Genomic DNA, 72,089 nt, shown 5'->3' with positions numbered 1-72,089 from the left:
ATACCAAACTACCGTACCAGTCTCTTGGGAAACCTGTATGTAGGTCAAGAAGCAACAGGCAGAACCTCACATGGAACAATGGACTGGTTCAAAATTGGGAAAGGAGTATGTCAGGGATGTATATTGTCACTCTCCTTTTTTAAACTTATATGCAGAGTACATCATGCAAAATGCTGGGCTGTATGAAGCACAAGCTGGCATCAAGATTGCTTGGAGAAATATCAATAACCTCAGATATGCAAAAGACATCACCCTTATGGCAGAAAGTGAAGGAACTAAAGAGCCTCTTGATGAAAGTGAAAGAGGAGAGTGAAAAAGCTGGCTTAAAACTCAAACATTCAAAAAACAAAGATCATGGCATTCAGTCCCATCAATTCATGACGTATAGGTGGGAAAACAACGGAAACAGTGACAGACTTTTTCTTGGGCTCCAAAATCACTACAAATGGTGACTGTAGCTATGAAATTAAAAGAAGCTTGCTCCTTGGAAGAAAAGCAATGACAAACCTTGACAGCATATTAAAAAGCAGAGATTACTTTGCTGACAAAGGTCTGTATAGTCAAAGCTATGGTTTTTCCAGTAGTCATGTATGGATGTGAGAGTTGGACCATAAAGAAGGCTGAGTGTTGAAGAATTGATGTTTTTGAACTATGGTGTTGGAGAAGACTCTTGAGAGCCCCTTGGACAGCAAGGAGATCAAACCAGTCAATCCTAAAGGAAATCAATCCTGAATATTCATTGGAAGGACTGATCCTGAAGCTGAAGCTCCTAACTGGCCACCTAATGTGAAGAGCCAACTCACCGGAAAAGACCTTGATGCTGGGAGAGATTGAAGGCAGGAGGAGAAGGGGACAACAGAGGATGAGATGGTTGGAAGGCATCACTGACTCAGTGGACATGAGTTTGGGCGAATTCAGGGAAATGGTGAAGGAATGGGAAGCCTGGCATGCTTCAGTCCATGAGGTTGCAAAGAGTTAGACATGACTGAGTGACTGAACAACAACAACCATACGCATGTATAAGTGGAACTAAGCAAAGTCTCCAACTCTGACATAGGAAAAAAAGGGATTGAGGGTGAAAGAAGAAGGTAAAGAAAGGGGAAGCTCATTAAATATTCTTTGAAAGTCTGTTTCTGCTGATCCATCATTTCTTATTCTTCCACTCTTGCCCTTGTCTCTTCCTTTCATACACACTATGTAATTCTTTGGTTCTAGTCCATTCCCTGAGAATTAAATATGAGTGGTTCTATAACTAGCGAAGTGAGAGAAATGTGCAGTAGTATTGACTGTATAAAGACTTTTGTTCATTCATTCATTCATTCTTGGTGTCCAATCCAAAGTTGAAGAAGACACAGTCCTTATTGTCAAGAAAGGTAGCAGAGGTAGTAGAAGCATGAGAACAAGGTACTCTGGATGCAATAAGGAGTGGTCAATTAGTCCTGTGGGTGTGTGTGTGTCAGTGTGTTGTATGCAGGCAGACTATGACACAAGGCAGTTTTTACGAAGGACATGCTTATTAGAGAACTTTTGAAAGATGAGTCAGATTTCATTGTTCAGAGAAGGGGTAAAGGCAGAGGAGAGGAAGGACAGGAAATAACATGTGAAAAGGTGTTATAGTCTATTAAATCAAGGAATTCTGTCCTTAGGATATTCTTGGCTGAAGAAATCAGGATGTTTCATCATACCATCAATCAACGATTGAAATGGCAGTAATGACTTATATTTGAATCATAGAGTCACCCATTAGTGTCATTAGTGATGTAAGCTGGAAATGTGAACGTACCCGGTCATAAAGTTATTTGTAACATAAGGCAAGGCTTACACTTTGTTTTATCTGTTTTCAACCTATACTTTGACATGCACCATTTACTAGGTATAATGTAGTCGATTTGCTACAAATGAAAAGCTGGAAAAATTGATGATAAGTAATCTACACAAAACTCAGATAAAACCATTTGAATCTCCCACTAGATGGCATAGGAAGAACCTAGAATAGCATAATACCTAGTTCTCATATTAGGCTCAAAATAAAGAAATTTCTACTTCTGTGATTGCATAATTCTGAGTATTTACTCCTAAAAGCAAACACTGTATAAATAATATCTCTGTAATTATATTTCTTTATTAATAATAATATAAAGTAGGTAATAAGTGTATGTGGTTTAAAAATCATAGCAAATAGAATATGGTGAAAGACTTCATCAAAGTCTTTTTTAAAATAGATTAAAACCATCTTTTTTTCACCAGACTGCTTTCTTTATTCATTCTTAATTTTTGTAGGTTAGTATTTTTCCAAATGGGTTCTTGGGAAGCCCAAGTCGGAGTTTATCAGAGTGGCTTCACTCTTACAGATTCTTGACTTGGGAAAGAAAAATAAAAGTTAATAATTCTGTATTACTGTGACTCTGGAAGACAAGGCACTGTCATCCATGACCTACAGATTTTACAGAGCCATGAAGAGTGAAGCAATACATATTTACTGATAAGGCATAATGGATAATTATCATGCAACTTGTGTTAAGTCAGTCCACATTACTTTAGGAGCACTAATAAGTATTGCCCAAGAAAAAAGAGCTCTTGCCTCATGGCTAAGTGGTAAAGAACCCACCTGCCAATGCAGGAGACATGGATTCAATCCCTGGATTGGGAAAATCCCTTGGGGAAGGAAATGGCAACCCACTCCAATATTCTTGCAGGGAAATCCCATGGACAGAGGAGCCTGGCGGGCTGCAGTCCATGGGGTTGCTAAAGCATCAGACATGACTTAGTGACTAAACAATAACAAGGTAAAAAGAAATTCTACCAAAGCTATTCTCTAACACTTGTCCATTAATCAAAATCTGTCTAATCTCCATACAATTACTCAAAACATTGAGTCCTAATTAATTTCCTCTTCACAGGAACCTCACCCAAAATCTAGTCTTAAGAATGTAGATAGAATGTGATTTTTTTGATAAGCTGCCATAAGTGAATGATACAGAGCCAAAGCTGTATTCTGAAAATACATAGCAGGGCACAGCTTTCCAAAATGCCCAGTCCTCTATTACCTGGAATTAGAGCTACATGGGATGAGAACCCAAGGCTTAGAATAACTTCTTGGTCATGAATGCAAAGCTAAATAAATGTATTTCCCAATTAAACTCCAATTATAGTAACCAACTGATATAACTGGTAGTATAGCACAACAAGGATTCCATTCAACATGTATTTATTGAATGCTTTCTTTGTGCAACATTCTGTGCTGGACCCCAAGCTGGCTTAAACAATCTTGCTCTGTAACGCTGAGGCAGTAGATAAGGAGAAAGAAAGAGTGTACCTTTCAATAGTCGTCTTTTACTGCAGCAAGAGCTCATAAATTGCTGGAGTTCGCAACACTAGAAAGGACACTTAACTTGAACCACAGTGCCCCCTGGCAATCATAACTGATATTCTGCTTAACCAATGAGTTCTCGCTGAATGTACAGTACTGCTCAATTCTATTAATAATTACAGCAAATGGGAGCAAAACAACTAATTCCTGTTGGATCTCAGGGCAGTGCTCCTAACGCAAGATTTTTTTTCACACTGCGTTAAAAATGGAAGCCTTTCATCAAAATCTCCTGAAGTACTTGCTTTAATGCAGATTCCCGGGCCCAGCAGGAGATCACTGAATTGCAGCTCTGGGTCGCTTGACCAGGAAGAGGGGGCTGAAAACACCCATTTCCAAGCCCACTTGATACCACCAGGAGAACTCCATGAATCACAAGGAGATTTGAGAATCTCATGATGTGAATTCCTAAGCATGTCCAGAAACACCACAATTTGGCCTTGACATTAATGTCATCTCATTTTCCTTTGTTTATCTTAGGTAAAGACCAGTTTATAAATGTGTTTCCCAAAGTGAACAGTGGGAATTGATTGACCGAAGGCACTGAGTATGGTTTCTACTTAAACAAGTTTTTTACAGGGAAGTGTTTAGCTGAGATGCTTCACTTAATCCTTAAGTTTTAATACAGCAAAAGACGATGAGACTTTTCCACTGCCCAGTTGTCCCTAATTCATTAACGCATAGAACTATAGAAGTTACTGTTACTGCAACAAGAGCCTCATAAATCACTGTAGTTTGCAACACTAGATAGGACACTTAACTTGAGCCACAGTGCCCCCCTGGCAATCACAACTGATATTCTACAGAATATCAGGAGTTAAAATGCAGAGAAACACCAACATGGAGTCCTCACATAGGCCAGTAAATGTCGCTTCAGAGCAGAATTAAGTTTGGGGAACTTGTACAGAAAAAAGGTCAGAAAATGAGTTTTTTTTTTTTTTTTTTCCCTACATTTATTGGTGTGTTTGTATAAAGGACATAGATTCTTTATAAGTTCAATATTATGCTGGAAACTTAAGTGTTTTATTCCCAAATTCTCATAATAGTTGCTGGGTAGTATCCATTATACCAGTATAGTAATCTGAAGCTTGAGTAACTTGCCCAAGGTTGTATAGCAAGAAAAGTCACAAAGCAAAGAAAGATCTTGAACCTACAAAGTTTATCATGTGTCCATTATACCATGCTTATAAAGAAACATGGAGAAATTAACAAATAAAAGAAACATGCCGTACTATGCTTAGTCGCTCAGTCATGTCGAACCCTTTGCGACACCATGGATTATAGCCTGCCAGGCTCCTCTATCCGTGGGGATTCTCCAGGCAAGAATACTGGAGTGGATTGCCATGCCTTTCTCCAGGGGATCTTCCCAACCCAGGGACTGAACCCAGGTCTCCCGCATTGCAGGCAGATTCTTTACCATCTGAATCAACAGGGAAGCATATTAAGCATTAAAACTCCCATGACAATTTTTTTTCCTTTGCAATCTCAGAATCATCCAGTAGGCTGTACCCATGAATCAGTTTTCTGTCAAAACCCCAACCCATTAAATGATGATTTTCTTAAGTGTGTCAGGTTTTTTTTTTTTTTTTTAATAAATTATTTTAAATGAAGTCTGTAACAATAATTTGGGCTTCCCTGATGGCTCAGTGGTAAAAAATCCACCTGCCAATGCAGGAGACACAGGTTCAATTCCTGGGTTGGGAAGATACCCTGGAGAAGGAAATGGCAGCCCACTCCAGTATTCTTGTCTGGGAAATTGAGTGGACAGAGGATCCTGCTGGACTATAGTCCATGGGGTTGCAAAGAGATGGACACAACTTAGCGACTAAACAACAACAATAATTTACAAATTTTGATATGTATACCTGAAAGTCAAAAGAAAATGTTGTCTTTTATGCATTGATATTATGTCCTTAACTGATATTTTAGATTAAAATAGTATCCTATTTAAATTGTTTGTGAAAATTATTGATGCTTCCACAGCTAAGGACAAAGCTTCATTTTATTCCACCACTGTGAAAGCCAAGCTCTTTTATCACAGGCAGCCATACAAGCTTAGCTTGATTTGTAGAACTGTGATTAGTTTATCAATATGGCTCCAAATGTGGTCACGGTTATATTAGAATCACCTGACAGAGGTTCTCAAAACATAGTCCCCAACCAGCAGCATCAGCATCACCTGGGATCTTGTCAGATAAATTCTCAGGCCTCACTCCAGACCTATGAATCCTAAACTCTAGTACTGAGGTCCAGAAATCTGAGATTTAACAAGCCCTCAGAGTGAGTCTAATAATGTACACTAAAGTCTGAGGACAACCAGTAATCAAAAATGGAGATTTCTTCTCGTCACACAGATTTAATCAGAATCTCAGGGGTTCAGAATTTTATATTTTAAAACAAATATCCCAGTGATTCTTAGACACAAAAAAGTTTTAGAAACACACTGGTCCATGCGGTATGATTTGAAAGGACAACAAAGGATCCTTTTGTTAACATCCCTCTTTACTTATTGATCAAAAGTTAAATAATTTTATAGAATTAAACAAGCATGTCTTCATTAGTTTCTAAACTTACTAAGTCATAAATATTTTAAAGTAAATTTATTTTAAAAACTAGGTATTTCACTTTCATGGGAGAACTAGGCAAGTAGACAATTGAAAGGAAGGATGTTACAGAGAGAGGTCACAAAACCCTAACTTAAATACTTTGCCTTATAGTCACCTAAGATCTGAATTCCAGGTATAGTATCTCATATTATTCATTATGGGGATGTCACAGTTTCAGTATAACATCTTCAGCATAACATCCTTTTAAGCCAACTCCTGTTACTGAGTCCAAGTTAGCCTTTCCTGGTTACACTCCTATGCCCCCAAAAGAGAATATTATAAAAGTCTTGGCAGTAATGAAGCAATACTTACATTCTGAGTATAGGTAAAAATGTATGGTGGTGTTTATTTGGTATGAGGTTTTTTTTTTAATTGTGTGTGTGTGTGTGTGTGTATAGAATCTAAATATTCAAGCACATAAATATAAAACATGAGATACATAGAAAAATTAATCTAATTTACTTTGCGGTACACTTAAACCTTTTCCAACAGTATGTGCATGTGTGCATGTGTGTGGGCATGCTAAGTGGCTTCAGTTATGTCTGACTCTTTGTGACTCTATGGACTCTAGCCTGCTAGGCTCCTCTGTCCAAGAGATTCTCCAGGAAAAAATACTGGAGTGGGTTGCTGTACCCAGCCAAATTGACCAGACTAGGCTCCGTTTGACTTCCTATTGCTTCAGAACAAATATGGATACAACATGGATTATCCTCAAAAACACTACAAGTGAAAGAATGCAGACACAAAAGGACACATGTTGTATGGTTTCATTTGTGTAAGATATCCAAAAATAGAAAATCTATAGAGATGGCCCATTAGCTGTTATCCGGGGCTGGAGGGCGGGGGTAATGTGGAGTGACTGCTTTTTTTCTGTTTGTTTTTTTTTTTTTAAATAAACTAGAGCGCCTTCTTTATTTCGTTTCTTTTTATTTATTTTAATTGGAGGCTAATTACTTTACAATATTGTGGTGGTTTTTGCCATACATTCACATGAATCAGCCATGGGTGTACATGTGTTCCCCATCCTGAACCTCCCTTTTACCTCCCTCCCCATCCCATCCCTCAGGGTCATCCCAGTGCACCAGCCCTGAGCACCCTGTCTCATGCATCAAACCTGGACTGGCAATATATTTCACATATGGTAATATACATGTTTCAATGCTATTCTCTCAAATCATTCCACCCTCACCTTCTCCCATAGAGTCCAAAAGTCTGTTCTTTACATCTGTGTCTCTTTTGCTGTCTCGCATATAGGGTCATCATTACCATCTTTCTAAATTCTATATGTACACATTAATATACTGTATTGGTGTTTTCCTTTCTGACTTACTTCGCTCTGTATAATAGGCTCCAGTTTCATCCACCTCATTAGAACTGATTCAAATGCATTCTTTTTAATAGCTGAGTAATATTCCATTGTGTATGTGTACCACAGCTTTCTTATCCACTCGTCTGCCAACGGACATCTAGGTTGCTTCCATGTCCTGGCTATTGTAAACACTGCTGCGATGAACACTGAGGACACATGTCTTTTTCAATTCTAATTTCCTCAGTGTGTATGCCCAGCAGTGGGATTGCTGGGTCATATGGCAGTTCTATTTGCAGTTTCTTAAGGAATCTCCACACTGTTCTCCATAGTGGCTCTACTAGTTTGCATTCCCACCAACAGTGTAAGAGGGTTCCTCTTTCTCCGCACTGTCTCCAGCATTTATTGCTTGTAGACTTATGGATAGCAGCCATTCTGACTGGCGTGAAATGGTACCTCATTGTGGTTTTGATTTGCATTTCTCTGATAATGAGTGATGTTGAGCATCTTTTCATGTGTTTGTTAGCCATCTGTATATCTTCTTTGGAGAAATGTCTGTTTAGTTCTTTGGCTCATTTTTTGGTTGCTTATTTTTTTTGGAATTGAGCTGCAGGAATCACTTGTTAATTTATTTTTTTAAAATTTTATTTTACCTTTACAATATTGTATTGGTTTTGCCATATATAAAAATGAATCTGCCACAGGTATACATGTGTTCCCCATCCTGAACCCTCCTTCCTCCTCCCTCCCCATACCATCCCTCTGGGTCGTCCCAGTGCACCAGCCCCAAGCATCCAGTATTGTGCATCCAACCTGGACTGGCAACTCATTTCATATATGATATTATACATATTTCAATGCCATTCTCCCAAATCATCCCACCCTCTCCCTCTCCCACAGAGTCCAAAAGAGTCCATCAGTGTCTCTTTTGCTGTCTCGTATACAGGGTTATTGTTACCATCTTTCTAAATTCCATATATATGCGTTAGTATACTGTATTGGTGTTTTTCTTTCTGGCTTACTTCATTCTGTATAATAGGCTCCAGTTTCATCCACCTCATTAGAACTGATTCAAATGTATTCTTTTTAATGCCTGAGTAATACTCCATTGTGTATATGTACCACAGCTTGTTTATTTTTGAGATGAATTCTTTGTCAGTTGCTTCATTTGCTATTATTTTCTCCCATTCTGAAGGCTGTCTTTACACCTTGCTTATGGTTTCCTTTCAGAGAAGGCAATGGCACCCCACTCCAGTATTCTTGCCTGGAAAATTCCATGGACAGAGGAGCCTGGTGGGCTGCAGTCCATGGGGTTGCTAAGAGTCGGACAAGACTGAGCGACTTCGCTTTCACTTTTCACTTTCATGCATTGGAGAAGGAAATGGCAACCTACTCCAGTGTTCTTGCCTGGAGAATCCCAGGGACTGGGGAGCCTGGTGGGCTGCCATCTATGGGGTCACACAGAGTCGGACACGACTGAAGCGACTTAGCAGCAGCAGCATAGTTTCCTTTGTTGTGCAAAAGCTTTTAAGTTTAAATAGGTCCCATTTGTTTATTTTTGCTTTTATTTCCATTACTCTGGGAGGTGGGTCATAGAGGATTCTGCTGTGATTTATGTCAGAGAGTGTTTTGCCTATGTTTTCCTCTAGGAGTTTTATAGTTTCTGGTCTTACATTTAGATCTTTAATCCATTTTAAGTTTATTTTTGTGTATGGTGTTAGAAAGTGTTCTAGTTTCATTCTTTTACAAGTGGTTGACCAGGTTTCCCAGCACGACTTATTAAAGAGATTGTCTTTTCTTTGTATATTCTTGCCTCCTTTGTCAAACATAAGGTGTCCATCAGATCAGATCAGATCAGATCAGTCACTCAGTTGTGTCCAACTCTTTGCGACCCCATGAATCGCAGCATACCAGGCCTCCCTGTCCATCACCAACTCCCAGAGTTCACTCAGACCCACGTCCATCGAGTCAGTGATGCCATCCAGCTGTCTCATCCTCTGTCGTCCCCTTCTCCTGCTGCCCACAATCCCTCCCAGCAAAACGGTTTTTTCCAATGAGTCAACTCTTTGCATGAAGTGGCCAAAGTACTGGAGTTTCAGCTTTAGCATCATTCCTTCCACAGAAATCCTAGGGCTGATCTTCAGAATGGACTGGTTGGATCTCCTTGCAGTCCAAGGGACTCTCAAGAGTCTTCTCCAACACCACAGTTCAAAAGCATCAATTCTTCGGTGCTCAGCCTTCTTCACAGTCCAACTCTTACATCCATACATGACCACAGGAAAAACCATAGTCTGGACTAGACGAAGCTTTGTTGGCAAAGTAATGTCTCTGCTTTTGAATATGCTATCTAGGTTCGTCATAACTTTCCTTCCAAGGAGTAAGCATCTTTTAATTTCATGGCTGCAGTCACCATCTGTAGTGATTTTGGAGCCCAGAAAAATAAAGTCTGATACCGTTTCCACTGTTTCCCCATCCATTTCCCATGAAGTGATGGGACCGGATGCCATGATCTTCGTTTTCTGAATGTTAAGCTTTAAGCCAACTTTTTCACTCTCCACTTTCACTTTTATCAAGAGGCTTTTTAGTTCCTCTTCACTTTCTGCCATAAAGGCAGTGTCATCTGCATATCTGAGGTTATTGGTATTTCTCCCGGCAATCTTGATTCCAGCTTGTGTTTCTCCCAGTCCAGCATTTCTCATGATGTACTCTGCATATAAGTTAAATAAACAGGGTGACAATATACAGCCTTGACGAACTCCTTTTCCTATTTGGAACCAGTCTGTTGTTCCATGTCCAGTTCTAACTGTTGCTTCCTGACCTGCATACAAATTTCTCAAGAGGCAGATCAGGTGTTCTGGTATTCCCATCTCTTTCAGATTTTCCACAGTTTATTGTTATCCACACAGTCAAAGGCATTGGCATAGTCAGTAAAGCAGAAATAGATGTTTTTCTGGAACTCTCTTGCTTTTTCCATGATCCAGTTCATTTCCAAGGCAAACCATTCAATATCACAGTAATCCAAGTCTATGCCCCAACCGTAATGCTGAAGAAGCTGAAGTTGAACGGTTCTATGAAGACCTACAAGACCTTTGAGAACTAACACCCAAAAAAGATGTCCTTTTCATTGTAGAGGACTGGAATACAAAAGTAGGAAGTCAAGAAACACCTGGAGTAACAGGCAAATTTGGCCTTGGAATACAAAATGAAGCAGGGCAAAGACTAATAGAGTTTTACCAAGAAAATGCACTGGTTATAGCAAACACCCTCTTCCAACAACACAAGAGAAGACTCTACACATGGACATCACCAGATGGTCAACACTGAAATCAGATTGATTATATTCTTTGCAGCCAAAGATGGAGAAGCTCTATACAGTCAGCAAAAACAAGACCAGGAGCTGACTGTGGCTCAGACCATGAACTCCTTATTGCCAAATTCAGACTGAAATTGAAGAAAGTAGGGAAAACCACTAGACCATTCAGGTATGACCTAAATCAAATCCCTTATGATTATACAGTGGAAGTGAGAAATAGATTTAAGGGCCTAGATCTGATAGACAGAGTGCCTGATGAACTATGGAATGAGATTCATGACATTGTACACGAGACAGGGATCAAGACCATTCCCATGGAAAAGAAATGCAAAAAGGCAAAATGGCTGTCTGGGGAGGCCTTACAAATAGCTGTGAAAAGAAGAGAAGTGAAAAGCAAAGGAGAAAAGGAAAGATATAAACATCTGAATGCAGAGTTCCAAAGAATAGCAAGAAGAGATAAGAAAGCCTTCTTCAGTGATCAGTGCAAAGAAATAGAGGAAAACAACAGAATGGGAAAGACTAGGGATCTCTTCAAGAAAATCAGAGATACCAGAGGAACATTTCATGCAAGGATGGGCTCGATAAAGGACAGAAATGGTATGGACCTAACAGAAGCAGAAGATATTAAGAAGGGATGGCAAGAATACACAGAAGAACTGTACAAAAAAGATCTTCATGACCCAGATAATCACGATGGTGTGATCACTGACCTAGAGCCAGACATCCTGGAATGTGAAGTCAGGTGGGTCTTAGAAAGCATCACTACGAACAAAGCTAGTGGAGGTGATGGAATTCCAGTTGAGCTATTCCAAATCCTGAAAGATGATGCTGTGAAAGTGCTGCACTCAGTATGCCAGCAAATTTGGAAAACTCAGCAGTGGCCACAGGACTGAAAAAGGTCAATTTTCATTCCAATCCCAAAGAAAGGCAATGCCAAGAATGGTCAAACTACCTCACAATTGCACTCATCTCACATGCTAGTAAAGTAATGCTTAAAATTCTCCAAGCTAGGCTTCAGCAATATGTGAGCCGTGAACTTCCAGATGTTCAAGCTGGTTTTAGAAAAGGCAGAGGAACCAGAGATCAAATTGCCAACATCTTCTGGATCATGGAAAAAGGTGTCCATAGGTGTGTGGATTTATCTCTGGGCTTTCTATTTTGTTCCATTGATCTATATTTCTGTCTTTGTGCCATACTGTCTTGATAACTGTGGCTTTGTAGTAGAACCTGAAGTCAGGCAGGTTGATTCCTCCAGTTCCATTCTTCTTTCTCAAGATTACTTTTGCTATTCAAGGATTTTTGTATTTCCATACAAATTGTGAAATTATTTGTTCTAGTTCTCTGAAAAATACCGTTGGTACTTTGATAGGGATTGCATTGAATCTGTAGATTGCTTTGGGTAATAAACTCATTTTCACTATATTGATTCTTCTGATCCATGAACATGATATATTTCTCCATCTATTTGTGTCATCTTTGATTTCTTTCATCAGTGTTTTATAGTTTTTATATATAGGTCTTTTGTTTCTTTATTTTATTCTTTTCATTGCAATGGTGAATGTAATTGTTTCCTTAATTTCTCTTTCTGTTTTCTCATTGTTAGTGTATAGGAATGCAAGGGATTTCTGTGTGTTAATTTTATACCCTGCAACTTTACTATATTCATTGATTAGCTCTAGTAATTTTCTGGTGGAGTCTTTAGGGTTTTCTATGTAGAGGATCATGTCATCTGCAAACAGTGAGAGTTTTACTTCTTTTCCAATCTGGATTCCTTTTATTTTTTTTTTTCTCTGATTGCTGTGGCTAAAACTTCCAAAACTATGTTGAATAGTAGTGGTGAGAGTGGGCATCCTTGGCTTGCTTCTGACTTTTGGGGAACTGCTTTCAGTTTTTCACCATTGAAAATAGTGTTTGCTGTGGGTTTATCATATATGGCTTTTATTATGTTGAGGCATGTTCCTTCTATGCCTGCTTTCTGGAAGTTTTTTTTTTTTTATCATAAATGAATGTTGAATTTTGTCAAAGGCTTTCTCTGCATCTGTTGATATAATCATATGATTTTTACTTTCAATTTGTTAATGTGGTGTATCACATTGATTGATTTGCAAATTTTGAAGAATCCTTGCATCCCTGGGATAAAACCCATTTGGTCATGATGTATGATGTTTTAAAAATGTTGTTGGATTCTGTTTGCTAGAATTATGTTAAAGACTTTTTGTATCTATGTTCATCAGTGATATTGGCCTGTAGTTTTCTTTTTTTGTGTGACATCTTTGTCAGGTTTTGGTATTAGGGTGATGGTGGCCTCATAGAATGAGTTTGGAAGTTTACCTTCCTCTGCAATTTTCTGGAAGAGTTTGAGTAGGATACATGTTAGCTCTTCTCTAAAGTTTTGGTAGAATTCAGCTGTGAAGCCATCTGGTCCTGGGCTTTTGTTTGTTGGAAGATTTCTGATTACAATTTTGATTTCTGTGCTTGTGATGGGTCTGTGAAGATTTTCTATTTCTTCCTGGTTCAGTTTTGGAAAGTTATACTTTCCTAAGAATTTGTCCATTTATTCCAAGGTGTCCATTTTATTGGCATATAGTTGCTGATAGTAATCTCTTATGATCCTTTGTAGTTCTGTTGTCTGTTGTCTATAACTGAGGCAGAAGATAGGATAAGTGAGGTGGAAGATATAATGGTGGAAATAAATGAAGCAGAGAGGAAAAAAATAAAAAAGAATTAAAAGAAATGACAACCTCAGAGACCTCTGGGACAATATTAAACACCCCAACATTCGAATCATAAGAGTCAAAGAAGAAGAAGACAAAAAGAAAGGCCATGAGAAAATACTTGAGGAGATAATCATTGAAAACTTCCCTAAAATGGGGAAGGAAATAGCCACCCAAGTCCAAGAAACCCAGAGAGTCCCAAACAGGATAAACCCAAGGCAAAACGTCCCAAGACACATATTAATCAAATTAATGAAGATCAAACACAAAGAACAAATATTAAAAGAAGCAAGGGAAAAACAACAAATAACTCACAAGGGGATCCCCATAAGGATAACAGCTGATCTTTCAATAGAAACTCTTCAAGCCAGAAGGGAATGGCAGGACATACTTAAAGTGATGAAAGAGAAAAACCTACAACCCAGATTACTGTACCCAGCAAAGATTTCATTCAAATATGAAGGAGACATCAAAAGCTTCACAGACAAGTAAAAGCTCAGAGAATTCAGCACCACCAAACCATATCTTCAACAAATGCTAAAGGAGAATCTCTAGACAGGAAACACAGAAAAGGTTTATAAACCTGAACCCCAAAAAAAGACAAAGTAAAGGCAATGGGATCATACTTATCAATAATTACCTTAAATGTAAATGGGTTGAATGCCCCAACCAAAAGACTGGCTGAATGGATACAAAAACAAGACCCCTATAAATGCTGTCTACAAGAGACCCACCTCAAACCTAGGGACACATACAGACTGAAAGTGAAGGGCTGGAAAAAGATATTTCACACAAATGGAGACCAAAAGAAAGCAGGAGTAGCAATACTCATATCAGAGAAAATAGACTTTAAAATAAAGGCCATGAAAAGAGACAAAGAAGGACACTACATAATGATCAAAGGAGTGACTGCTTTTTGAGCAGGGGTGATGAACACGTCCTGGGACACACACACTCAGGGAGGGGGCTACAGAGAGAGGGGGCTACATCTAGAAACAGCATAGTCAGCTCTGACAGTCCTCTTGAAACTGATCATCAGTGATCTGACCAGTGTCATCTTGGTTATTTTAGGTACAGTTAATGTTCAGTTAGGGTTAGCCAAAGCCTTTGACTGTGTGGATCACAATAAGCTGTGGAAAATTCTGAAAGAGATGGGAATACCAGGCCACCTGACCTGCCTCTTGAGAAACCTGTATGTAGGTCAGGAAGCAACAAATAGAACTGGACATGGAACAACAGACTGGTTCCAAATAGGAAAAGGAGTACATCAAGGCTCTATATTGTCACCCTGCTTATTTAACTTATATGCAGAGTATGTCATGAAAACACTGGGCTGGAGGAAGCACAAGCTTGAGAGAAATATCAATAACCTCAGATATGCAGATGACACCACCTCAGGGCAGAAAGTGAAGAAGAAATAAAGAGCCTCTTGATGAAAGTGAAAGAGGAGAGTGAAAAAGTTGGCTTAAAGCTCAACATTCAGAAAACTAAGATCGTGGCATCCGGTCCCATCACTTCATGGCAAATAGATGGGGAAACAGTGGAAACAGTGGCTGACTTTATTTTTCTGGGCTCCAAAATTACTGCAGATGGTGATTTCAGCCATGAAATTAAAAGATGCTTACTCCTTGGAAGAAAAGTTGTGACCAACCTAGACAGCATATTGGGAGAAGGCAATGGCATCCCACTCCAGTACTCTTGCCTGGAGAATCCCATGGGTGGAGGAGCCTGGTAGGCTGCAGTCCATGGGGTTGCTAGGAGTCAGACGTGACTGAGTGACTTCACTTTCACTTTTCACTTTCATGCATTGGAGAAGGAAATGGGAACCCACTCCAGTATTCTTGCCTGGAGAATCCCAGGGATGGGCGAGCCTGGTGGGCTGCCATCTATGGGGTTACACAGAGTCGGACACGACTGAAGTGACTTAGCAGCAGCAGCAGCAGAAGACAGCATATTGAAAAGCAGTGACATTACTTTGTCAACAATGGTCTGTCTAGTCAAGGCTATGGTTTTTCCAGTAGTCATGTATGGATGTGAGAGTTGGACTATAAAGAAAGTTGAGCACAGAAGAATTGATGCTTTTGAGCTGTGGTGTTGGAGAAGACTCTTCAGAGTCCCTTAGACTGCAAGGAGATCCACCCGGTCCATCCTAAAGGAAATCAGTCTTGGGTGTTCATTAGAAGGACTGATGTTGAAGCTGAAACTCCAGTATTTGGGCCATCTGATGTGAAGAGCTGACTCATTTGAAAAGACACTGATGCTGGGAAAGATTGAAGGCAGGAGGAGAAAGGGATGACAGAGGATGAGATGGTTAGATGGCATCACCGACTCAATGGACATGAGTTTGGGTAGACTCCAGCAGTTGGTGATGGACAGGGAGGCCTGGCGTCCTGTGGTTCATGGGATCGCAAATAGTCGGACGTGACTAATCGACTGTACTGTACTGAACTGAATGTTCAGTTCCATGACTGGTTTGTTTCCCTTTCTTGAGGCCAATTCTCTGAACTGTGGCAGCTTATATCGTGGCTACTGTCTCATCAACATGTAGTTAATTAACTTCTTCCACATGGTGGTGATTTCAGTATATATAAGACAGCTCGCAGGATATGGCTCAGAATATTATCTAATAGCCTTTGAGAAGGAGCTAAAGGTCCTTGCCTATGCTTAATAATTACATTATTATTATTTGACCTTTTATGACTATTTTCCTTGTTTATGCATTTTATCACTTCTCTGATTAAACTTCTTCTTTGGCTAAAGGTTTTCCACAGACAAAAGGCAGGATGAGGACATGGGGTGGGGGGCAAGGACCATAGGGATCCTGCTCTGTTTCAGTGCTCTGTGATGACCTAGATGGGTGGGATGGGAAGGTGGGAGGCATGTCCAAAGAGAGGAGATACAGGTGTACATATAGCTGATTCACTTCCTTTTATAGCAGAAACTAACACAACATTGTAAAGCAACCGTATCCCCCAAAATCTTGAAATATACCTGAATTTCAGAAACTATCACCATGGCCTGTGAAAATAATTTTTAACTCCTAAAAATATGATTTTGATCTTTTATCTTTCTTTATAATTTATTCACCTTGGTAATAATGTTTAAATATACATCCTTGGTTATAAAAGATAGTTGTTGGGTTTTTTTTTAAATTAAAGCAGAAAAAGAGCATTTCTACTTTCTTCTTGCTTGCATAGAAGTTTAGGAAAATAAAAATCTATGTCTGTGGAATTCCTCATCTATAGAAAAAAATGTGAATGGAAGTCTTGCCTCCTTTAAATTATTAGATTTAGTCACTGAATTTGGGGTTCCCTCGTAGCTTAGTCAGTAAAGAATCTGCCTGCAATGCAGGAGACCTGGGTTGGAAAGATTCCCTGGAGAAGGAAATGGCAACCCACTCCAGTATTCTTGCCTGGAGAATCCCATGGACAGAAGAGCCTGGCAAGCTACAGTCCATGGGGTTGCAAGAGTTGGACACGATATAGCAACTAAACAACCACCAGCACTGAATTTGACAAACTAATCCTAAAATTCATATTGTAAAGTAAGGGAACAACATAGCCAGAACAAGTTTAAATAAGAGGAATAAGGGAGTGGCCTATATTTATAATACATGAAGACTTTGTAAACCACACAAATTAGGAAAACATGATATTTGCACAAAACAACAGACTATAAACAGATCAGGTTGTAGTTGCCCAGACATTCCCTTTCCTGACTATCCCTTTAAACAATTCCCTCCTACCATATAGCTCTAGCCCTTCAGTTCGGTTCAGTTGCTCAGTCATGTCTGACTCTTTGCGACCCCATGGACTGCAGCACGCCAGGCTTTCCTGTCCATCAACAACTCACGGAGCTTACTCAAACTCATGTGAATAAAGTCGGTGATGCCATCTAACAATCTCATCCTTTGTAGTCCCCTTCTCCTCTTGCCTTCTATTTTTCCCAACATCAAGGTCTTTTTCAATTAGTCAGTTCTTTGCATCAGGTGGCCAAAGTACTGGAGTTTCAGCTTCAGCATCAGTTCTTCCAATGAATATTCAGGACTGATTTCCTTTAGCATGGACGGGTTGGATCTCCTTGCAGTCCAAGGGACTCTCAAGAGTCTTCTCCAACACCACAGTTCAAAAGCATCAATTCTTCAGCACTCAGCCTTCTTTATACTCCAGCTCTCACATCCATACATGACTACTGGAAAAACCATAGCTTTGATTAGATGGAACTTTGTTGGCAAAGTAATGTCTCTGCTTTTTAATATGCTGTCTAGGTGGGTCATAACTTTTCTTTCAAGGAGCAAGCATCTTTTAATTTCATGGCTACAGTCACCATCTGCAGTGATTTTGGAGCCTCCCAAAATAAAGTTGGTCACTGTTTCCATTGTTTCCCCATCTGTTTGCCATGAACTGATGGGACTGTATGCTATGATCTTAGTTTTCTGAATGTTGAGTTTTAATCCCACTCTTTCACTCTCCTCTTTCACTTTCATCAAGAGGCTCTTTATTTCTTCTTCACTTTCTGCCATGAGGTGGTGTCATCTGCGTATCTGAGCTTATTGATATTTCTCCTGGCAATCTTGATTCAAGCTCGTGATTCATCCAGCCCAGCATTTCACATGATGTACTCTGCATGTAAGTTAAATAAGCAGGGTGACTATATACAGCTTTGATGTACTCCTTTCCCAATTTGGAACCAGTCTGTTGTTCCATATTCAGTTCTAACTGTTGCCTTGACCTGCATACAGGTTTCTCAGGGGGCAGGTCAGGTGGTCTGGTATTCCCATTTCTTTCAGAATTTTCTACAGTTTGTTGTGATCACACAGTCAAAGCCCTTGGCGTATTCAATAAAGCAGAAGTAGATGTTTTTCTGGAACTCTTTTGCTTTTTTGGTGGTCCAGTGGATGTTGGCAATTTGATCTCTGGCTCCTCTGCCTTTTCTCAATCCAACTTGAACATCTGGAAGTTCTCGGTTCACATACTGTTGAAGCCTGGCTTGGAGAATTTTGAGCATTACTTTGCTAGCATGTGAGATGAGTGCAGTTGTGCGGTAGTTTGAACATTCTCTGGCATTGCCTTTCTTTGGGTTTGGAATGAAAACTGACCTTTTTCAGTCCTGTGGCCGCTGCTGAGTTTTCCAGATTTGCTGACATTTGAGTGCAGCATTTTAATAGCATCATCTTGTAGGATTTGAAATAGCTCAGCTGGAATTCCATCCCCTCCACTAGCTTTGTTCATAGAGATGCTTCCTAAGGCCCACTTGACTTCGCACTCCAGGATGTCTGGCTCTAGGTGAACGATGACACCATCGTGGTTATCTGAGTCATGAACATCTTTTTTGTATAGTGCTTCTGTGTATTCTTGCCACCTCTTCTTAATATCTTCTGCTTCTAGTAGGTCCATACCATTTCTGTCCTTTATTGTGCCCCTCTTTGCATGAAATGTTCTCTTGGTATCTCTAATTTTCTTGAAGAGATCTCTAGTCTTTCCCATTCTATTATTTTCCTCTATTTCTTTGCATTGATCGCTGAAGAAGGCTTTCTTATCTCTCCTTGCTGTTCTTTGGAACTCTGCATTCAAATGGGTATATCTTTCCTTTTTGCCTTTGCCTTTAGCTTCTCTTCTTTTCTCAGCTATTTGTAAGGCCTCCTCAGACAACCATTTTGCCTGTTTCCAATTCTTTTTCTTGGGGATGGTCTTGATCACTGCCTCCTGTACAATGTCACAAACCTCCATCCATAGTTCTTCAGGCACTCTGTCTATCAGATCTAATCCCTTGAATCTATTTGTCACTTCCATTGTATAATCATACTCTGCTTTAATTTTTTCATAGCACAGTCATCAAATACTTACGTGTTCATACAGTTTTTTTTTTTGCATTATTCCTATTGAATGTAAAGGTATTACCTAATAAGTTTATTTCATAACAATAAAAGAGCCAATTCATTAAGAAAGCAGAACAATCTAAAATGTGTTTGCATCCAGTAACAAAACATCAAATACTTGGAGCAAAAGCTGATAGAAAAAATGGAGAAATAGACAAATCCACAATTACAGGTGTAGGTTTTAACAATTTTTTCTATAATTGATTGAAGGATTAGACAAAATATTGAAAAGCATATAGAGATTTAAACAACTCTTTAACTAGCTTATATTGGGCTTCCCTGGCTTAGACAGTAAAGTGTCTGCCTGCAATGAGGGAGACCTGGGTTCAATCCCTGGGTGGGAGACTTGGGTTCAAACCCTGGGTGGGGAAGATCCCCTGAAGAAGGAAATGGCAACCCACTCCAGTACTCTTGCCTGGAAAAATCCCATGGTCAGAGGAGCCTGGTAGGCTACAGCCCATGGAGTTGCAAAGAGTCAGACACGACTGAGCAACTTCACTTTCTTTCACTTTTAACCAGCTTAAACCAGGGTTTCTTGGCACTACTGACATTTTGAGCTAGGTAATTCACAAATGTGTCACAAATGGCAGGATTTTCTTCTTTCTCATGGCAGTAACATTGCTTTGTATATATGTGTCACGTTTCCTTCATCCATTCACCCATTGACAGACACTTAAGCTGCTTCATTATCTTTGCTGTTGTGAATACTGCAGCAGTGACATGAGGGTATAGATATCTCTTCCATATTCTGTTTTCATCTCCTTTGGGTCTATACCAGAAGTGAAATTGTTGGATGCCATTCAGGTTTTTAATTTTCTTCTTCATATTTAGCAAAACTAATACAATATTGTAAAGTTTAAAAATAAAATAAAATAAAAAAATTTTTTTCTTCTTCAGCCAAGTTTGGTAATTTTTATTTTTTCTAGAGAATTGCCCATTTATATCTAAATTTTAGATTTTTGACATAAATTTTTTATAATTCCTTATGAATTAAACATCATTTCTATCGTATTTGTGATTAGATTCCTTCCATCTTCCTCATCCAATGTTACTTATATTGGACCTGCTCTTTTTTCCCCTTATCCTTCTTGTCAAGAATTTGTCTATTTTATTGGTCTCTTCAGTGATCAGTTTTTTTTTAACTGAAGTACAGTTGATTTACAATGTTGTGTTAATTTTTGTTATACAGCAAAGTTATAAGTATATGTGTGTGTGTATATATATATATGAATCTTTTCATTTTCTTTTCCACTATGGCTTATCACAGAATACTGAATATAGTTCACTGTGCTACACAGTAGGACCTTGTTGTTTATCCATTCTTTATATAATATTGTGCATCTGCTAATCTCAGGCTTCCATTTCATCTCCCCACCCCCTCCTCCTTGGCCAGAAGTCTATTCTCTGTGTTTGTGAGTTTGTTTCTGTTTTTAGATAAATTCATGCCCTATTTTAGGTTCCACATATAAGTCATATCATATCATATTTGTCTTTTTCTGACTTACTTCACTTAGTATAATAATCTCTAGGTCCATCTATGTTGCTGCAAATGACAATATTTCATCCTTTTAATGCCTGAATAGTATTCCATTGTGTGAATGTATGAATATATATATATATATATATATATATACATATATAATATATATATCTCACATCTTCTTTACCCATTCATCTATTGATGAGCATTTAGGTTGTCTCCCTGTTTTGGTTATTGTGAATAGTACTGTTATGCACATAGGGATGCATATACCTTTCCGTGTTTTCTAATTTCTTTAAAACATTTATTTATGACTGTGCTTGGTCTTCCTTGCTACATGCAGGTTTTATCTAGTTATGCCAAGTAGGGACAACTCTCTAGTTATGGTTCATGGGCTTCTTTTGTTGCAGAGCAGGAGTTCTAGATATGCATTGCAGCTCACAGGCTGTAGAGCTTAGGCTCAATAGTTGTGATGCATTTGCTTTGTTGCCCCACAGCATGGGGCATCTTCCCAGATCAGGGATTGGACCTGTGTCTTCTGCATTAGCAGATAGATTCTTAACCACAAAGGAAGTCCTACCTTTTTTTTTTCCCCTAACTTTTTGAATTATAGTTTTATCCAGATATATGCATGCCCAGGAGTGGAATTGCTAGATTGTAGGGTAGCTCTATTTTTTGTTTTTTTGAGCAACCTCTGTACTGTTTTCCACAGTGGCTGCACCAATTTACATTCCCAATGATCAGGTTTTGAAAAGAATATGTATTTGCTAATTTTGGGTAAAAAGATTTATATTAAGTATATCCACTTAATCAAAATTATTATATTGTTCAATTATTCTACATTCTTAATTTTTCTCCCCATACTGGCTGGACTTTTTTCTTTTTCTCCAATAGAGGCCTGTTAACATCTCCCATTATGACTGTGACTCTATTCATTTTCCCTTATAATTCTACCAGCTTTTGCTTTGTATGGTTAAAGCTATATAAGCAACGTTGTTAAGTTGTTCTTTCTTATGGTGAATTATTATGAAATGATCTTCCAAATCTATTCTTAGAATTTGAAGGTGGGATGCTATAAGAAGCAGAACATAAAAGTGGGGGGAATTTGACTTTTGGCACTGAGCACACAGACGTCGCAGGCTAGAAAAGGAAGGGGATGGTCCCTGCTCTGCAGTAATGGGAACACTGGGACAGACTGTAGAGAGTTTTGGGATGCTTACCCCTGTGTCATGGTCATACCATGTAAAATGGTAGGAATGATTTATCATTTGATGTGTGATGCTTTTATGACTGCTTTTAGGAATGTCTAGAAAAAGGATAAATCAGACTTAAGATAGCCAATCTGCCAGCATATGTGAAGATGCTTGAGTAAGACCATGCTTCTCTGCACATAGCCTCAAATTTCAATTGGCCAAGTGTCCTGCAAGTGTTACAAGGTGGAAAAGTTTAAACAAAAGCATAAACAGCAGCCTTAGCAGAAACTAGACCAGAGTTTCTCACACATCTTAAATTCAGTTCTCTCTGGCAGGGAGAGCTCACAAGGCAGAGCAGATTAGATATAGCTCCTGAAGCCAAACAGGACTCTGTGGGACTCCTGGACGTGGAAGTCTTTCTGTGTTCTCTGTTTCTTGTTTGTAGGGAATAGACTTCTGCCTCCATGAGCTTTACTGAGTTCCAAAGGGCAGGTTCAAATAGTTGCTAACCAGAGAAGGGAGAGGATGCAAGACAAGGGAGGAGCAGCCAAGAAACAATAATGCAGACTTGGGGCAAGTTCATGGTTCTGCCTCAAGGGATACATGTGACATTTTCTTTGAGATTTTCTCTCAGTTCACTTCAGTTCAATTCATTTGCTCACTCATGTTCGACTCTGTGACCCCATGGACTGCAGCACACCATGATTCCCTGTCCATCACAAACTCCTGGAGCTTGCTTAAACTCATGTCCATCAAGTCAGTGATGCCATCTAACCATGTCAACCTCTGTTGTCCCCTTCTCCTCCTGTCTTCAATCTTTCCCAGAATTAGGGTCTTTTCCAATGAGTTGGCTTTTTGCATCAGGTGGACAAAGTATTGGAGCTTCAGCTTCAGCATCAGTCCTTCCAATGAATATTCAGGACTGATTTCCTGTAGGAATGACTGGTTTGATCTTCTTGCTATCCAAAGGACTCTAAAGAGTCTTTTCCAACACCACAGTTCAAAACCATCAATTCTTCGGTGCTCAGCTTTCTTTACGGTCCAGTTCTCACTTCCATACATGACTACTGGAAAAACCATAGCTTTGACTAGATGGACCTATGTTGGCAAAGTACTGTCTCTGCTTTTTAATATGCTGTCTAGGTTGGTCATAGCTTTTCTTCCAAGGAACAAGCGTCTTTTAATTTCCTGGCTGCAGTCACCATCTGCAGTGATTTTGGAGCCCAAGAAAATAAAGTCTGTCACCATTTCCATTGTTTCCCTATCTATTTGCCATGAAGTGATGGGACCAGATGCCATGATCTACATTTTCTGAATGTTGAGTTTTAAGTCAGTTTTTTCACTCTTCTCTTTCATCTTCATCAAGAGGCTCTTCAGTTCCTCTTTGCTTTCTGCTATAAGGGTGGTGTCATCTGCATATCTGAGGTTATTGACATTTCTCACAGCAATCTTGATTCAAGCTTGTGCTTCATTCAGCCCAACATTTCACATAATGTACTCTGCATTTAAATAAACAAGGTGACAAGATACAGCCTTGATGTACTCCTTTTCTGATTTGGAACCAGTCTGTTGTTCCATGTCCAGTTCTAACTGTTGCTTCTTGACCTGCATACAGGTTTCTCAGGAGATAGGTCAGGTGGTCTGGTATTCCCATTTCTTTCAGAATTTTCCACAGTTTGTTGTGATCCACACAGTCAAAGGCCTTGGCATATCAATAAAGCAGAAATAGATGTTTTTCTGGAACTCTCTTGATTTTTTGATGAACCAACAGATGTTGGCAATTTGATTTCTGGTTCCTCTGCCTTTTCTAAATCCAGCTTGAACATCTGGAAGTTCTCAGTTCACATACTGCTGAAGCCTGGCTTGGAGAATTTTGAGCATTACTTTGCTAAAGTGTGAGATGAGTGCAGTTGTATGGTAGTCTGAGCATTCTTTGGCATTGCCTTTCTTTGGGATTGGAATGAAAACTGACCTTTTTCAGTCCTGTGGCCATTGCTGAATTTTCCAAATTTGCTGGCATACTGAGTTCAGCACTTTCACAGCATCATCTTTTAGGATTTGAAATAGCTCAACTGGAATTCTGTCACCTCCCCTAGCTTTGTTTTTAGAGATGCTTCCTAAGGCCCACTTAACTTCATACTCCAGATCTCTTCTCTAGAACACCTAAAGTATTTGGTGGCTCAAATGGTAAAGAATCTCCTTCAATGCTGGAGACCTGGGTTTGATCTCTGGGTTGGGAAGATCCCCTGGAGAAGGGGATGGCTACCCAATCCAGTGTTCTTGCCTGGAGAATTCCATGGGCATAAGAGCCTGACAGGCTGCAGTCCATGGGATCACAAAGAGTTGGACATGACTGAGTGACTAACACTACACTACCCCCAACAAATGGAAAATGTTAACTACTTGATGAAGAATTCTTCATTCCAGAGAGAAGGTCACAGTTTGATAACCTTGAGAACCACAGAAGCTCATTGGGAGACTACCTGAGGCCAGATTGAAGGAAAGTAGGCCCTAGACATACCATGATCCTTATCAGCAACCTTGTCCTCGAAACCCTGTTACAAAACTCCTCACCAAATCTCCCCAGATGGGGACACCCAACTTTGAGGACATTTGTCAACTGTGTTCCCCTTTGTCTGGCAAAACAATAAAGCTATTCTTTTCTACTTCACCCCAAACCCTGTCTCCAAGATTCAATTTGGCACCCATGCATAGAGTTTTTGGCATCACCCTGTTGACTTAAAAAATATTCATAAACTAGAAGTTAATTCCCTTCAGGGATCACAGTCTTATCCTGGTGAAGGGGCTTGTGGAACTCAATGAAGCTATGAGCCATGCTATGTATGGCCCTCCAAGACAGATGGATCATAGTGGAGTATTCTGGCAATACATGGTCCACTGGAAGAGGGAATGGCAAGCCACTCCAGTATTTTTGCTTCAAGAACCCCATGAACCATATGAAAAGGCAAAAAGATATGACACTGAAAGATGAGATTCCCAGGTTAGGTGTCCAAAATGCTAGTGAGAAAGAGCAGAAAAATAGCTCCAGAAAGAATGAAGAGGCTGGGCCAAAAGTGGAAATGATGCTCAGTGCTGGATGTGACTGGTGGTGAAAGTGAAGTCCACACTGTAAAGAACAGTATTGCATAGGAACCTGGAATGTTGGGTACATGAATCAAGATAAACTGGACATGATCAAGTGAAGTAAAATGGAATCAGTGAAGTAAAATGGATGGGAATGGATGAATTTAATTCAGATGATCATTTAATCTACTGCTGTGGGCAAGAATCCCATAGAAGAAATGGAGTATCCCTCATAGTCAACAAAGAATCTGAAATGCAGTACTTGGGTGCAATCTCAAAAATGACAGAATGATCTCAGTTTGTTTCCAAAGCAAACTATTCAATATCAAAATAATTCAAGTCTATGACCCAACCAGTAATGCCAAAGAGGCTGAAGTTGACTGGTTCTAAGAAGACCTACAAGACCTTCTAAAACTAACACCAAAAAAGATGTCTTTTTCATCACAGGGGATTGTAATGCAAAAGTGGAAAGTCAAGAGATAGCTGGAGTAACAGACAAGTTTGTTCTTGGAGTACAAAATGAATCATGGCAAAGCTAACAACGTTTCGTCAAAAGAACATGCTGGTCATAGCAAACACTCTGGTCTAACAGCACAAGAAATGACACTACATGTGGACATCACCAGACAGTCAATACCGAAATCAGATTGATTATATTCATTGCAGAAGAAGATGGTGAATCTCTCTACAGTCAGCAAAAATAAGCCCTGGAGCTGACTGTGGCTCAGATCATGAACTCCTTGTTGCAAAATTCAGGCTTAGGTTGAAGAAAGTAGAGAAAACCACTAGACCATTCAGGTATGACCTACATCAAATTCCTTATGATGATACAGTGCAGGTGATGAGTATATTCAAGGGATTCGATCTGGTAGACAGAGTGACTGAAGCACTATCGATGGAGGTTTGTAACATTTTAAAGGAGGCAGTGCCCAAAACCCTCCCAAAGAAAAAGAGATTCAAGAAGGCAAAGTGGTTGTCTGAGGAAGCTTTACAAATTGCTAAGAAGATAAGTGAAAGGCAAGGGAGAAAGGGAAAGATAAACCCATCTGAATGCAGAGTTCACAGAATAGCAAAGAGAGATAAGAAAGTCTTAAGTGAATAATGCAAAGATATAGAGTAAAACAATAGAATGGAAGAGATGAGATCTCTTCAAGAAATTGCAGTTATCAAGGGAGTATTTCTTGCAGGAGATGGGCACAATAAAGGATGGAAATGATAAAGACCTAACAGAAGCAGAAGAGATTAAGAAGAGGTGGCAAGAATACACAAGAACTTTACAAAAAAGGTCCCAATGACCCGGATAACCACGATGGTGTGGCCACTCACGAGAGTCACACTTCCTGGAGTGTGAAGTCAAGTGGCCCTTAGGAAGCATCACTATTAACAAAGCTAGTGGAAATGATGGAATTCCAGCTGAGCGATTTCAAATCCTAAAAGATTATGCTGTTAAAGTGCTGCACTCAATATGTCAGGAAATTTGGGAAACTCAACAATGGCCACAGGATTGGAAAATTCAGTTTTTATTCCAATCCCAAAGAAGGGTAATGCCAAAGAATGCTGGTTCTTTACTGACTGAGCTACAAAGGAAGCCCAAGAATGTTCAAACAATTGCTTTCCTTTCACATTCTAGCAAGATAATGCTCAAAATCTTCAAGCTAGGCTTCAGCAGTACATGAACGGAGAACTTCCAGATGTACAATCTGAATTTAGAAAAAGCACAGGAACCAGAGATGAATTTGTCAACATTCATTGGATTATAGAGAAAGCAAGGGAATTCCAGAAAAAAAAACATCTACTTTTGCTTCATTGAGTACACTAAAGCCTTTGACTGTGTGGATTACAACAAACTGTAAAATTCTGAAAGAGATGGGAATACCAGACTCCCTTACCTGTCTCTTCAGAAACCTGTATGCAGATCAAGAAACAACAGTTAGAATTGGACATGTAACAGCAGACTGGTTCCAAATTGGGAAAGTACATCAAAGCTATATATATTGTCACCCTGCTTATTTAACTTATATACAGAGTTAGTTCAGTCGCACAGTCATGTCTGACTCTTTGCGACCCCATGAATTGCAGCACGCCAGGCCTCCTTATCCATCACCAACTCCCGGAGTTCACCCAAACTCATGTCCATTGAGTCGGTAATGCCATCCAGCCATCTCATCCTCTGTTGTCCCCCTTTCCTCCTGCCCCCAATCCCTCCCAGCATCAGAGTCTTTTCCAATGAGTCAACTCTTTGCATGAGGTGGCCAAAGTATTGGAGTTTCAGCTTTAGCATCAGTCCTTCCAAAAAACACCCAGGACTGATCTCCTTTAGAATGGACTGAATAGATCTCCTTGCAGTCCAAGGGACCCTCAAAAGTCTTCTCCAACACCATGGTTCAAAAGCATCAATTCTTTGGTGCTCAGCTTTCTTCACAGTCCAACTCTCACATCCATACATGACTACTGGAAAAACCATAGCCTTGACTAGACGGACCTTTGTTGGCAAAGTAATGTGTCTGCTTTTGAATATGCTATCTGCTGCTGCTAAGTTGCTTCAGTCGTGTCTGACTCTGTGTGACTCCATAGATGGCAGCCCATCTGTCCCTGGGTTTCTCCAGGCAAGAATACAGGAGTGAGTTGCCATTTCCTTCTCCAATGCATGAAAGTGAAAAGTGAAAGTGAAGTCGCTCAGTCATGCCCGACTCTTAGCGACCCTATGGACTGGAGCCTATTAGGCTCCTCCATCCATGGGATTTTCCAAGCAAGAGTACTGGAGTGGGGGTGCCATTGCCTTCTCCAGAATATGCTATCTAGGTTGGTCATAACTTTCCTTCCAAGGAGTAAGTGTCTTTTAATTTCATGGCTGCAATCACCATCTGCAGTGATTTTGCAGCCCAGAAAAATAAAGTCTGACACTGTTTCCACAGTTTCTCCATCTATTTCCCATGAAGTGATGGGACCAGATGCCATGATCTTCGTTTTTTGAATGTTGAGCTTTAAGCCAACTTTTTCACTCTCCTCTTTCACTTTCATCAAGAGGCTTTTTAGTTCCTTTTCATTTTTTGCCATAAGGGTGGTGTCATCTGCTTATCTGAGGTTATTGGTATTTCTCCCAGCAATCTTGATTCCAGCTTGTGCTTCTTCCAGCCCAGCGTTTCTCATGATGTACTCTGCATAGAAGTTAAATAAGTAGGGTGACAATATACAGCCTTGACATACTCCTTTTCCTATTTGGGACCAGTCTGTTGTTCCATGTCCAGTTCTAACTGTTGCTTCCTGACGTGCATACAGGGTCTGGTATTCCCAACTCTTTCAGAATTTTCCACAATTTATTGTGATCCACACAGTCAAAGGCTTTGGCAAAGTCAACAAAGCAGAAATAGATGTTTTTCTGGAACTCTCTTGCTTTTTTGATGATCCAGCGGATGTTGGCAATTTGATCTCTGCATCTGGACATGGAACAACAGACTGGTTCCAAATAGGAAAAGGAGTATGTCAAGTCTGTATATTGTCACACTACTTATTTAACTTATATGCAGAGTACATCATGAGAAACACTGGACTGGAAGAAGCACAAGCTGGAATGAAGATTGCCCGGAGAAATATCAATAACCTCAGATATGCAGATGACACAGTGAAGAGGAACTCAAAAGCTTCTTGATGAAAGTGAAAGTGGAGAGTGAAAAATTTGGCTTAAAGCTCAACATTCAGAAAACGAAGATCATGGTACCCCATCCCACCACTTCATGGGAAATAGACGGGGAAACAGTGGAAACAGTGTCAGACTTTATTTTTCTGGGCCCCAAAATCACTACAGATGGTGACTGCAGCCATGAAATTAAAAGACACTTACTCCTTGGAAGGAAAGTTATGACCAACCTAGATAGCATATTGAAAAGCAGAGACATTACTTTGCCAACAAAGGTTCGTCTAGTCAAGGCTATGGTTTTTCCTGTGGTCATGTATGGATGTGAGAGTTGGACTATGAAGAAGGCTGAGTGCCGAAGAATTGATGCTTTTGAACTGTGGTGTTGGAGAAGACTCTTGAGAGTCCCTTGGACTGCAAGGAGATCCAACCAGTCCATTCTGAAGGAGATCAGCCCTGGGAATTCTTTGGAAGGAATGATGCTAAAGCTGAAACTCCAGTACTTTGGCCACCTCATGTGAAGAGTTGACTCATTGGAAAAGACTCTGATGCTGGGAGGGATTGGGGGTAGGAGGAGAAGGGGACAACAGAGGATGAGATGGCTGGATGGCATCACTGACTCGATGGACGTGAGTCTGAGAGAACTCCGGCAGTTGGTGATGGACAGGGAGGCCTGGCATGCTGTGATTCATGGGGTCGCAAAGAGTCGGACACGACTGAGTGACTGATCTGATCTGATCTGATTTGCTATTCCCAAATTCCTAATTTATTCCCCCCACCATTGGGGTGGGTTTCATCCAATCAGTTAAAGGTCTTAATAGGAGAAAGACTGGCTTTCTCTGAGCAAGAGGGAATTCTGCCAATAGGCTCTCTTTGGATTCAAACTGCAACTGTCCCCTGGGTTGCCAGTCTGCTGACCTACTCTGCAGATTTTGGATTTACCAATCCTCCTTAATCAGGTGACTCAATTCCTTAAAGTAAATCTCTGTACATATACACATTCTGTTGGCTTTGCCTTGACTACTGTACTAACTTTTTATAATGTTTTGATAACCAATAAAGCAAATCAATCCACCTTAAAAAAAAAAAAAAGAAGAATGTTCTGATTAATTTTGGTCCTTTGCTTTTTTATACATTTAGATCTTCTTCATTTTTTTCCCAGTGAGGCTTTGTGTTTTCCAGTAGTAGAGGTCTCTCACATCTTTCCTCCCTAAGAACATCGCTAGCAACTCAAGTGGTCTGATGTAGTCTCAGTACCTGACTGGGAGCTCCTTAAGGATATGAATATTGACTTTCCACCTCTCATCTCTTGCGCCAAGACTGTGGGCTGGGCTCAAAGTAGCTGTGTAACAAATATTTCTTACATAGTTTAGTGAATTTTTGTTATTCATACAGACAGTTAATTTTTTAGTGGTTTGTCATAAGATTAATAATGCAGTAGTGAGTCATTAAACATTTATTGAACACCCATCACAGGCAAGGACGCATACAGAGCACGTTCTTTTATTTTGTTACGTAACTGCTGCCAGCACTAGCACTGGCTGAGAGAGCATCTCTGGGGTCTCCCCAGCACCAGGCACTTCTCAGTTGTTGCTAGCCTCAGGAGGACATTAGGCCCTTCAGGTGTGCTTCTCCTGGATCTCAGTGTCTCTTTCCAGAGGAGAATGATGTAAGGTAGAAGGCAAGCTGGCCCAGCACTCCCCTACCAAAGCTTTAGCTCAGAACTGTGGCTTCTGTAACACCTGGGTCTCAGCTTCTCCCTCAATCCAGGCCTGCCTACTACACCCCACCACTTCTCTCTGGCCCCCCTTCCTGTTTTCTTTGTGCAAAACTCAATTTGCATCTTGATGGAGGTGAATAATTAGAACCCTTCAGCATGAATAATTCTAGGCAAATTAATTTTCATGCCAATCAGCAAAAATTAATTGGCATCATGATGTTTCACATTTTCCAGGCGGGGCTCCTCAGGCAGGGCCCCAACCTCTTCCCAGCCTCAGGGTTTTCTTCCCTAGCACTTTGGAGAAGATTGCTTGTTAGTTTTATTGTTTGTCTGTTTTTAACACTTGCACAGGCAACAATGCTACCCTTCCTTGCAGCTAAATGAGCCATTTAACAAGCGTGATAAAATCCTCCTTAGAGCCACTACTGGCTGAGTTTAATCCACCTGTTTCTCTATAATCCAATATCTATTTTAACCTTTTTATTTGCTTTTGTGGATACAAAAACATACAGAGATGTACATAAAAGATATAAACATGCAACTTAATGAATTGTTATGAACTGAATGTTCATGACTATGTTCTGCCATTCTATGGCATATTCTTTCTCTCTCTTCATTATATCTTTTGATGGAAGAAGTTCTTACTTTTAATATAGTCAGATGTATCAACATTATGCCCTCATTGGGGCTTCCCCAGTGGCTTAGTGGTAAAGAATCTGCATTCAATGCAGGAACCTCAGGAAACTCTAGTTCAATCCCTGGGTCAGGAAAATCCCCAGGAGAAGGAAATGGGAACCCACTCCAGTATTCTTGCCTGGAGAATTTTGATGACAGAAAAGCCCAGTGGGCTACAGTCCATAGGGTCACAAAGAGTCAGACATGACTGAAACAACTTAGCACCACTCATGCCCTGATTAAAAATTATTCCAAAATAAATTGTACTGTATTTTATGAGAAAACTGTACTTTCCCCCATTTTTTTCCAAAATGGCAATAGCTTTATTAAATTTTTTCTAATAATAGAAGATCTTAATATTTGCCTTGAACACACACACACACACAGAGGAATTATTTAAAAGTATGTTGCAAATATTATGACATTTCACTTTTTTATATTTATGTTTTAAAATTATTTTTTCTAGTTTTGAGATATAATTGACATACAGCAGCACACACTGTATGTTTAAGGTGAACAGCATAATGATTTGACATATACAACATGAAATGGTTATCACAAGAAGCTTAATGAACATCATCTCTTACAGATAGAAAATTTAAAAAATAGAAAATAAAGTTCTTTTTTTTGTGATGAGAACTCTTAGGATTTACTCTAACAACTTTCATATATAGCATACAGCACTGTTAATTATATTTATGACATTTTAATCACATCTCTACTACTTATTTATCTTATAACTGGAAGTTCATACTTTTTGAATGCTTTTATCCAATTCTCCCTCCTTCCACCAACCCTGCTTCTCAGTCTCAGTCTCAGTACAGTCGCTCAGTTGTGTCCAACTCTTTGTGACCCCATGAATCACAGCACGCCAGGCCTCCCTGTCCATCACCAACTCCCAAAGTCCACCCAAACCCATGTCCATTGAGTCGGTGATGCCATCCAACCATTTCATCCTGTTGTCCCCTTCTCCTCCTGCCCTCAATCTTTCCAAGCATCAGGGACTTTTCAAATGAGTCAGCTCTTCGCATCAGGTGACCAAAGTATTGGAATTTCAGCTTCAACATCAGTCCTTCCAATGAATATTCAGGACTGATTTCCTTTAGGGTGGACTGGTTGGATCTCCTTGCAATCCAAGAGACTCGCAAGAGTCTTCTCCAACACCACAGTTCAAAAGCATCAATTCTTTGGTGCTCAGCTTTCTTTACAGTCCAATTCTCACATCCATACATGACCACAGGAAAAACCATAGCCTTGACTAGACGGACCTTTGTTGGCAAAGTAATGTCTCTGCTTTTGAATATGCTATCTAGGTTGGTCATAACTTTCCTTCCAAGGACTAAGCATCTTTTAATTTCATGGCTGCAATCACCATCTGCAGTGACTTTGGACCCCAGAAAATAAAGTCTGACACTGTTTCCACAGTTTCCCCATCTATTTGCCATGAAGTGATGGGACTGGATGCCATGATCTTAGTTTTCTGAATGTTGAGCTTTAAGCCAACTTTTTCACTCTCCACTTTCACTTTTATCAAGAGGCCCTTTAGTTCTTATTCACTTTCTGCCATAAGGGTGGTGTCATCTGCATATCTGAGGTTATTGATATTTCTCCCAGCAATCTTCATTCCAGCTTGTGCTTCCTCCAGCCCAGCATTTCTCATGATGTACTCTGCATGTAAGTTAAATAAGCAGGGTGACAATATACAGCCTTGACGTACTCCTTTTCCTATGTGGAACCAGTCTGTTGTTCCATGTCCAGTTCTAACTGTTGCTTCCTCACCTTCATACAAATTTCTCAAGAGGCAGGTCAGGTGGTCTGGTATTCCCATTTCTTTCAGAATTTTCCACAGTTTCTTGTGATCCACATAGTCAAAAGCTTTGGCATAGTCAGTAAAGCAGAAATAGATGTTTTTCTGGAACTCTCTTGCTTTTTTGATAATCCAGTAACTGAAAATTTGATCTTTTTTCCTATGAGTTTGTATGTATGTTTGTTTTTGAAGATAATTGAGCTGCAACACTATGTTAGTTTCTGTTACAAAATATGGTGATTTTTTTCTATACAAGTCAAAATTATCACCATGGTAAGTCTAGTATAATATGTCTTTCAACCTCAAAGATATTACTTAGCTATTGACTATATCTCCCACCCTGTTCACTTCATACTTGTGACTCATTCATTTTGCAACTGAAAGTTTCACCTCTTAATCTCCCCACACTTTCTCATCCTTAGTAATGACCTACTTGCTTTTTGTGCATATAGCTATGTTTCCGATTTTTTGTTTGTTTGTTTTGCTTTTTTATATTCTATGTATAAGTGACATCACACAGTAGTTTTCTTTCTCTGTCTGACTTATTTCACTTACTGTAATACCCCCTAGGTTCATCCATGTTTTTACAAATGGCAAGATTTCATTTTTCTTTATGACTAATATTCTATTATACATATATCACATATCTATATAGCTCTATTACTATCTATCTATGTATCTGACTACCACATGATCTTTATTCATTCATCTATTGATGGACACTTCGGTTTTCCCAATATCTTAGCTATTGTACATAACGCTGCAATACACAAAAGGGTACACATATCTTTTCTAATTAGTGTTTTTCTTTTCTTTGCATAAATAATCAGAAGTGGAATTGCTGGATCATATGATAGTTCTATTTTTAATTTTTTGAGGACACTCCATAATGTTTGTCTTCTTTGGACACATGCCTATTCAGATCCTTTGCTCCTTTTTAATTGGATTATTTGTTTGTTTTCATCATGAATTTACAAGTTCTTTATATATTTTGTATATCAACCAGTTGTTAGACATGCTGTTTGCAAATATCTTCTTTCACTCAGTGGGTAACTTTTCATTTTGTTGAGGGGTTCCTTTCCTATGAAAAAGCTTTTTAGTTTCATGTAGTCCTATTTGTTTATTTTGCTTTTGTTTCCCTTGCCCGGAGAGACTTCTCTAAAAAAATACTGTGAAGACTGATGTCAGAGAAAGTCCTGCATGCTTTTTTTTAAAGTAGAATTTTCATGGTTTCAGATCTTACATTTGTCTTTAATCCATTTTGAATTTATTTTTGTGCATGGTGTGAGAGAATATCCCAGTTTGATTCTTTTGCATGTATCTGTCAAGTTTTCCCAATACCATTTCTTGAAAAGGCTGTTTTCCCCTCCATTTTTGTCATAAATTAATTGCCCATATAAGTGTGAGTCTATTTCTGAGCTCTCTCTTCTATCCCATTGATCTATATATCTATTTTTGGTTTAGTATCATATTGTTTTGAGGACCACAGCTTCATTTGTTGTTGTTATTGTTTCGTTGCCATGTCATGTCCAACTCTTTTGTGACTTCATGAACTGTAGCCTGCCAGGCTCATCTGTCCATGGGATTTCCTAGGCAAGAATACTGAAGTAGGTTGCTGTTTCCTTCTCCCGACCCAGGAATCAAACCACATTTCCTACATTGCAGGCAGATTCTTTTACCGCTGAGTCACTGGGGAATCCCAATAGTTTAAAATCAGACAGTGTGATAATTCCAGCTTTGTTCTTTTTTCTCAAGGGAGCTTTGGCTATTTAGGGTCTTTCATATTTGCATATAAATAATTTTAGAATTATTTGTTCTAGTTTTGTGAGGAATGCCATTGGTATTTTGATAAGAATTGCACTGAATTTGTAGATTGCCTTGGGTAACATGGTCATTTTAACAATATTAATTCTTCCAACCCACAAACATAATATATCTTTCCATCTGCTTGTGTTGACTTCAGTTTTCAGTTTTTTTTCATTACTATCTTATAGATTTCTGGGTACAGGTCTTTTGCTTCCTTGATTAAATTCATCCCTGGGTATTTTATTCTTTTTGATGCAATTGTAAATGTTTTCTTGCATTCCCTTTCTAATAGTTTGTTTCAGTGTATAAAACGCAACAGATTTCTGTGTTTTAATTTTGTACTCTACACCTTTACCAAGCTCAGTGATAGCTCTAGGTGTTTCTTGGTGGAATTTTGAGGATTTTCTAATGCATAGTATCATGTCATTTGCAGGGAGTTAAGAGTTTTAGTTCTTCCTTTCCAAATTGGATTCCTTTAATTTCTTTTTCTTGGCTGGTTGCTTTGGCTAGGACTTACAATACTATTTTGAATAAAAGTGGTGAGACTGGGCATCTTTGCTTTGTTCCTGTTTATGTTTAGGTATATTCCCTCTATATCCACTTTTTGAGAGGTTTTTTTTTTATCACAAATGGATAAATTCAATTTTGTCAGAATATATTTTTGCATTTATTTAGATGATTATATAATTTTTATTCTTCAGTTTGTTAATGTAGTGTGTTACTTTATGGATATTTGTGGATATTGAACTATCCTTGCATCCCTGGGATAAATTCCACTTGATAATGGTGCATGATCTTTTTAATATATTGCTGAATTCAGTTTGCTAGTATTTCATTGAGCATTTTGCATCTATATCTATCAGTATTATTAGCCTATAATTTTCTTTTTTGTGATATCTATATCTAATTTTGATATCGGGGTGATGCTGGCCTGGTAGAATGCATTTAGAAGCATTCCTTCCTCTGCAATTTTTTGAAATAGTTTGAGAAGGATAGTTATTAACTTTTCTCTAAGTATTTGATTGGAGAAGGCAATGGCACCCCACTCCAGTACTCTTGCCTGGAAAATCCCATGGATGGAGGAGCCTGGTGGGCTGCAGTCCATGGGGTCGCTGAGGGTTGGACACAACTGAGCATCTTCACTTTCACTTTTCATTTTCATGCAGTGGAGAAGGAAATGGCAACCCACTCCAGTGTTCTTGCCTGGAGAATCAGGGTCGGGGGAGCCTAGTGGGCTGCCATCAGTGGGGTCGCACAGAGTCGGACACGACTGAAGTGACTTAGCAGCAGCAGCAGCAAGTATTTGATAGAATTCTCTTGTGTAGCTGTCTAGCCCTGGAGTTTTGTTTTTTGGGGTTTTTAAAAATTACTGTTTTAATTTCATTACTGTTAATTGATCACTTATATTTTCTTATTTATTCCTGATTAAGCTTTAGGAAATTATACAATTCTAAGGATTTGTCTATTTCTCATAGGTTGTTCGTTTTATTGACATATAATTTATTGACATTTATTGACATAGTAATCTCATTAACCATTGTATTTCTGTGGCATTGGTTGTAGTTTCTCCATTTTTATTTCAGATTTTATTAATTTGGGCTCTCTTTTTTTTTTCTTGATGAGTGTAGCTAAAAGTTTATCAATTCTGTTTATCTTTTCATAGAACCAGCTCTTACTTTCATTAATCTTTTCTATTGTTTTAGTCTCTATTTCATTTATTTCTGCTCTGATTTTTATGATTTCTTTCCTTCTCTGACTTTTTGCTCTTCCTTTTTCAGTTACTTTAGTTTTGATGTTCTTGTGTCCTGAGATAGGCTTATATCACTATAAACTTCTCTCAGAAGAGCTTTTGCTGTGTTCCATAAATTTTAGATTGTTGTGGTTTTGTTTTCATTTTTCTCCGGGTATTTTTTTATTTCTCCTTTGATTTCTTCAGTGATTTATTGGTTGTTTAATAGCATTTTTTTTTTTTTCCTTTTATCTTTGGCTGCACTAGCTCTTCACTGTGGCACCTGGGCTCCACTGTGCACAGGCTCAGTAGTTGTGGTGCACAGGATCTCTAGTTGTGGTGCACAGGCTTAGTTGCCCCTCGGCATGTGGGATCTTAGTTCCCAACCAGGGATCGAACCTGTGTCCCCTGCATTGGAAGCAGATTCTTAACCACTGGGCCACCAGGGAAGTCCCTAGTAGCATATTTTTTAGCCTCCACATGTTTGTGTTTTTGTTGTTTTTTTTTTTTCCTTATTTGATTTCTAGTTTCATATTCTTGGTGATCAAAAAAGATGCTTATTATGATTTAAATATTTTTCTATATACTGAGACTTGTTTGGGCCACATCCCCAAACTTGTTTTGTGGGCTACCATGTGCTATATGGTTTTTTCAGTAGTCATGTATGGATGTGAGCACTGGACCACAAAGAAGGCTGAGCACTGAAGAACTGATGCTTTTGAACTGTGGTGCTGGAGAAGACTCCTGAGAGTCCATTGGACAGATCAAGTCAGTCAATCCTAAAGGAAATCAATCCTGAATACTCTTTGGAAGGACTGATGCTGAAGCTGAAGCTTCAATACTTTGGCCACCTAATGTGAAGAGTCAACTCATTGGAAAAGACTGATACTGGGAAAGATTGAGGACAGGAGGAGAAAGGGGTGACAGAAGATGAGATGGTTGGATGACATCATCGACTCAATGGGCGTGAGTTTGAGCTAACTCTGGGAGTTAGTGAAGAACAGGAAAGACTGGTGTGCTGCAGTCTATGGGGTCACAGAGTCAGACATGACTAAGCAACTGAACAACAAGAACATGTGCTGTATCCATAATGTTCCATGTCCACTTGAAAAGAATGTATATTCTGTTGCTTTTAGATGAAATGTTCCATATATATCCATTAAGTCCATTTTGTCTAATTTATAGTTTAAGGCCAGTGTTTCCTTATTGATTTTCTTTCTTGATGATATGTCCATTGATATTTGCTGTTGTTGTTCAGTCCATTGGTATAAGTAGGGTTTTAAAGTCCCCTTCTATTATTGTGTTACTGTCAATGTCTTCCTTTATGTCTGTTAATATTTGCTTTATGTATTCAGATGCTTCCATGTTGAGTCTGTATATATTTATAATTGTTATATCTTCTTTCTTGGATTAGTTCCTTTATCATTATGCTTGTCCTTCTTTGTCTGTTACTGTCTTTATTTTAGTCAATTTTGTCTGATGTAAGTATTGCTACCCCAGCTTTCTTTTGATTTGCGTTTGTGTGGAATATCTTTTTCCATCCCCTCACTTTCAGTGCGTGTGTGTCTTTAGATCTGAAGTGAGTTTCTTGTAAGCAGCATCCATCCAGACACTCTGTCATTTAATTGGAGCATTTACTTTATTTACATATAAAGTAATTATTGACCAGTATGTTCTTATAGCCATTTTGTTTTCTTCAGGTTGTTTTTTGTAGGTTTTCTTGATCCTTTCTTCTTCTTTTGTTCTCTTCCCTTGTGATTTAATGGGAATTTTTAGTGTTTGGATAACTTTCTCTTTTTTTAGTGTGTATCTATTATAGATTTTTGGTTTGTGGTTACCATAAGGTTTATATACAGCAATTTATATATTTGATATTTTCAGTGTGCTGATCTCTTAATTTCACATGCATTTTAACAACCCTGTAGTTTTACTCCTCTCTCCTACATTTACTGTTTTTGACATCATATTTTGAATCTTTTTACTTTGTTTTTTTTGGCCACATGCTGTGGCATGTAGGATCTTAGTTCCCCACCAGCAATTGAACCCATGCCCCCTATAGTGGAAGTGGGGAGTATTAACCATTGGACAACCAGGGAAGTCCCAAATCTTTTTGTTTTGTGTATCCTTTAACTACTTATTGTGGATATAGATAATTTTACTTCTTTTGTCTTTTACCCTTTCTACTAGCTTTATATATGGTTAATTTACTGTCTTTACTGTGTGTTTGCCTTTACCAATGAGATTTTTCCTTTCACAATTTTCATGTTTTTAGTTGTGGCTTTTTCTTTTTTGCTTAAAGAAGTTCTTTTAACATTTCTTATAAAGCTGGTTTGGTGGTGATGAACTCTTTTTAGATTTTGTTTGTCTATACAACTCTTGATTTCGTAAACACCTTGCTGGGTGGAATACTCTTGGTTATAGGTTTTCCTCTTTCATTATTTTAAATATATCATATATATTTTAAATGTATCATATTTAAATATGATATATGTGTCTCTTTTGCTGTCTCGCATATGGCAGATGCATGTTGATATATGGCAAAACCAATACAATATTGTAAAGAAAAAAAATAATTTAAAAAATAAAAAAACATAAAAAATAAATATGATATATGATTTTTAAATATATCATATATTTTAAAATATATCAGATATATAAAAAAATATATCTGATATATTTTAAATATATCTCTTCCAGCCTATAGCATTTTTGCTGAAAAGTCTGCTGATAGACTTATGGGCATTCCCTTGTATACACTTGTTGCTTCTCCCTTGCTGCTTTTAATATTCTCTTTTTATTTTTAACTTTTGCCATTTTAATGACAATGTGTCTGATGTGGTCCTCTTTGATTGATCCTATCTGGGACTCTGTGCTTACTGGGTCTGGATTTTTGTCCATTTCCTAGGTTAGGGAAGTTTTTAGCTATTATGTCTCAAATATATTTTCTGCCACTTTCTGTTTTCTTCTGGGATCCCTATAATGTGAATGTTTGTACGCTGGATGTTGTCCCAGAGATCTCTTAAGTTGTCCTCATCTCTTTTTATTGTTCTTAATTTTTTCTGTTCAGGGGTAGTGGTTGCCACTGCTCTGTCTTCCAGCTTGCTAATTTATTCATCTGTATCTTTTAACCTACTGCTAATTCTTTCTAGTGTATTTTTCATTTCAGTTACTGTATTATCCACTCTCTTTGGTTCTTCTTTATATTTTCTAAATCTTTGTTTAAAAATGCTTGCTTGTGACTCTGTTCATCTGTTCTTTTCCTGAGTTCTTTGATAATCTTTATGATCATTACCTTGAACTCTTTCTCAGGTAGATTGCTTTCTCCACTTCAGTCAGTTCTTCTGGGGTTTTGTCTTGTTCTTCTGTTTGGAACACATTTCTCTGTCAGCTCATTTTGTCTAGTTTGAGATTTTTATTTCTATGTATCTAGTTCAGTTCAGTTCAGTCACTCAGTCGTGACCGACTCTTTGCACCCCCATGGACTGCAGCATGCCAGGCATCCCAGTCCATCACCAACTCCCAGAGTTTACTCAAACTCATGCCCATTGAGTCGGTGATGCCATCCAACCATCTCATCCTCTGTTGTCTCCTTCTCCTCCCACCTTCAATCTTTCCCAGCATAGGGTCTTTTCAAATGAGTCAGCTCTTCACATCAGGTGGCCAAAGTATTGGAGTTTCAGCTTCAACATCAGTTCTTCCAATGAATATTCAGGACTGATTCCCTTTGTGATTGATTGGTTGGATCTCCTTGCAGTCCAAGGGACTCTCAAGAGTCTTCTCCAACACCACAGTTCAAAAGCATCAATTCTTCGGCACTCAGCTTTCTTTATAGTCCAACTCTCACATCCATACATGACTACTAAAAAAACCATAGCCTTGACTAGATGGATGTTTGTTGGCAAAGTAATGTCTCTGCTTTTTAATATGCTGTCTAGGTTGGTCATAACTTTTCTTCCAAGGAGAGCATGTATCTTCCCAGAGCATGTATCTAGTAGGTTGTTTATATTCCCTGACCTTGGAGAAGTGGCCCTTTGTAGGAAACATCTGCACATTCCAGCAGCACTCTCTCCTCTGATCACCAGAGCTATATGGTCTAGGTGTGACCCTTATGTGGGCAGTGTGGGTCCTTCTTTTGTGTTAGGATGACTACTGTGGGTGGTCTGGTAGATGTGACTGGCTCTCAGTCCAGTTGCTTGCCATGCCCTGCCTTATGTGGAGGCTCCTGGCCAGTGGTTGATGGAGCTGAGTCCTGGCTGTGGATCTGTGGACATTTCCAGGGCTAGTGTTGGCTTAGTGGTGGTTAGAGTTGTGTTCTGGGGTGGGTGGTTGCGGGGCTGGGGTTCCTAGTTCTAGTATGTCAGCCTGCTGCTGGGTAGGGCTGGTTCCTAACATGGCTGCCTCTGGGTTCTGGGGTGTCCAGAAACTGGTGCTGGCCCATTGATGAGTGGGGCTGGATCCCTGGGTAGCTGGCTGAGGAGTCCAAGGTATCTCAAAGATCATGTTGGCTTGTTGGTGGGTAGGGTTGGGGTTCAGGGCATCCTAGGGCTGTCACTCACCCACCAGTGGGTAAAGTCAGACCCTGGAGCTAGTACCTGCCTGTTGGCAGGCAGAGGCAGGTCTTGGAGTCACTGACTGCAGGGCCCCAGTGTCTCAGAACTGACGTTGAAACGGTGGTCAGTGGGATCTGGGCTCAGGGAGTCCTGGGTCTAGTGCTGGCTTACTGCTGGGTGAATCCAGGTCTTGGAATTGTTGTCTGCAGGGCTCAGGGGGGTCTCAGGGCTAGTACATGTGCACTGGTAAGTGAGGCCGAGTCCTGGGCCCTCTAGTAGATAAGGCTTGCTTTAGGCTGAGAGGCTATTAAGGTAACCTCCTGCTGGTGGATGGGGCTGTATCCCCATCTAGTAGTTGCTTGGCCTGAGGTGCCGTAGCACTGGTGCCAACAGGCTTCTGGGTGGGGCCAGTTCATGGTGCTAATGAGCTGGAGGGAGAATTCCACACTGGCACTTGCCAGCACCAGTGTCAACAAGCTCCCTCAGAATGACTGCTGCTAGTGTCTTTGTCCCCAGGGTGAGCTGCAGTTGCCTCCTGCCTCCAAGAGGCTCTCCAGGATTGGCAGGTATGTCTGACTCAGGCTTCTTTCAAATTACTGCTTCCTCCCTAGGTCCCAGAGCATGTGAGATTTTGTGTGTGTCATTTAAGAGTGGAGTCTCTATTTCTCACAGCCATTTATTTGGGTCTCCCCAAAGTAAGCCCCACTGGCCTTCATAGCCAAATGTTCTGAGGGCTTATCTTTCTGGTGCAGGAGCCCTGGGATGTGGTACCTGATGTGTGGCTCAGACCCCTTGCTCCTTAGAGAGAGCCTCTGCAATTGCAATTATCATTGTGTTTGTGGATTGCTTACCCTAGGGTTTGGGTCTTGACTGTACTGATTCTGCCTTTCCTACCCTTCTTGTTGTGATTCCTTCTTTATACCTTTAGCTGTAGAAGATCTTTTCTAGTAGATCTTTTCTGCTGTCTCATCAATAGTTGTAATGTTGATGTACCCATGGGAGGAGGTAAGTTCAGAGTCTTCCTATTCTGCCATCTTGCAGCAAAGATTTCTCATTGTGGTTTAAGTTGCATTCCCCTAAGACTAGTGATATTGAGCATCTTTTCATGTATAGTGGTGTTATTTCTTAAATTTCATTTCTAAGTGTCCATTGCTAGTATCTAGCAGTACAATCATTTTTTAATATTGACCTCATATCCTGTGGTGCTGGACTCTCAAGAATCCCTTGGACTGCAAGGAGATCAAATCAGTCAATCCTAAAGGAAATAAACCCTAAGTGTTCTTTGAAAGGACTGGTGGTGAAGCTGAAATTCCAATACTTTGGCCACTGGTTGCAAAGAGCTGACTCATTGAAAGAGACCCTAATGCTGGGAAAGATTGAGGGCAAGAGAAGGGGGCAACAGAGGATGAGATGGCTGGATGACATCACTGACTCAATGGACATGAGTTTGAGCAAACTGAGGAGATAGTGAAGGACAGGGAAGCCTGGCGTGCTGCAGTTCATGGAGTGACATAGAGTCAGACATGACTTAGTGACTCAACAACAACAACACATCTTACATTCCTGCAAAATTAAATTATTATATTTTTTTGTATAGTTAGCATATATATTTATGCCATTTGTGAACAAAGAAAGCATGTTTTTTGCTTTCCCACCTTTATGCCTTTTACTTTTTATTTCCCTGGCTGGGGCTACCAATACAACGTTGGATAGGAGTAGTGAGAGTGGCCATCCTTGTGTTCCTGACCCTGGGGATGAAAAACATTCATTCTGTCACCATTGGGTGTAATGTTAGTTGCATTCTCTATCAGATTTAGGAAGTTCATTTTCAGTTTGCTGAGAGTTCTGTGATGCTAAACAGGTCTTGAAATTTATCATATGCATTGTTTTGGGTATGTTTGGAAATGTTTTTCTTCTTTATTCTGTTAATGTGGTAATTTACATAAATTGATTTTTTAATGTTAAGCCAGTCTTGTATTTCATGATATATTATCCTTTTTATATATCACTGGATTGATTTTGCTTATTTTGAAAGGGTTTCTGCACTCTACTTATGAATGGGTTTGTTGTAATTTTCTTTTTTATCAGTCTCCTTATCAGATATTAGAACTATGGCCATGCTGGTTTATTAAATGACTACAGCAATGTTTCGTCTTATGTCTATGGAAGGATGTATGCAATAAAGGTTTTATTTCTTAAAGTGATTGTTACAGTTTTCTTGGGTTGCCACCTTGGTCTGAGTTTTGTTTGTGGATATATTTTTGTTTAATTTACAGTTTTAATTTAATTATTATAGAATTCAGATTTTCTGTTTCTTCTTGTGCCTTTTGTATTATTATAGAAAATTACTTTTTATTACTCATCTCTAAAATAAACTTACTTCCACGTCATCCACTCAGGACTCATCCCCCTGCTACCATCATCTTACTATTTCATAAATGCTAGGAATTGTAAAGATATTACCTTAAAGTTGTCATTGTATCCTGGACATCATCACTCACAGCATCTAGTCTAGGGGTAGATTTAAGATAGATACTCAATATTTGGTTATTGTTCTTCCTGTTGTCCTTTTTTGCTTCAACTCTTGCTGGAATCTCTCTTTGTTCTATTAGTAGACCTTTATAGATAAGATCTGTAAATAGTTTGGAGTTTTGCTTTCCCTTGATTCAGAAAGGATTTGTTGTTGTTCAGTTGCTAATTTGTGTCTGACTCTTAGCAACCCCATGGACTGCAGCATGCCAGGCTTCCTTGTCCTTCACTATCTCCTGGAATTTGCTCGAACTCATGTCCATTGAGTTGATGATGAGTCAGAAAGGATGCTATGCACATTAACTTGGTATTCATAAGGGATCTTGATATAAAAAGTCTCCAAACATGTTAGGAATTTCTTGGCTATTGAGCAAGCAATTCCTCTTTCTCTTGCTGGCATGTGGCTCGAGGAGCAGAGTGTCAGTGTGTTTGCTTTCCTATGGAAAAGTATCCAAAGAAGACAAGAAGCCACTCTTGGCTGTTTCACAGATGCTGACTTGCTAGACCTCTTCAGCCTCCTTTGCCAATATTTGATGACATTGACATTGCCAAACAAGAGTATGATTTGAAAAGGAGCTGCACAGTCATGGAGAAAGGACATGTTTGGAGGGAAACCCATTCAGTACCATAAGTTTATGGGCTTTAAGATTAATAAAGAAAGCCCTTCCTCCTTACAGACCATCAGAAGTGTAAGAGACCTTGGACATGACTTGGTCCAAACCTCTTATTAAACAGGCGGAGAGACTACTGCCCAGAGAGGTGGCACAATTTATCCTGTTCATGCAGTAAGTGAAGGTGAGGTTAGGACAAGGAGCTCAGTCTTCTGAAAACCCCAGCTAATTGTTTTCTGCAGCTGTAAGCTGTCTCCTTTACTTCACTCTAGACCTTTTATTTGTTCACTAACCTACCCAAACAACTCACCTTAGAGAGTGATACTCCTAGTTCTCTTCTTTCTTTGTTCCCTTACATTCTTACCCAAAGGAAGATTCTGACAATTCACTGAGCCATGGTTTACTAGTGATGTAATTTCCAGGCATTAGTATCAAGAACCATGTGCAATTTTTCTCTCCTTTGCTCTGTGTTGTTTCTTCACAGGCTGAGAGGAAGAAGTAAGCATTCTCTACCAAGTGACTGGCTGTGTAGGTGGATTCAGGGGTGTTCTTGGGGCAAAATTACCTACTCAACAATTTTCAGGCATGATGGGGAATATAGATGGACAGAGTTACTCTTGGAAAGAGGAGGTACTAGGACCTAAGTGTTACGTACAAATATTTACAGTCTCTACACCTGCTAGGTGCAGGGAAATTCCACAGTGAATATACCAGACATGGTTCCTGCTTGCAGGAAGCTAACATTGCAGTGGGGGAAATTGCAATAAATAAGAAAATAAATAAACAAAAAAGCCAGATGTCACAGGTGGTGATAAGACCCTTGAAAGAAATACCTTGAGACAGAGGCCATGTGATAAAGGCAGCAGAGACTGATGAAGCAAGGCTGCCCTGCCAGCCAGCCCCAGGTCATTTACCTGGCTGTTTCTGTGGGTGAACAGTAAGCATCTGTCTTATTTAATCTTGATTAAATTGGGTCTCTATTAGTATGGGTGCACCAGTATGCTATCAGATATACTTGATTATAGTGGGAGATGGTCCAGGGTACAGCAGGGGCCCAGGGAGTTCAGATTCCCCCAGGCATCTAAGGGAGACCGTCGGGAGCTAGTGTTTTCACACAGTGGTTCCTGTCAGCATTATTCCCATCAGTATGTGTCCTGAGATTCGGTAGCCACTTGTTAAATATTTTATGAAAGAATTAGTGAATCACCTCTGTTCCCATTCCTGATGGAACCAGTCTATTGAAGACTAATTGGTGGGGTAACAACCTAAAAAGATTATGTTTCCCTCCAACAAGTGTTTTAACTACATTCTGTAGACTATCCCCTTGCCACCCCTGAAGATCTTGGTCAATTTCCATTACCCTGATATTTTATCCTTTCTTCTGGTGCAAGCCCACTCCATTGAAAATCCCACTCTCTCACCAGTGAAATGTCATTTCCTCTTGTCTCCCCAGAACAATATTGGGCCGGTACCCTGGCTTCTTGAAGTGGAGGGGCAGGTGAAGTCTGATCAGGAGACCCCTCCTCTCTCCTCTTCAAGTTCTTGCTTCTTCCATATCCTTAGCATGGGCTCCTTGGAGGGCCCTGTGGGGCCTCCTACTTCTCAGGGTCCAAGTAGGACAGGTCTGGGTGAAGGTTGACTCTTGTGCTTCACTCCCCCCTGCCCCCACCGGCATCAACAGTGGGATGTCCTCCTCCCTCTGGTAATGTCTGCCTCTGTGTGGAGCATATCTGTGCAGGATCAACTCAGTTCACCTAACCCAGGTGGAAACCAGGGACCTGTTTTATACTTGGGCCAGGTTGGCAGGCAGATGTTCAGTGGGAGAAGGAGCTGCAGGTCCTTCCTTAATGCAGTGATCCCCCACCCCTACCCCATCTTGGCTTTGGGGTGGAAAGGCTAGGGAGGCAGTAACTTGTCTCCAAAAAACGGCATATCCTTAACAACGTGATTCTCCTTCTCCTTGTCCTTGTCCTGAATCCTTTGCTTACACAGACTTGGGGGATGGGGATGTGGGTGCCCACTCTTATTGATCTCTGAGGAAGTGCCTGTTGCCCACATATTGGTGGCCACATTTTAACAGGGAGAACCAAGGGACTCTTTTTCTTCAGCTTTGGGTCCTGGATGCCACTTCTGTGGTGACAGGTGAAGTCTTTATTGGCAGCCCATTATATGTCATTAGTATCACAGTCATAAGCAATACCAGCCACATTGTTATCATTAAGATTGTTACTGTCATCACCCTTGCTATCCCCACTATTACAAGAACCCTATGACCGCTGTCCTGCTGAATGAGTGGTAACAATCATTACCATTACTAAAACACCATGACCTCCACCAGCATCACTGCCCCATCCATAGTAGGTGGATAAGACTAGCTGCTCTGACAGATGTGCCACGAAGTGTATGATTGTTCCAACACAATAGATGTTTCTTTCTCATTTATATAATTGTCTGAAGCAGGTGTTCTTGATCGACAGGAGGCTTCCCACACAATGGTTTAGAGCTTAGAGCCTTGTGATTGTCTTCATGTAGCCAAAGGAGGGGATGGAGGGTGTGGGTGGGCACACTTGGGCAAAAGTGACTCATGTTTCTGCTTACTTTCCATTGGCTAAAACACAGTCACATGGCTGTGTCTTATGTACAGGATCTGGGATGTGCAGTGTAGCAAAAAATAAAACAGTTTTTGATCAAGTGGGAGCAGTCTCTGCCAGGCCATCCTCATAAATAATTCAGTGCATCTGTTCTGTTCCCAGCCCGGGCTGGACCCTTTCTGCTATACAAGACCAGAACAATATGAGGTTTCTATGATAAAAGGCCTCATGAACCAAGATAGATAACAATATATAGGGAAAGTATGTTGGGTTTGATTATTAGTTTAGTTCTCTAGTACTGTGGTTGTTCAGGTTGTGCTGAAGCAGTTGAATCTTGGAGAATGGGTAGAATCTCTTAAGCTGGAGGAAAAATGGAGTTGGAGGTTGCAAGGATGCTTTATGCAGAAGAATAACCTGGGCACTGGCCTGAATGGGCTCAGCATGAACAGAGAAGGGACTGGCCTGACTAGAGATGATAACTATTGGGAATTGAGGAAGAATAAGCTTTGAGTGATTGGATGGAGATAGGTTGCCCAAAGCCTCTTTAGATATATGTAAAAGTTCTTTGGTTGCAAGTCACAGAACTACTCTGTCTCAATGAAGCAAGCCAGCAAACAAAACCCTCCCATATCCCAAATATACTGGAAGGATAGAGGAGTATTCTCTAGAAGCAAAAGGGGAACTGAATGGCCAAATCCTGTTCTGGCAGCTGGAGGTGGTGGAACCCAGGGCACCTCTAGCAATGATCCAGCCTCTGCATTTGGCTTTTCAACATTCATATTTCAGGGAGCGAGCCTTGCCCAGCCCTGCTTGGGCAGATGTCTGCAGGACTGGTCTGCCATGGCTGGAGGGCTGCATTATTGGAAGCAGTGCCTTCTGCTCACCCTGCCCCATGGAGTGTGTCCTGTGTAAGACAGCGTGGGGGGTGTTTGGGAGTGAAGAGCACAGCTATGTCAAAGGTAGTATTCCTGTGTCCAATCCCTGTGCTTCTACTGACTAGCTGGGTGACCAGGCAGATGAGTTGTCTAGCTTCTGAGCCTCACTTTTCTCACCTGTAAAATTGATATTAAACAACAGAAACCATTTGAGAGGATCCATTTAGAGAATGCATATGGAGGGCTCCCAGTGTGTATCTTTCCTCCTCTGCTAGGATCCGATTTGCCTGCTGTGATGAGGAGACGGTGTGACCTTGGAGGGCCAGAGGAAGCTAGGAGAGTTGCCCTCAAATCTTTCCCTAGAGAGTAATGTCCCCTTTGGGCCTGTCTGACTGGTTCTACAGCACAGGGTGGGCACAGAGGAGCTGGCCTTGCAGGGTGCTGGCCGTGTTTATAGACACTCTGATAGCATCGGGGCTGTGAGCCGTGATGGAGCTGGGAATGTAATTTTCAATTAGGAGTCCTTGCTTGTTCTTGCTTACACTACACTCTAATTAAATTTCAGTCAAATGTGACACTGTGCTGCCAGGGGAGGGCAGGGAGGGTGGGAGGGGCTCCCCTTCCTCTAGATGAGAGGCCTCCCCTTTCTTCCCCCTGGAGCAGCCCCAGTCTCCCATCTGTTGGCCTACTTGGAGACTGTCTGGAGCCAACATCCCTGCTCAGTGGGCCCAGCAGGCTGCCAAAAGTCCTTAGAGGGGTCTGCAAACATGGGGATCCTGGCTCACAGGGGGATCTCAGTAGAATTAAAGTGGCTACTGCTGTTGGAATCCTCAACTAATAGGGGATGCTCCCTGGCCAAGAGAGGAGTGGAGGAAATTCGCAGAGGTACAGGAGTGGGGAGCTGACTGGTTTCTGATCAGCTGGGCTTGCTGGGGCTCATGCTGGTCTAGTATGCATCATCCTGGGCTGCCATCTCCCTGTTCTCCCCAGCTTTTAGCTAGCAAGGTAGGGACCCCAAGTAAGTCACCCCCAAGGCTCCTTTAAAGCAAACAATGCTGTGAGTGTAATGGAGGCAGAAGGGAGGGAGTGAGGGGGAGAAGTGCTCTCAGGATGAACCATTAACCTAGCCACTGGGCTTCTTCTGTGGCTGGAGAGGCTGGAGGTGGGGCTCTCAAACTGGCAGTTTTTCAAAATCACACCTTACATTTTTTTATGTGCAAAAACATGTTGATGGTCACCCAAGGCTAGGTCTCCTTCTGTTCCTAGCAGAAAGAGGGGTTTCACAGGCTCACCAGGAGCCGTAGGGTATTAGGAACATAAGTTACTGAACTGGGACCTCCTCTGAGTGCAGGTGGAGCAAGGTGGACCTGTTGCCAGTCTGTCAGGTCAAGGGTGGGCCAGCACTCCTGCCCCATGCCAACTTGCCCTCCTTCCGCTCTCCTTGGGCTGAAATTGTGTCTTCCTCTACACTCATCAGAGCCAGAGCAGTGCCCTCCCATTTGGGAACAACACACCATTCTTTTCATGACTGGGTGACTGTCCCATTTTTTTCAGTTTTCTCTTTTACTTTTAATGGTGCTCTTTCCAGTGGGAACATGACTTCTTTCCCTTTTGCTATGTCCCTGTTGGAGATGGGAAATGTGAGGGCCCCCTTTCCACAGTCCCTCAGCTCCCTTCCTCAGCTTCTTCTCCCTCTCCCTCCTGGGCTGTGGAGAGGCCCCGGAACTCATCCCGAAGACAGGCCACACTGGGGGGCCAGGCCTGCCTCTGCTGTGGATAGATGAGTCTTTCCCCTTCCTAATGCCCAGCTTTTAAATCAGTAGGGGTGGAGGGAGGTGTTGGATGTTTTCTGCGTTGTCACTCACTTTCGTGGTTCATGAGGAGAGCTACAGACTCTGCCCAGAAAAATCCCCACAGTACTTCACAGAGTCCTTGAAATCACAGTTAAAAGACATGTGACCAGATGGTCTTCATGGCTCTGAGGTTCTGTGGTTCTCCTGAGGCCAAGGCTGGAGACAGATACTTAGGGCAGAGAAGAGAATATACAAGCTCACTGCCTTAGGATGCTGTAAAAATTCCCTCCCTTGCCAATCATCCTCTCCTTTCAGCATCAGGCAATAAATATGTCCCTTGGAATGGAAATTCTGGCTCTCCTGTGGGGGTCTGGTTGGGTGGGGGTCAATCTCAAGTCGCCAAGGCATCCTCCTCTGCAGTACGAAGTGCTGCCATTTTTCCAAGTGAATTTTCTCCTGCCTGGTGGGGTTCAAAGTGGGTTGGATCCCAGTATCACCCACTCCATCTCTCACCCTCTTCCCTTTAGGGTTCCAATAAAGATGAACTGAATAGAAAGAGCCAAGCTGAGGGCAAAGTGCTTATGTCACCAGAGACTCTTCAGACAACTAAGAGCTGGTCTGAAGATAACTTTTCTCCATGACTCCCAAAAGCTGTACCTTGAGACCCACCTGATCCTGTCCTGCCCAACTCAGGAGCACAGGCAGAGGCTGGGGCTTGTCTTGTCTGCAGGTCATTGCAGGGGCTCTCTTTCTTGGCCAAGGGGACCTGTCAGGAGAGGCTGTTCTGTTAGAGATGTGAGAACAAACAAGAGCTATTCCCTTTTCTTCTGGAAGCAACAGGGCCAATGTCTCCAGTGCTTCCTTGAGCTTGGGCCAGGGAGAGCAGTGTGGGGTATGGCTGTGGCTGGAGGATGAGAGGGGCTGGCTCAGGGATGGTGCTTACCTGGGCTGGGGGGATGACATGTACCACACAGCACCTTGCAGGGGAAAGAATTGATTGGGCTTTGGGCCAGAAGGAAAGGAAAAAGGTCAGAGATGGTGGAAAAACAGTATTAAGATTCAAGATTGACTATAATAAGGTACTACCTCACATCAGTCAAAATGACCATCATTAAAAAGCCTACAAATAACAAATGCTGCAGAGGGTATAGAGAAAAGAGAACCCTCCTGCGCTGTTGGTGGGAATGTAAATTGGTGCAGCCACTATGGAAAACAGTGTAAATGTTCCTTAAAAAACTAAAAACAGAGTTGCCATATGATCCAACAATATCATTCCTCAGCATGTGTCAGGAAAAAACTATAATTCAAAAATATATAAGCATCTCAATGCTCACAGCAGCACTATTGACTATAGCTAAGACATGGAAACAACCTAAATGTCCACTGACAGATAAATGAATAAAGATGTGGCACATATATACAATGGAATATTACTCAGCCATAAAAAGAATGAAATAATGCCATTTACAGCAACATGGATGGACCTAGAGAGTATCATACTAAGTAAGTCAGACAGGACATACAAATATCATATGCTATCACTTGCAAATGAACTTATCTGTTAAAAAGAAACAGACTTGCAGACATAGAGAACAGGCTTGTGGTTGCCAAGTCGGGGTGGGGAGAGATGGCTTGGGAGTTTGATTAGCAGATGCAAACTAATACATATAGAATGGGTAAACAACAAGGTCCTATGGTGTAGCACAGGGAAACATATTCAGTATTCTGTGATAAACCAAAATAGGAAAGAATATGAAAAAGAATGCATATATATATATATACTGAATCACTTTGCTGTATAGTAGGACTCATAAATCAACTATAATTTAATAAAATAAATTAAAAAAAGATTTGCGTTTGAGAGGCAAAAGTGAGCCCCGGAGAAGGGCTTCTTCAGGTGAGGGGCTGGGATGAGGTGAGTGAGCACTCATCAGGGTGAGAACTTGGGATTCACATGGCCCTGACTTCCAAGTCCTGACTCTGCTACTTCCCAGCTGGTGACCTTAGCAAGAGTCATGCTCTCTCTGAGCCTTAGTTTATTTAAAGTAAGAAGATAACACCCACCTGACAGGTTGTCGTGGAATTTGTGAAGCAGTGACACACATCACCTACTTTATAATGTTTCCTGTTATTAACCTGATGGACCACGTGAAGAGGCCTAGGTGCTGCTGCTGCTAAGTCGCTTCAGTCATGTCCAACTCTGTGCGACCCCATAGATGGCAGCCAACCAGGCTCCCCCATCCCTGGGATTCTCCAGGCAAGAACACTGGAGTGGGTTGCCATTTCCTTCTCCAATGCATGAAAGTGAAAAGTGAAAGTGAAGCCACTCAGTCGTGTCCGACTCTTCACGACCCCATTGACTGCAGCCTAATAGGCTCCTCTGCCCATGGGATTTTCCAGGCAAGGGTATTGGAGTGGGATGCCATTGCCTTCTCTGGCCTAGGTGCTAGGCCTCTTAATTTCAAGTCAGCTTAGGAGACAGGTGGGAATATAGTCAACAGAGGGAAGAAGAGTACTTTTAAAGGCATTCAGAAGGAAGTGAAGGCAGGGACTCAGATAAATGTGCACCTATTATTCGCGGTAGCCAAAAGCTGGAAGCAATGGAAGTATCCACTCATGGATAAATGCAAAAACAAAGCGTAGTGTATACCTTCAGCCTTAAAATGGAGGGAAATTTGGACACATGTACAACATGGATGAACTTTGGAGATATTACTCTAAGTGAAACAAATCAGTCCCCAAAAGACAAACACTGCGTAATTCTCCTTATATGAGGTCCCTGCTGCTGCTGCTACTAAGTCGCTTCAGTCATGTCCAACTCTGTGCGACCCCATAGACGGCAGTCCACCAGGTTCTCCTGTCCCTGGGATTCTCCAGGCAAGAACACTGGAGTGGGGTGCCATTGCCTTCTCCGATATGAGGTCCCTAGATGAATCAAATTCATTCATGTTAATTTAAATAGTGCATATCTGTGGTAATAAGTGGGCTTCCTAGGTGGCTCAGTGGTAAAGAGCCCGCCTACTAAGGCAAGAATCAAACCAGGGCTCTGTAACAACCAAGAGGGGTGGGATGGGAATGGAGGTGGGAGGGAGGTTCTAGAGGGAGGGGACACATGTATAGCTATGGCTGATTCACGTTGATGTTTGGCAGAAACCAACACAATTCTGTAAAGCAATTGTCCTTCAATGAAAAATATTTTTAAAAAATGGTTAAAATAGTAAATTTTGTGTTATATATATTTTACCACACACACACACACAAAATCCAGAATCTGTGCTTCGCGTGACATTCACTGTGAGTGGAGGGAAAAGATCTGGTCAATCCCCTCAGCCTCCTGAGCTCCACTCCCGTTCCCCGGATGTCCAATTCTCCTGATGGGTGAAAAGCCACCTTCTGTTCACAGCCCCACTTGTGGGCAGTCTGAAGATCAAGGGCTGTCCCTCTACTGCCAGCCCTGCTTTCCCTCTCCCCTCTAGGAGCCTCTGATTCATTAAGACTATGTCTCCCGCTGTTCTCTGAAATCCCATTGGCAGCCCTGCTGAGTACCAGGGGCTGGCTGCTCTGATACGGGCCCTGGCAGCCGGGACTGGTACAACCGCAGGCCACAGCCTCACAGCCTGGCATTCCTGGCAGCCGGGGCCTCTGGGGCTGGCTGCCCACCTGGCACTAGAGAGGCAGATGGTAAGGATGTAGACCTGGCAGGGAGCTCTCTGCAGTGCCTGCTCTGCTCAGCAAGGGGGAGATAGAGCCCCACATTTGGCTCTGTGGTCTCAGAGCACTGTGTATCAAAGTGCTTCTAGTATGGTGTGGGGGAGGGGCATGCCAGCCCCATAAAAGCCCCAGGACTCCTCACACAGCGCCAAGGGTTGGGGCTGGGGTCCAGACATGAACTGTGTGCCACCTCTGCTGTGGAGGCACTTGTTCTGGGTACCTAATTGCTATGTAACAAACCACCCCAACACTCAGTGACTGAATAGTCATTTTATTACGTAACAATTCTGTGAGTTCTGACCCACACAGCCTCGGCTGGAGCTGGTGTCCTCCAAAGGCTTGGCTGGCAGGGACCAAGATGGCGCACCCACGTGGCTGCCAACTGGGAGGGCGACTCTAGTCAATGCCCAGACATGGCTGCTCCAGGTGGCTGCATTTCTGAGGGAAGCATCCCAAGAGGAAGTGTTCCAAGGGGGTCAAAACAGAAGTTTCCACTTCCCAACCACTTCCATGGCAGGTGCTGCATTAATGCTGAGGATTTCTGATTAAGCAGCACAGAACCAGCCTGGATTCAAGGAGCTGCTGCTGCTGCTGCTAAGTCGCTTCAGTCGTGTCCGATTCTGTGCGGCCCCATAGATGGCAGCCCACCAGGCTCCTCTGTCCCTGGGATTCTCCAGGCAAGAATACTGGAGTGGGTTGCCATTTCCTTCTCTAATGCATGCATACATGCCAAGTTGCTTCAGTCATGTCCAACTCTGTATGACCCCATGGACAGCAGCCCACCAGGCTCCTCCATCCACAGGATTCTCCAGGCAAGAATACTGGAGTGGATTGCCATTTCGGATTCAAGGAGAGAGGTGACCAAAAATTGGTTTCAAAGAATTCATGGCCAAGTTTAATCCACTCTTGTCCTCGATGGCCCCAGCTTCCCCCAGTCAAATGGAGTCATGTTGTGTTTCATAAGACTTTAACAAACCTTCAAAATGGCACAGAGAATCTCGGGAGCAGAGAGCAGGCTGATAGTGTGGCTGAGGCCAGGAGGACAGAGCAAGCTGGGAACTCTTGCTCAGTGGGCTAGTGATTGGCTAGAAAGGAGTTATTTCTTCCAGGGAAGGAAAACCACAAACTGAAACTCACTATATACCATGTCATGTACTCTAATTTCCTCTAATTCTCCAAGTAATACTGTGAGATGGGTAAAATCCCCCGCCTTTTATAGATGAGGAAAGTGAAATCCTGTTAATGATTTACCAAAGCTAGTGAGGCAGAAATGTAGACTCCGAACCCAAGGATGTCTCTCTCTGCAAAGCTTGTGCCTCTTCCACTGTGCTATGGTCCTAAAGAAGCAAGATTATACTTTGTTTGCAGCTCAGACATCTTCAGAGCAGCAGAAGAAGGATGACTCTTATATCCAAAGGGCCCTTCAGAACCATTTATGGTAGGGTACAGGAGGGAGCAGGGAGCTGGCTGCCTGACACGTTTCAGGAAGGAAGAATAAAGCTGACAGTGTGTCTTAGCTGGGGCAGCCCCAGCAGGAAAGAAGCTCCTGGGAGCCAGAGAGACAACCTGAAACCATGAGCAACTCTGGGTCCTACCAGGCAATGAAGAAAGAGGGCTATCTTACCAGGAGCCAAGAGGTAGAGAGAGGGTGCTAGGAGCAAATTGAGGGAAATTCTGGATGGTAGGGATTGAACCTGGGAACAGGAGATAAAAACTATCCATCCTATCATCTACCTGTCCATCCTTTCATGAATTCATCCATCTCTCCATCCATTTATCCACTTATGAATTCATCACTGCTTTCAAGTGAGTTCTATAATGTGTCTGGCCCTGTTTTGCATATATGATTAAGAAGCAGTCCCAGCCTTTGGGGAATTCAGATTACTCTAGGGCAGGCAGACCTGTAACCTGTAAAAGGTGTGGCATTGTTGTGTTGATATTGAGATGGGGTGCACAGAAGGAACAGCTATGGGGACCAGAGGAAGGACAGAAGGCTCTGAAAACCAGAGACCCAGTGTGGAAGACAGAGGAATCAGGGTGTAGCTGGGCCTGATTCTGGAAAGGGTGGGCCCCAAGCCCAGGGGCTTAGCTTCTGAATCTGAGAAGACCAGACATGTCTGAGGTAGATGTATGTTCCCTCACAATGACAGGACTTCAAGGTAAGGTCTGGGGCCTTCCAGCCCTTTCTTATAGGTGTGAGTGGTCTGACAAATTCCAACCTCTAAGAATTTGTACTTGGGTAACTATGGCTCAGGCCATGCCTGTGACATCTCAGAGAAAGTATCTTACTGCCCTGCCCCCAGGGAGGGCTAGAAATGAAGAGAGGCCTGAATATACAGCATGAGGGATTTGGATTCATCTTAAGACAGAAGTTGAAGAAAAGCTTTTTTCTTATCTTTATGTAAAAAAAAAAAGAAATACTTTTATTATATTGGAGCAAATATAATACAGGCTTGTTTGATATTATAATAAAACTTATTTGTCCTTAGTAATGTCCTTTACACTAAAATTGTTCTCTGTTTGGACCACTGCCTGCAGCAAGCGGGGCAGGATTTTGCTATAACAGAATCAGAGAACCCAGAATTCAGATTCTTACATCTGAGAGGACAAATAGGAAGAAATGTGATCAAAAACATCTTGGTTCCCCATTTTTCCATGTGCAGGTATTTTTCACAGGACTTTATGCAGCCTACTTAAATGTACAATATTGCCTCTTCCTCTTCTGTCTTTTTTGTTTCCTTTGCTTTTGGGGGGCTTTTTTTGCTCATCATGTAATCCTCATACTTATTTTGTAATGTAGATAATAGTTCTTTCATTCTAATGATGAAAAATTGAGTCTTAAGGAAGTTATATAGATGTACCCCCACCCAAGATCCCACAGCCAGTGAACAGCAGAACTGAGACTCAAATCCAGGTCTCTGATGCCAAGCCTGAACTCTTTCTGCTCTGCTGAGTAGCTTTATGTGAGAACTGAAGTGCCTCCATTGGTTTGGTGTTCGAAGGCAGAGTGTCCCTTCATACTCATCTGCTAGAGCTACATGGACCATGTACTGACTGATTCTCCATGTATCATTTTTTTTTTTTTTTGGTATTAGCTATATTACTTGTATCCTGCTTATTTTCTTGTTTTACTCAATGTGCAACTGTTGTTGTTCAGTTGCTAAGTTGTATCCAACTCTGTGACCCCATGTTTTGCAGCACCCCAGGTTCCTCTGCCCTCTACTATCTTCTGGAGCTTGCTCAACTTCATGACCATTGAGTCAGTGATGCTATCTAACTATCTCATCCTCTTCTTCCCCTTTCTCCTTTTGCCTTCAGTCTTGCCCTGTGTTGGGGTCTTTTCCAGTAAATCGGCTCTTTGTATCAGTTGGCCAAAATATTGGAGCTTCAGCTTCAGCAGCAGTCCTTCCCGTGAATATTCAGGGTTGATTTCCTTTAGGATTGACTGTATCTTTACCTAAAGTAATGATGGCTAAGTGACTTGAAAGCTATATAATTTCATATAAGATTCAGATTGATTATAATAATATAAACTCTAGATATGGAAAGAATCAATAAGAGTGAATCATGTCTTGAACCATAACAGGCTACTAAGACAGATGGTACAAAGACTTTTATGGCTACCATGAGACTGGCCCAATTCAGTCATAATGCATTGAGTGGTCTATCAACAAAATTCTCTATGCACCTTGAGTGATTTGTGGTAAACAAGGTGCCTGTTCCTTTGGTTTCAACTTAACTTGGGAATGTAGACGTTATTGTATAGGGCCGCCTAGCAGGTTTCTCCCTTTCCCTCTTCCTTCAGTTGACATATGTGGTCCACTGGCCAATTAGAGTCTTTCCCTAGGATTTTCTTCTGTCCATGGTAGAAAGACTGTCTCTTATATTGGGGTCACAGTGCTGGAAGCATGTGACTCTGGGCTTCCAGAGCATCTTCCTGCCTCATGGAGGAAGCCCATTTATAGGAGGAGAGGAAACTCAGAAATAGAGGGCCAGGAGGTGACTAGACAGCTCCCCAAAGTCACAGATTGCATCCTGAATTTAGTTGTGTGGGATGTCAGCTATCCTCACCCCTCACTGATCCTTCTAAGTTACATGAGCAAGCACATTTCATTTATGATGAGGCCAGTTAGCATCACTTGAAGAGTCCTGACCAGAACAGGGATCACGTGTTGTAATGAACAGAGACCTAGTCAAACTAACTCATGTATAGTATGCGGGTAGTTTATTGTGAGGACTTGGGGACATATTAGAATTGAAGAGAGGGGTATATTGAGACCAGTAGATCTTGTGAGGACCAGGAGGTCACAAGGCAGCTCCTCTAGCCATCTTTGCTTTTCTCTCCTTCTGGGGTCTCATGGCCTCAACCCCGCTTCCTTCTGAGTCTCTGCTCCAGTCTTCTGTTTCCCTCTGTAGACTAGTTTCCTCTGTGGCTTGCTAGACCCCTCCTATATCTAAGCTCATCTGTGGCTTTGGCCAGTCCTGGTGCTCTGTGTGGTCCTGACCTACATGACTACACCTCAGCCAACCATGTGATGCACTAACATGGCATGGTCAATGCAGGAGAGCAAAAGCATGTGTTCAGGAGAGCAAAAGCATTTGTTCATATCCGGGCCAGTCATCTGTGGCCAGAAGCATGAGGTCAATGGATATACGGCTGCTTAGACCACCCATAAGCAGGAGCTGTCAGTGGACTAATTCCTGTCAACAGGTATGATAAGGAGGCAGCCAAGACATGTCTGGAGTTGGATGGCTGACACCAATATCATAGTGATATTGGGACACTGGACCCTTTCCCTTCTCCCTGTATCCACATGTGGCCAGAGGTCCCACAATCTCCAGTGGCCCAAAGATTCTACCATGCATCTTGCTGCCTTCCTTCCTGCCTCACTGCATAGTCCCAACTGAGCACTTGTCCTAGCAGTGGGATCTGATCCTGTCTGCCACTCTCCCCACACTTCCATGGCTGAGCAGATTAACCCTCCACACTTGCCATGCTGTGTGATTCTGCCATCTTGCTGCCCTGTCTGACCCTGGCATGCAGCTCTCCAGCACTGCCCCTCTCTTATTGCCAGGAGAACCCAGTTTAATTGTCTTGTCCTCATCACAACCTTTTCTGAGCCCAAAACTTCCTTTTTTGTGCTCCCCAGAAAATCCTTGCTCCTTGCAATAGAATGTTTATTACACTGAGTCACAATAATAGTTTTTAAAATATATATTTTTATTTATTTGCCTGCCTGGGTCTTAGTTGCAGCACACGGGATCCTTAGTTGCACCATGTGAACTCTTAGTGGCGGCACGGCATATGGGATCTAGTTCCCTGACCAGGGATCCAACCCAGGCCCTTGCCCTGGAAATGCAGAGTTTTAATCATTGGACCACCAGGGAAGTCTTACGATTATGTTTTTTTTGTTTGTTTGTTTGTCTCTCACACTAGACTTCCTTGGTGGCTCAGATGGTAGAGCATCTGACTACAATGTGGGAGACCCAGGTTCGATTCTTGGGTTGGGAAGATGCTCTGGAGAAGGAAATGGCAACTCACTCCAGTACTCTTGCCTGGAAAATCCCATGGATGGAGGAGCCTGGTAGGCTACAGTCTATGGGGTTGCAGAGTTGGACACGACTTCACTTTCACTTTCACACTAGGCAGTAATTTCATACTAGGCAGTAATTTAGTGTGAAGACTTTGGAATAAAAAGAAATTCTGAGTCAAATTCTGAGTCTACCCCTCGATAGCTATATGTTTACGATGAGTGATTCAGCATATCTGAGTGTTAATTCCTAATCTGTAAAATGCAGAAAATAATGGCACCCACCTTATGATTTATTGTGAATGTTAAATGAGATAACCTGTATAAAGTGAATAAATATCATTTTGCTTTCTTGAAGGCAAGGACAGCATGTAACTCATTTTTGGTTCCTGGTTGTTAAGCACAGGGACTGTCATTCAGGGGACTTAATACAATTTTGTTGAATAGATAAATGTTTCATTCAAAGAATAAAGCTCTAAGGTGGACTAGCAGGCAGTGTGTACAACTTAGAGGGGTACTTAGAGGCTGGGCATTCTCTTCTAGTTGACTGAGAATTGATGTAAGGTATCTCAACCTCCTTTTCCCAGGTCCTGTATCATATGCCCTTCTTCTCTGTGATTCATAACATAGGATGACTTCTCATTTTGGTCCACAAGGAATTGGTGGTATCAGACTTAACTCTTTGAATTAGTTATTTTGCTGCATAACAATATTACCACAATCTTTTAAGTTTAAAACAACACACAATAATTATCTTATAGTTTCTGCGGGTCAGGATTCTGGGCACCCCTTAGCTGGGACTGCTGCAAGGTTGCATCAAGGTGTTGGGCATGGGTGGGGTCTTATCTGTTCCTTTGCAGTCTGTTGAGCTAAGGCCCACTGTTTTGCCCTGGCTATTGGCCAGAGCCCAACACCAGTTCCCTGCCTCATGGCCCTCTCCATGGCTAGCTCATAACATGGCAGCTTACTTCTTAAAGGCAGCAAAGGAAAGGGAGAAACTGCACTGAAAGAAGCCCTGTGATTGTAACACAATCATGTACGGTAATCATGTACACATGATGCTATCGGTTCCATCACCTTGACATATCCTTTATGGCTAGAAGCAAGTTACAGATCCTCCCTATGCTCAAGGGAAAGGGATAAGACAAGGATGTGAACCTCAAGAGGCAGGGATAACTGGGGGCCATTTTAGAGTCTGTCTGCCACACCATCTCACAGCAAACAACTCTAAAATGGAACAAAATATTTGAAACTATTTTCAGACTTTGAATAGAGGATAGCGCTAGACTGTGAGTCAAGAAATAAGCACAGAAGATAAGCTTGGCATTTACCCTGGATTTCAGCCTGGGAGCAATTTTCAAGTCATGGTATAGGAAAATAGAACTCAAGTAGAATGTGGAAGTCTTTTTGAGCAGAGGAAGCAGAGATTGGAATTAGGGCTAGTAGGTGGCTGGAATTTGAGAGGTCAGGCACCACAGAAGAGGAAACCATTGAGGAAAAGCCCCACAAATTCCCTAGGAACTTGGCCAAGTCCCAATTTGCTCACATTTAGTGAAAGACTGAGAAGCTGATAACAGCTGCTAGGGTACTATGGCAGATTGTATTTTGTGAAGATGGTCACCACATTATCTCCTACCCCACATGCTCTTTTAAAACGTGACTCTGGCACACTCTCATAAAGAGAAAGATTCTGTTTCTCTCACCTGGAGTTTGGATGGACTGTGATTGCTTCAAAAAACAAAGCACAGGGAAACAATGCTCTATAATGTATAAACCTGGATAACAAAAGCTGTTCAGTTTCCACCTTGTTTATTAGGATTCTGTTATTGAGTGATAAGTGGTTATATGAGCATTCTGGCTGCCCCATATGGAGAATGCTACATCTAGATAGATACCCTGGTCAGCAGTCCTAGACTTTGAGTCCTGTGAAACCAGGCACCAGAGAGGTCAGATGACTCCAGTCTGAGTTGTCAAGGTAGATTCATCACTTGAATCTTCCCAGCTGAGGCTGGAGACATTATAGAACAGAGATAAGTCAATCTTACTAGACTCTGCATGAATTCCCTACCCAGGGAACCAGAGAGTGTAATACATTTTTTTAAGTTGCTACATTTGAGGGATAATTTGTTCAATAAGAAACAGTAACCAAACATGGAATTAGAGTTGAGCAGTTTTCTGTGAGTACTTGGGAGGCACTGAAATTCTGTCCCATGCAGAGTGACCTTGTTGAACACATTGGACATTTAATATAAACCCTTACAAAGACCACATTTAAGATGAAGAGTCTGTGTCCATGAATGGCAATGCTCTAAGATTAGGAACAAACCTGAAATAGATCCTCTTTGCCAGGAACTTAATTGCCTAACAGAACAAAACATAACATAATTTAGATAGAGCTGATATAACATAGACTCTCTATACAGTGTCATTGAAAATATCCAGCATATAATAATAATCAAAAATACAAAGAATTGGAAAAATATGGCCTATAAGAGAATGATGTTAATAGACATAGGCTCATAGATGACCCAGAGCTTATAATTAACAGATAAAGATACAAAATAACTATTGTAAACACTTTGAAGAATTTATAGAAAAGGAGAACAAAATAGGTGAACATAAGTAAAGTTCAATAAAAGGAGTGGAAACTTTTTTTGTATTTTTTTAATTTATTTTTTTTAATTGAAGTATAATTGCTTTACAGAATATTGTGGTTTTCTGTCATACATCAAAAAGAATCAATGTCCCTTCCCTCCTGAAACTCCCTCCCATCTCCCTCCCCATCCCACCCTTCTAGATTGTCATGGAGCCCCTGAGTTCCCCAAGTCATATAGCGTATTCCCATTGGCTATCTATTTCACATATGGTATTGTAAATTTCTATGTTACTCTCTCCATACATCTCACCTCCTCCATCCTCCCCTCCCTCGTATGCACAGGTTTGTTCTCTGTATCTGTTTCTCCATTGCTGCCCTGAAAATAAATTCATCAGTACCATCTTTTTGGATTCCATCAGTATATGATATTTATATTTCTCTTTCTGACTTACTTTACTCTGTATAATAGGCACTAGGTTTTCCCACCTCATTAGAACTGGGCTTCCCTTGTAGCTCAGCTGGTAAAGAATCTGCCTGCAATGTGGGAGACCTGGGTTTGACCCCTGGGTTGGAAAGACCCGTGGAGAAGAGTAAGGCTGCCCACTCCAATATTCTGGCCTGGAGAATTCCATGGACTGTATAGTCCATGGGGTCGCAAAGAGTCAGACACAACTGAGCGACTTTCACTTTCAGAACTGACTCAAATGTGTTCCTTTTTTATGGCTGAATAGTATTCCATTGTATATATACCACAGCTTTTTATCCATTCATCTGTCAATGGACCTCTAGATTGCTTCCCTGTTCTAGCTATTGTAGATAGTGCTGCAGTGAACATTGGGATACATACGTCTTTTTCAATTTTGGTTTCTTCAGGGTATATGCCTAAGAGTGGGATTGCTGGGTCATAGCTTTTTAAGGAATCTCCATACTGTCTTCTTAGTGGCTGTATCAGTTTACATTCCCACTAGCAATGCAAGAGGATAAGGAGTGGAAACTTGAAAAATAAATTTAAAAAATGGAGATTCTGGTACTGAAAATGTTTTTGAAATTAAGAATCCTTTGGGTTGACTTAACACAATACCAGACATAGTTGAAGAAAAGATCAATAAATTGAAAGACAAATCAATAGAAGTTACACAAACTGAAGAATAAGAAGAAAAATGAAGGCAGAAAACAAAATAACCAATCCTAAACAGAGTGCCTAAGACTGATCAGATGATGTAAAACAGTCTAATATATAAGCAGCTGAAGTTTCAGAAGCAGAAGAGAGAGAAGAAATATTTGAAGAAATAATTGCTGAAAATTTCCAAAATTTATGAAAGAAGTAAACTATAGATCTCAGAAACTCAGCAAATACCAAGCAGGAAAAATATCTATGCATGTCATTATCAAAGTGCTAAAAGCTGATGATAATACACCATGACCAAGTGGGCTTTATCCCAGGGATGCAAGGATTCTTCAATATCCACAAATCAATCAATGTAATACACCACATTAACAAATTGAAAAATAAAAACCATGATTATCTCAATAGATGCAGAGAAAGCCTTTGACAAAATTCAACATCCATTTATGATAAAAACTCTCCAGAAAGCAGGAATAGAAGGAACATACCTCAACATAATAAAAGCTATATATGACAAACCCACAGCAAACATTATCCTCAATGGTGAAAACTTGAAAGCATTTCCTCTAAAGTCAGGAACAAGACAAGGGTGCCCACTTTCACCATTACTATTCAACATAGTTTTGGAAGTTTTGGCCACAGCAATCAGAGCAGAAAAAGAAATAAAAGGAATCCAAATGGGAAAAGAAGAAGTAAAACTCTCACTGTTTGCAGATGACATGATCCTCTACATAGAAAACCCTAAAGACTCCACCAGAAAATTACTAGAACTAATCAATGACTATAGTAAAGTTGCAGGATATAAAATCAACACACAGAAATCCCTTGCATTCCTATACACTAATAATGAGAAAACAGAAAGAGAAATTAAGGAAACAATTCCATTCACCATTGTAACGGAAAGAATAAGATACTTAGGAATATATCTACCTAAAGAAACTAAAGACCTATATATAGAAAACTGTAAAACACTGGTGAAAGAAATCAAAGAGGACACTAATAGATGGAGAAATATACCATGTTCATGGATTGGAAGAATCAATATAGTGAAAATGAGTATACTACCCAAAGCAATTTATAGATTCAATGCAATCCCTATCAAGCTACCAACAGTATTCTTCACAGAGCTAGAACAAATAATTTAACAATTTGCATGGAAATACAAAAAACCTCGAATAGCCAAAGCGATCTTGAGAAAGAAGAATGGAACTGGAGGAATCAACCTACCTGACTTCAGGCTCTACTACAAAGCCACAGTTATCAAGACAGTATGATACTGGCACAAAGACAGAAATATAGATCAATGGAACAAAATAGAAAGCCCAGAGATAAATCCACACACATATGGACACCTTATCTTTGACAAAGGAGGCAAGAATATACAATGGATTCAAGGCAATCTCTTTAACAAGTGGTGCTGGGAAATCTGGTCAACCACTTGTAAAAGAATGAAACTAGAACACTTTCTAACACCATACACAAAAATAAACTCAAAATGGATTAAAGATCTAAAGGTAAGACCAGAAACTATAAAACTCCTAGAGGAGAACATAGGCAAAACACTCTCTGACATACATCACAGCAGGATCCTCTATGACCCACCTCCCAGAATACTGGAAATAAAAGCAAAAATAAACAAATGGGACCTAATTAACCTTAAAAGCTTCTGCACATCAAAGGAAACTATTAGCAAGGTGAAAAGACAGCCTTCAGAATGGGAGAAAATAATAGCAAATGAAGCAACTGACAAACAACTAATCTCAAAAATATACAAGCAACTCCTACAGCTCAATTCCAGAAAAATAAATGACCCAATCAAAAAATGGGCCAAAGAACTAAATAGACATTTCTCCAAAGAAGACATACAGAGGGCTAACAAACACATGAAAAGATGCTCAACATCACTTATTATCAGAGAAATGCAAATCAAAACCACTATAAGGTACCATTTCACACCAGTCAGAATGGCTGCGATCCAAAAGTCTACAAATCATAAATGCTGGAGAGGGTGTGGAGAAAAGGGAACCCTCTTACACTGTTGGTGGGAATGCAAACTAGTACAGCCACTATGAAGAACAGTGTGGAGATTCCTTAAAAAACTGGAAATAGAACTGCCTTATGATCCAGCAATCCCACTGCTGGGCATACACACTGAGGAAACCAGAAGGGAAAGAGACACGTGTACCCCAATGTTCATCACAGCACTGTTTATAATAGCCAGGACATGGAAGCAACCTAGATGTCCATCAGCAGATGAATGGATAAGAAAGCAGTGGTACATATACACAATGGAGTATTACTCAGCCATTAAAAAGAAAACATTTGAATCAGTTCTAATGAGGTGGATGAAACTGGAGCCTATTATACAGAGTGAAGTAAGCCAGAAGGAAAAACACCAATACAGTATACTAACGCATATATATGGAATTTAGAAAGATGATAACAATAACCCTGTGTAGGAGACAGCAAAAGAGACACTGATGTATAGAACAGTCTTATGGACTCTATGGGAGAGGGAGAGGGTGGGAAGATTTGAGAGAATGGCATTGAAACATGTAAAATATCATGTATGAAATGAGATGCCAGTCCAGGTTCGATGCACGGTACTGGATGCTTGGGGCTAGTGCACTGGGATGACCCAGAGGGATGGTATGGGGAGGGAGGAGGGAGTAGGGTTCAGGATGGGGAACACATGTATACCTGTGGCAGATTCATTTTGATATTTGGCAAAACTAATACAATTATGTAAAGTTTAAAAATAAAATAAAATTTAAAAAAATGTTAAAAGCTGTTGGGTAGGGGTGTGTAAAACAATAAGAAGAATGAAGACTGACTTCTCATGAGGAATAATAGAAGTAGGATACAATGAAGTGATATCTTTAAAATGTTGAAATAAAATAATCTGAGAAAAAGAATACTATATCCAGTGAAGGATAAACTAAGGCTTTTAATGAAAAACATAATCTGAGACCATTTGTAGCCATCAGAATGATGCTATGAAAAATGCCAAAGAAAGCAATTCTTTGGCTAAATATAAAAAATTCCAGGTGTAAGATCAGATTAGCAAGAAAGAAGAATGGCACTGGAAATTGTAATATGTGGGTAACTATAAAACAGTGTTTTCATTTTTTTTATTGAAGGACTTAAAAATTTTTTTTTTTTACTTTACAATATTGTACTGGTTTTGCCATACATCAGCATTTGAATCAATTCTAATGAGGTGGATGAAACTGGAACCTATTATACAGAGTGAAGTAAGCCAGAAAGAAAAACACCAATACAGTATACTAACGCATATATATGGAATTTAGAAAGATGGTAACAACAACCCTGTATGCGAGACAGCAAAAGAGACACAGATGTATAGAACAGTCTTAAAGGAGTTTTGACTGTTTAAAACAATAATAAAAGTATATGATGGGATTTTGCTGTGTGCTAAATTGCTTCAGTCATGTCTGACTCTTTGCGGCCCTATGGACAGTAGCCCTCCAGGCAAGAATACTGGACTGGGTTGCTATTTCCTTCCCCAAGGGATCATCCTGACCCAGGGATTGAACCTGTGATTCTTATATCTCCTGCATTGTCAGGCAGGTTCTTTACCACTACTGCCACCTGGGAAACCCTATATGATGGGATTAACTATATGTAAAAGTAAAACATATGACAACCAAAGCACAAAGGACAGAATAAGGGACAATTAGAATTATGTTGTTATAAAGTTCTTGTATTTTATATGAATTTATATGAATTCAAGACAGATTGCAATAGATTGAGGATTCCTACTGTAGGTGTAAATCACTTAAAGTTACAAAAAGTTATGGCTAAAATAGAGTAGATAAAATAGAGTAGATAAAATGGAATCTATAAAATACTTGAATAATCCAAAAGAAGACAGGGAAAGTGGGACACAGAAACAATGTAACAAAGAACAGATGGAACAAGTAGAAACCAACAGCAGGATGGTAGAATTAAGTCTAGTCACTCATATCAAGCCCAGTAATTACGCTGAGTGACAATGAACTATAAACTTGCATGAGCTATCTATTGCTGAAATAGAAATATAAAATTTTAATTGAAATACAAATTATTAAACATCAAGTCTTTATAAAACAAACATTTGTTTTTTCACAGTTTCATTAGATTAAGAATACAAGAGAAGCTTAGCTGGGTGGTTATGGCTCTGGATCTCTCATGAAATGGAAGTTAGGATGTTGGCAGAGGCTGCAGTGATCTGAACACTTGATTAGGGTGGAGGATCTATTCCAAGATGGCTCACTAATATGGTAATTGGCAAGAGAGCTCTTCCTCACTCAGCCTTCTCTATAGGCAGCTTGAATTTCCTTATGACATGGCATCTAACTTCCAACAGAGGAGTAGTTCAAGTGAGAGAGAAAAGAAGAAAGGTACAATTCCTTTTATGATTCAGTCTTTGAAGCTGTAAACTGTCACTTCTTTATTCTGTGTGCTAGAAGTCCAGCCTAACTTGAGGGAAGGGAATTAGGTTCCACTTCTTGAAGGGCAAAAAATACATATATAAAATTGTGGACCTTTTTAATGATGTTTTTATTGTGGTAAAAAATTTATAGCATAACATTTTAGCCATTTTTAAGTATAAAATTTGTTGTTGTTCAGTTGCTCACTGTTTCCACTTTTTCCCCTCATATTTGCCATGAGGTGATGGAAGCAGAAACCATGATGTTTATTTTTTTCGTGTTGAGTTTTAAGCCAGCTTTATCACTCTCCTCTTTCACCTTTATCAAGAAGCTCTTTAGTTCCCCTTCACTTTCTGCTGTTAGAGTGGTATCATCTACATATCTGAGGTTATTGATATTTTTCCCAGCAGTCTTGATTCCAGCTTGTGATTCATCCAGCCCAGCATTTTGCATGATGTACTCTGCAAATAAGTTAAGTAAACAGGGTTATAATATACAGCCTTGTCATACTCCTTTCCCAATTTTGAACCAGACAGTCATTCCATGTAAGCTTCTTGACCTGCATACAAGTTTCTCAGGAGACAGGCAAGGTGGTCTGGTATTCCCATCTCTTTAAGAATTTTCCAGTTTTTTGTGATCCACACAGTCAGAGACTTTTTCATTCTACTTAATAAAGTAGAATTAGATGTTTTTCTGGTATTCCCTTGCTTTCTCTAGGATCCAACAAATGTTGGCAATTATACCTTAATTTATTTTCTTCATTAGTGGCCATTATAATTGCTTCTCAGTATTGCCTATTATGAATAAAGCTGCTATGAACAGTCATTAAAAAACACAAAGAAAGTAGAAGAAGGAAATAATAAATTTAAGAGCAGAAATCAATGGGATAGATAGACAATAGAGGAAATGAACATGGCCAAAGTTGGTTCTCTGAAAAGATTAATAAGTTGATAAAAATCTGCCAATAAAACAACTGCAGACTTAGATAGGACTTCCCAGGTGGCACTAGAGGTGCAGAATCTGTCAGCTAATGCAGGAGACACAAGAGACCCTGGTTTGATCCCTGGGTTAGGAAGATCCCCTGGAGCAGGAAATGGCAGCCCATTACAGTATTCTTTCTAGAGAATCCCATGGACAGAGGAGCCTGACAGGTTACAGTCCATCAGGTCACAAAAAGCTGGACACGACTAAAGTGACTTAGCAAGCACACACACAGCAGCACATGACATACCTACAGCTAATATAGCTCTTAATGATGAGACGCTGAATGATTTTTCCCTTAAGTTAGAAGCAATGTAAGGAAGCCTATTCCTATAACTTAAATTTGACCTCGTAGTGAAAGTTCTAGACAATAAAATAAAGTGCATACAGACTGGAAGGGGAAAAAGCAAAACTGCTTTTTTTTCTCAGATGATATGACAAAAATCAGTTTTGTTTCTATATACTAGAACAAGCAATTGGAAATGAAATTAAAAACATCATTTATAATTGTGTTAAAATCCACCAAACACTTAAAACCAAATTTGGTAGAATATATGCAAAGTATCTACACTGAAAACTATAAAACATTACTCAAAAAGTTGACCTAGAAAGTTGTAATATGTTTAACCATAACACTCAGTATTATTAAGATGGCGATTCTTTTGGCTGCGATCCAAAAGTCTACAAATAATAAATGTTGGAGAGGGTGTGGAGGAAAGGGAACCCTCTTACACTGTTGGTGGGAATGCAAACTAGTACAGCCACTATGGAGAACAGCGTGGAGATTCCTTAAAAAACTGGAAATAGAACTGCCTTATGATCCAGCAATCCCACTGCTGGGCATACACACTGAGGAAACCAGAAGGGAAAGAGACACGTGTACCCCAATGTTCATCGCAGCACTGTTTATAATAGCCAGGACATGGAAGCAACCTAGATGTCCATCAGCAGATGAATGGATAAGAAAGCAGTGGTACATATACACAATGGAGTATTACTCAGCCATTAAAAAGAATACATTTGAATCAGTTCTAATGAGGTGGATGAAACTGGAGCCTATTATACAGAGTGAAGTAAGCCAGAAGGAAAAACACCAATACAGTATACTAACGCATATATATGGAATTTAGAAAGATGATAACAATAACCCTGTGTACAAGACAGCAAAAGTGACGCTGATTTATGGAACAGTCTTATGAACTCTGTGGGAGAGGGAGAGGGTGGGAAGATTTGAGAGAATGGCATTGAAACATGTAAAATATCATGTATGAAACGAGATGCCAGTCCAGGTTCGATGCACGGTACTGGATGCTTGGGGCTAGTGCACTGGGACGACCTAGAGGGATGGTATGGGGAGGGAGGAGGGAGTAGGGTTCAGGATGGGGAGCACATGTATACCTGTGATGGATTCATTTTGATATTTGGCAAAACTAATACAATTATGTAAAGTTTAAAAAAAAAAAAAAAAGAATTGAAAGCCCAAAGCAAAAAATGTAAAAACAAAACAAAACAAACAAACAAAAAAAAGATGGCGATTCTTTGCAAATAGATGTATAGATTTAGCTCAATCAAAATCCCAGTAGACTTTAAAATCGCCATCTTAATAATACTGAGTGTTATGGTTAAACATATTACAACTTTCTAGGTCAACTTTTTGAGTAAGTTAATTAGGAAGCCTTTACAATAATCTTAATAAAAACTGTAATAGAATTAAGATGACAAAATGGATCAAAGAACTGTGATAGGTAGAATTTTAGAATGAAATAGAATTTTCCAAACTCTTGGTAGTTAATATCAGGTCCTGGTTTTCATATCATTTTATCAGGCATAACTTTATAAAGCCATCAATTTCAACTATAATTATTGTTATTACTATTGCTGGTATTAATATTTGGTACTGTGATAGGCAAGATAGCCATGGGATGAGGCCAAAAATTAAAGAAAAAAATAATAAAGCAAGTAAGTAAATAAATATACAAATGACTATATACTATCAGTTTATTGAAATCATTACAAAATAAATAATTTTGAATTATTTAAAAAATAAAAAATAAAAAATTATAATTGACAAGCTGCATATAAACTTTATATAAAGGACTTAGAATAGTCAAGAGAATTTTGATGAAGGATAGAGTTACACTTCTTAACCTGGTTTAGACTTACAACAAAGCTGCAAAAATTAAGACAGTTTTGTTGACCTGAAACATAGACTGCCAGATATTTCTCCAGCAAAGATGGATTTATTCGGGATCAGCAGACAATTGCAGTTTGAGATCTGTAACCAAGGTGAGCCATGTAGAAGTCCTCACATGGCAAGAGAAGGAGAATGCTTTTATAGAGGGTGAAAGGAAGTTGGGAGGGCTATAGCAACAAAGCATCCATGGCTTTTCATTGCTTGAGTCCTTTCCAGGGAAGAAGTGAAGTCTTTCTCTTCTGGTTGGGCTCTGCTATGGTCCCAGGATATGAGAGCTCTTCCTTCTGCAGGAAGCTTTCAACAAAGCTCCCCCTTCAAAAAAGCACTGTGCAAAACAAAGCTGAGTTCACCTTGCTAAGTTGCTGAATCCATTGTATTAATCCTGCACCATTAGAAAGCAGAGTCACATGAACTGTCTCTTTAAATTGTATTTCTATAGTCTGGCAATGGGTTAGCTGAAAAAGAAATACAATTGCATTTATAATAGTTTCAAAACAGTAAATATTTAGGAATAAATTTAACCAAGGAGGTGGAGATCCATAACAGAAAACTATAAAATACATTAATGAAAGAAATTGAAAAAGAAACAAATAAATGGCAAGATATCCATGATCATGGATTGTAATAATTTGTATTGTTAAAATGTTCATGCTACCCAATTTCATTTATAGATTCAGTGCAATCTCTATCAAGATCCAATGGCACATTTTCCCCACAGGAATGAAAATTAAAAAAGCCTTAAAACTTATATGAAACCACAAAAGAACCCAAACAGTCCAAGAAATCTTGAGAAAGAAGAACAAAGCTGGAGGCATCACAGTTCCTGATTACAGACTATATTATAAGGCTATATTTATCGAAACAGTATGCTACTGGCATAAAAGTAGGCATATAGACCAATGCAACAGATTAAAAGCCCAGAAATAAACCCTTGCATACATGGTTAACTAATATTTGACAAATGAACCAAGACTTCTCAATGGGGGGGAAAGAGCAGTATCTTCAATTAATGGTGTTGTGAAAATGGGATATTCACATACAAATAATGAAACTAGACTCCTATCTCATACCATTCATTAAAATAAACTTGAAATGGATTAAGGGCTTCAATGTAAGACCTAAAACCATAACATTCCTAGGAGAAAACATAGGGGGAAAGTTCCTTGACATTAGTCTTGGCAGTGGTTGTGTGAATATGACACCCAAAGCACAGGCAACAGAAGTAAAAATAAACAAGTAGGACTACATTAAACCAAAAAGATCCTACAAGGCAAAAGAAATGATAAAAGAGAGAGAGAAAAGGTAGCATATGAATTAGGAGAAAATATTTGCAAATTTCATATCTGATAAGGTGTTAATTTCCAAAATACATGAGGAACTCATACAACTCAAGAGCAAAAAAGCAAATAATCCAGTTAAAAATGGGCAAAGTGTCTGAACGGACATTCTCTCAAAGATATTTAAATAGCCAACACACAAATAAACACTCAAAGATTACTAATTACCAGGGAAATGCAAATCAAACCCACAATGATATATCACTTCACACCAGTGGCTGTTATAAAGAAGACAAGAAAAAGAAAATAGACAAGAGAAACAAGTACTGGCAAGGAGGCAGAGGAAAGGGAACTCCTTTGTAGCACTGGGAGAAATGTAAATTGGTTCAAACATTGTGGAAAATAGTATGAAGTTTCCTCAAAACATTAAAAACAGAACACCATATCTAGAAATTCCACTCCTGAGTATATATGGGAAGAAATGAAAATCACTGTCTAAAAGAGATATCTCCGCTTTCATATCCATTGTAGCATTATTTACAATAGCCAAGACATGGAAAAACTCTAACTGTCCATTGATTTGTTGTTTTTCAGTTGTTATTGTTTATGGATTGGGGAAGAGTGAGGGAGTTGGGGAAAACCGGTAAAGGTTATCAAAGGATAAAAGCTTCCAGTTTTAAGCTGTGGAGATGTAAAGTATAGCCTGGTGACTATAGTTAACAACTTTGTATTGTATATTTGAAAGTTACTAAGAGAGTAAATCTTAAAAGTTCTCACCAGACAAAGAAAAGTGTGCTATGTAAGTTGATAGGTGTGTTCAGTTCAGTTCAGTCACTTAGTTGTGTCCGACTCTTTGCGACCCCATGAATTGCAGCACGCCAGGCCTCCCTGTCCATCACCAACTCCCGGAGTTCACTCAGACTCATGTCCATCGAGTTGGTGATGCCATCCAGCCATCTCATCCTCTGTTGTCCCCTTC

The sequence above is a fragment of the Bos indicus x Bos taurus genome, chromosome 2 (assembly GCF_003369695.1).
Source record: "Bos indicus x Bos taurus breed Angus x Brahman F1 hybrid chromosome 2, Bos_hybrid_MaternalHap_v2.0, whole genome shotgun sequence".
Lineage (NCBI taxonomy): Eukaryota > Metazoa > Chordata > Mammalia > Artiodactyla > Bovidae > Bos > Bos indicus x Bos taurus.
The sequence above is the reverse complement of the archived record's forward strand: the minus strand, read 5'-3'. Positions refer to the sequence as shown.